Below are 72,089 nucleotides of genomic sequence, written 5' to 3' on the forward strand. Positions count from 1 at the left end.
GTTGGTATATGTAGAATCAAGAGTACTGATTGCGCTGTGACTTTACTTTAGGTAGTGACTTGGTCAATCTGCGACTTTTTGGAACATAATCTACTTGGATGTTGGAATCTAGAATACAAGATAATAAACTCATTACAATCTGGTGAGTGTTACTAGCGGTTCACTTACAATTATACTGCCTACATTGGACCTGGATTGGTTATTATTTGAGTAGTGTAGCATCGTGTATTTAGCACCTGACAGCAGTATTTGTTATTTTCACTTATAGATGGGGAGATATATTTTTTACGAATAGAACAATACCTGACAACTATCGAGTTCACTACATATGGTCAAATAAAGTGTGGATTCATTTTGGAAATAGGTGAGTTTTAGACAAGTGATTTTTTGTGAAATATTAGAGAACCTGTAAGCTAAGGGTGTTATCGGGGACCATAACCTTTTACCCCATATAATTTTTGCATACGACTCATATGTATTGCAGCTTGTGATGTTTTGTAATATGAATGATTTGCATTAGAACAATGTGGCTAACACGGTTTTGGTATATTTGGCACTTCTTTATATAACCAAATTGTTAATATTTGGAAAAACGTATTGGACCCAATTTGAGGTCGTAATAACTATTAAGCATGATTAATAGTTAGATCATATTGGAAAATGTATATACTAATTTCATGTTAATTTTAAAGAGTGTAATTCAAGACTGACTGTGTGTATTTGGGTTGCAGCCCTGAGGAAGTCACTAGTCCTGAACGGACTTGACGAAACGTGCGTTGGCTGCAAATAATCATTTGATGAAAATTGGATTGAATTGGAGGAACATTGGACATTAAAAGATATAGTGAAAACTATTTAAAGACTTTTTGATATGTGATTGAGTGCTCGGAAGATCACATTATTTGTTTGGACCATTGGTTTGTCTTGGAGACTGTGGTAACCAGTCCCCCACCTCTTCCTGAGCACCTATTTTACTTATCGCTTTACTACTGATACCTGGACTCTGTGCTGTGCGCTCTTTTAAACCGTTACCATCAATTGTATGGTTATATATATACATAAACTCTGCTCTGCTCCTCCAACAGACATACTTTTTCACGTGAACAAGGCGGAAGCCGAAACACATTGTTTCCTGCAATTAAATATTTCACAAGCATCGTGTTGTGTCCGAGTACGTCTGTTGGAGGAGCAGAGCGGAGTTAATATGTATCGGGCTTCCAGTAGCCCCAAATCGGACCGCCAGTGAGTTAGCGAGGCAGATCCTGTAACCGGAGTTGGTGCGAAGCATATATATATATATATATATATATACACACACACACACAAAGAAACTCTCCGTAAGCCACCTCCAATCCGACAGACCGGCGAAGCAAAAACAGGAGACGGACCACAGGATCTGGCCACAAGAAACTTTACTGGCACAGGTAAACAGCAATGACGCATTTCAGGCTTCGTGAGACCTTGATCACATGCCAAGCAGTTACATTTTTTTATCGTTTTCATGCAGTAAACACAAGTGCACGTCCCCCTGGCAAAAACTCCTTCCAGGTCACATGACCATAGACAGAGAAAATACTGATTTAGGTGGGTTTAAAAAGGTGAAAAATAGAGCTGATATTTCATTACAAAGTGCCACATTGCATTTATAAGAATACATAAATGTATAACATCTATTAACCGCTTGTTACCTAAAAACCCACTATTTATTCAGCCACTTCTCTGAAGAGTCACGCATATAACAACCATGTCTAGCAGCACAAATGCACATAGGTTGTATGCGATCTCAAAGATGTAAAAAAGTCTAAAATATCTGAATGAACGCAAAATAATTTGTGGCAGGATAAATCCTATCCCTTAATAAAAAAGCTATACACATAAGTATACAACATTGATGAATCCATTCTGAAGCAACGGCAGAATTGCAGGGAGGATCTTATAGAGATAAAGTGCATACATTTTTGTGTGTATATTTTTCAGTAACACCTCTGCCTAATGTGCAAAAAAGCTGTGCAAAATAAGTGCAAACAATATATTCAAAAAAGTGCAAAGTGTATGATAAATACATCTGTATAAATAAGATTAACAATACAAAATCGGTCATTGCCTAAATCCATTGATAAAAACACAAATTTCACATCTTTAAAAAACAGTAATTCATCATGTTTAAAAATGGTGTGCACCCCATATGTGAAAAAAGAGAAGACAAAAAAGCCATAATATTTACAGGAGACTGATATAAAACTAATGCCTATGGAAGGTAACAGGGAACCTGACTACCTGAAGAAATACTAATGATACTGAGTGAAGATGAAAGATCACTTCGAAAAACCCTTTGAGATATAGTATAATAGGTAACAGGGAACCTGACTACCTATAAGAGTAAGACACGACTAAGATTCATACCGGAAGCATTGAATCCAGACTCAAGAAGGTAGGCAACCAAAACCCATTACTGAGGCAACTACGGGGACTAAAAATACTCACGAAAATTCATTAAAAGGTCTTATAAAAAAGTGTACATGTCCTCCGTGTCATAGAGACCATTCGGCCATTAACTGTCAAATTCTAGAATCATGGTTGTCTCAAGTTGCCTTCATTTTTGCTCTCTATTACCACCTCTGCGTGGTTTAGAAATAGACCCCACCACAAAATAAGTTTGGCAGGCAACGTCATTATTATGTTTCTTTTTTAAATGGCGTGCTACCAGATATGCAGGGTCACTGTGCAGGATAGCTCTGAGATGCTGTAAAATCCTGACGTGAACCTGTAACTTTGTACTGCCGATGTAATTCAGGCCACAGGTACACGTCAGGACATACACAGCAAATTCAGTTTTGCAATTGTAGCTGCCTGCGATCGGGATATCAGTAGAACAAAAAGGAATTTGGTAATGGGTTTTGTTAATTCCAAATTTGCATGCCCTACAAGAAGAACATTTCCGAAACCCTGATGCTGGTTGCAGCCACATACTTTTCTGTCTTATCCCTGGGCTGCTTTTGTCTAAGACTGACCCCATATTTTTGGCCCTTCGAAAAGTGACCAACGGCATACTAGGTAATTGAGCACCTAATACCGTATCCGTTAACAATATCGGACAGTTCTTTTTAACAATGGTCCTGATTTTGTTTTCCTCATTGCTAAAGGCCGTAATCAATCTGGGGCAGTCATTCATCTCAGTGCCAGGCGCCACATTGATTTCTATACCCTTATTGCTGGAAGGGTTCAACGGGAAAAGACTTTCTCTAGGGCGTGTATTTGCTTTGACTAGCGTTTGATGTAACATAACGTCCGAATAGCCATGTGCCCTGAGTCTGGCATTCATCTCTTTTAAACATTTCTCAAACTCACTAGTAGAACTGCAAATTCGTTTGAGACGTAAAATCTCACTGTAGGGAATGCAAACTTGTGGCGTGCAATGTTGCATTTCCAGATGTGGGTTTTCTGAAAAGTGTTTGGTCTAATCTGGCATTCTTTACATACACTTTCACATCTAAAAACTCAATCTCATGTTTGCTTATATGTGAAGTGAGGTTGAGGGAATTGTTATTTATCTCTTAAGATTGTCTAAGCCTCTTCCTCATCCCCTTGCCAAAGAATAAAAACGTCATCAATGTAACGTAAGTATTTCACAACCTTTTCTTTGACACATGTTTGATGTTGAGGACCTGATCCTCCCACCAGCCTACGTGTAAACACGCATAGATGGGGGAAAAACAGGATCCCATCGCCACGCCTCTTAGTTGTCTCCACACATCTTTGCCAAAAAAAAAAAATTAAAAAATTTATTGTATAGACACCATTCAATCAGACTGGTGATCACTTTGTTGTGTTCATAGTATTCAACAACTCGTTTACCCAGGAAATAGTCAACCGCCTTCAAACCACATGTATGTGCTATGCTCGTGTAGAGGGACTCTACATCCAAAGTTATCAACAACATATCATTATTCCTTTCTAAATCCCCAATTGTTTGCAGGAAATCGCTCGTGTCCTTGACAAAGCTAGGCAAACTCTTTACCATATCCTGCAAGAAAAAGTCAACATATTGACCAACATGTTCACTTGCACTATTAATCGCCAAGAGGATCGGTCATCCTGGGGTTGGAATAATGCATTTATGGACCTTGGGGATTAGATAAAATACAGGGAGGACAGGGAATTCATTGTTCATAAACTTGAATTCTTCCATGGAAATCATGCCTTCTCTGCGCCTTTTGATGAAGGACACTAGCCACCCCTGCTAGAAGGGACAGGTTTTCAAGTTTCTGCAAACTCATCCGCGAACTTGCATCACCAGGCTGAGATGTTGTGCTTTCAGCATGAGCTTTGTTACCAACTCTTATATAATCCAGTCCACTCTGCTTGGCTTTTTTGTCCTTGCATCTTTTCTCTGCAATTTCTTCCTCTTGTAGTTCGCGTAACCCCCTCTTAAGTCTACCAGCACTTCCCAGATTGCCACAGTCCATTAACATCTGCTTTTCCTCCAGTGCCCTTTGAAGTAACACCTGTTTTAGACCCTCTGTTGTGCCAGAATAGCTTGCAATTATCTCTTGAAAAATATCCTGAATCATTAGACACTGTTTTTTCACAAAAAAAAGCAAGAGAAAAAACTATATATTTACATATAAACTTCAAAACAGATAACACATTGACCACTTGCAATATATCTTCACGCTCTAGCCATAATATATAAATCAAGAGGAATTGATAATAAAGGACAAATGTACAATCTATCCATAACCAAGTAAGTTTTCCTTAATAGACAGTACACATTGTAAGCCTGAACTTGAACCTCCTGAAAAAAGTTGCCTAAATAAAATAGTTTATCCAAAAATGGCTGCCTTATAGTAGTGCCACAAGCTAAACGTTTCAGTCCTTTTCATAAGTGTTACATTTGTCTCTGGAGAGCAATCCAAGGCGTATGTGGGGACATGCACGTTAATTTTTACTGTCCATTATTGGATTAATTAATCACAGATGTAGGTTTTTACTGAAACCGGTTGGTAATTTGTACCGTTATCCTGCAGTTGCAAACTTATTATAAAGGTTTACTTATTGTGCTTACCGGATGATTGGAACAGAATCATAGCTTTAAAATCTCGCTCTTCGGTTATTGGCCGACCAGCTTCATCTAGATTTTCAACCAGCCATTTACAAAGAACTTCCCCGGGATTGTCCAAAAGCAGGAAGTCACCATCTTTTCGAACACACAGAATGATCGCAAGTGAAACAAGCATTGGAAATGCAATAGGTCTCGCATTAGGAAAGTTTGAGGGATTGGTATTGTAAATGACACTTTTTTTTATTTATGTGTTGGTTTTGAAAATAGCAAATTTAATAGCTTTGTCAGTTACAATGTCAATAGTTTTAACTTTCGCAAATGTGACACCTATAGCATTTGTAATGCAATGTGTGTTGTATTTACGTGACTTACATGTATTGATATTACAAATAACAATGGCTTTTCATTTTGTAAATAATTAATACCTAAATAAAAAAATGTGTAATTTATAATGGCAATAGCTTAAACGTTTGTAAATAAATTTTGTGAAGATTATGTTCAGTGTATTTTATTGTGACGAAAATCCAAGAACATTGCATTTGCACCTACACACACACACAGAGCCACACACACACACATATAGATGTGGTGGTGGTGGTGGATATGGTGGTGGATGTGGGGGTAGATGTGGTGGTGGTGGATGTGGTGGTGGATGTGGTGAAAGTGGTGGTGGATGTGGTGGTGGTAGTGATGGGTGTGGTGGATGAGGTGGTGGATGTGGTGGTGGTGGATGTGGTGGTGGTGGATGTGTTGGATGTGGTGGTGGATGTGGTGGTAATGGGTGTGGTGGATGTGGTGGTGGTGGATGCGGTGGTGGTGGATGTGGTGGTGGATTTCTAATTTCTAATTTAAAACATTTGTAGAGCGCAGCGTATACCGTACGGTTTCTTGGCGCTAGTAGTTCGTTTGACACCTGAAGAAAATAAGACCAGTCTTGGGTAGGGAGGGGCATTATACAGGGAAGGCTTGTTTGAAGAGAAAGGTTTTTAAATCCTTGCGGAACGAAAGATAATGGGTAGAATAACGGAGGTGATCAGGGAGGGAATTCCAAAAAGTGGGGGCAAGAGTGGCAAAGTTGGTTCCGCCCCATTTTTTACGTTTAAAACGTGGGGTTAGGAGGAGGGATTTGGAGGAAGAACGAAGCTCTCTAGAGGGGACGTATTCCTTTAGTAATGAGGCAATAAAGGCAGGGGCAGTGCCTTGTCGGGCCTGAAAGACCATACACCCGGTCTTAAACAGGGAACGTTCTTTAACCGGGAGCCAGTGAAGCTCTTTGAGGAGGGGTGTGGAGTGGTGGTACCGTGGGAGACCATAGACCAGACGGGCCGCCTGGTTCTGAACCAACTGGAGTCTCCGCAGGCTATATAATGGGATGCCGTTGTAGATGGCATTAGCGTAATCTAGCCTCGAGATGACCAGTGCAGCCATGATCACCTTAAGTGCCTGTGGGGAAAAAAAACGGGAAACAGAGCGGATAGTGCGAAGGGTGAGAAAGCAGGAAGATACAACGGTGCTGATTTGTGAGTGGAGGGTGAGCTGGTTGTTGATTTTAACCCCCAATGTTTTAACTGTGGGTGACGGAGAGGGGGGGGGACCTAGAGAGAGTGGCCAGAAATGAGAATTCCACGGACTGGACGAACCACCGGTGAGAACCAGCTCGGTTTTGTCCGGGTTCAATTTCAGCTGGTTGTGGTTCATCCAGTCCCTGATGAAGGTCATAGTCGACTGAAAATTAGAGACAGAAGAAGGGGAAGTAGACAGATCGAAGATGAGCTGGAGGTCATCCGCGTAGTTGTACACGGTGACCTCCATCTGCTGAAGAGCAAAGATAAGAGGAGAAATGTAGAGGTTAAACAACAAGGGGGAAAGAGAAGATCCCTGGGGGACACCACAAGTGACAGGGATAGGAGTGGACGTGAAGTCACCCGACCGAACCGCCTGGGTGCGGTCCCTCAGGAATGAGGACAGCCAGAGCAGGGCTGAGCCCTCGATTCCCGCCGCCCTGACACGGGACAATAAGATGGTATGGTCAACCGTGTCAAAGGCGGCGGAGAGATCGAGAAGCACCAGCGCCTGGTGTTTATTGTTGTCCATGCCCGTCCTGAGGGTGTCCAGTACCGATACCACGACTGATTCGGTCGAGTGTCTGGGGCGGAAGCCGGCCTGGCGGGAAGCCAACCCACCGTTGGCCTCTACGTGGGCGCTGAGGACCGCGGTGGCATGGCGTTCCAGCACCTTGCCCAGGTAGGGCAGCAGGGAGATAGGGCGGTAGTTGGCTGAGATGGTAGGGTCAGTGCCGGGCTTTTTCAAAATGGGCACTATGAAGGCTGTTTTGAGTGCCGGGGTCACTACTCCCTGAGCGAGTGAATTGTTGAGAAAGATGATGGGGGCTTCAGGGCAAGAGGAGTAAATGTGTTGCAAGATACGAGCTGGACAAGTGTCTGCCGGAGAGCCCGACTTGACTTTGGGGAGTATCTCGCGGAATAAGGCCTCAGTGAGGGGAAGAATAGAGATGAGGCGATTGAGGACGGTGGGGGAAGAGGGGTCCACGAAAGTAGGTGAAGGGGGGGGATGTTAGCCTTGATGGTAATGATTTTGTCTGTAAAATAGGTATTGAGCTGATCGCAAAATGATTGAGATGGAAGGATTTGCGAAGAAGCTCTGTCAGAGTAAGCCAAGTTGTTAACTATGCTGAATATTTCTCTGGATTTATTTTCCGCTGCCTCTATTTTTAAGGAAAAATAGGTGGTTTTAGCAGAGAGAATAGCAATTTTGTAAGTAGCAAGTGATTTGAGATAGAGGATTTTTGCTGCGGAGGAATAGTTTCTTCTCCACTGTCTCTCCGCCTGTCGGGCCGATAGTTTTAACTCTTTTAGGTGGTCGTTAAACCATCTGTTGGAGTCCTTTTGTCGTCGGATGGAAATACGACGCAAGGGGGCCACAGTGTTACAGCCTGTAGTCAGCCAGGTGTTCATGGCAGTGGCTTGAGAATGGTAGGAGAGACCGGAGAGAGACGGGGTGGAATTAAGGAGCAGGGAGGACAAAGAGGAAAGGTCAACTCTGTTCCAGTTCCGCGCCCAGGTGTTTCTGGCATGTGGAACTTTAGGTACAGAGTGGTGAGAGATAGAAAAAGAAATAAGAGCGTGATCAGACCAACAGCAGGGGGATACCATCACCGGGGATAATTGAAGGTTGAGGGACCAAACCTGGTCCAACAAGTGGCCGTGGGAATGGGTGGGGACCGTTATGTGCGGGACAAAGTTCAAAGAGGAGAGAGATTCGGTGAACTCTTTGGAAGCGGTGCACTCAAAGGGGTCCGAAGGCCAATAATTGAAGTCGCCTAGCACCAAGACCGAGGCGTAGTTGACCACCAGATTGGCCAACAGGTCTTGAAATGCCGGCAGGAATAAAGGAGAAGACTGGGGGGGACGGTACATAAGGAGACAAGTGAAGGGGGGAGAGAAGGATAGGGAACGGGCCACAAGGAATTCAGTAGGAGCAATGGGAGAATAGGAGAGAAATTGAAACTGTAATTCTGAACGGGCGATAAGCGCCACGCCGCCGCCGGCCCTGCCCGCCGGACGATCGGCACGCAGGGCAACATAGGAAGGGGGGAGAGTAGCCAGGAGAACAGGAAGGGAGGAGTCACAGAACCAGGTTTCGGTTAATAGCAACAGATCCGGCTTCTCAGTGTCAAGCAGGGTAAACAACTCATGATGGTGCTTGACCGCTGACCTTGTATTAAGTAAAAGAAAAGATAGCGGAGGAGGCGAGGAGGGGGGGACAGGCAGGGGCGGGTTCCGCGGTGGAGGGATCGAGGGGACGGACAGTGGCCTAGAGGTGGGGGAATGGGCAAGACCTAAGGAAGCAATGTGCCTTAGTATAGTTTCTGGGAGAGGCCAGTCTCCTTGAAGGGTGGTAAGCTGCTTGGATGAATACAGGGTATGTTGGGCAAGGGGTCGTGCCCCAGGCCCCGTCCGGCCGCGGACGGGCGCAGACGGGCTTGCCTTAGGCGCGCCTTCGGCGCGCAAACGGCGCGCCCGCTGCGCACGTCCGCTGCGCTCCCTAGGATAGCACATTTGATAAAGGGGATTTGAGGGCGGGAAGGGGGCGTGGCCTCAAAGTGGGCGTGGCCGAGCGTGGAACAGGCCGAGGGGCGGGGGTCACGTGAGCGTTTGATCCGCTGCACGGCGCCCTCCAAAATGTGATTAGCAGTGGGAGTCCAGGTGAGTTAAAAGCACAAGTATTAGATCACAAATGACACCAAAATGATTAAAAACGAGCACTCCCGGCTATTTTGCCTCAGGAGACAACAAACACCCCAGCGCTAGCGTCTCAGCGCTTATAAAGGGCGGGAAGGGGGCGTGGCCGAGCGTGGAACAGGCCGAGGGGCGGGGGTCACGTGAGCGTTTGATCCGCTGCACGGCGCCCTCCAAAATGAGATTAGCAGTGGGAGTCCAGGTGAGTTAAAAGCACAAGTATTAGATCACAAATGACACCAAAATGATTAAAAACGAGCACTCCCGGCTATTTTGCCTCAGGAGACAACAAACACCCCAGCGCTAGCGTCTCAGCGCTTATAAAGGGCGGGAAGGGGGCGTGGCCTCAAAGTGGGCGTGGCAGAGCGTGGAACAGGCCGAGGGGCGGGGGTCACGTGAGCGTTTGATCCGCTGCACGGCGCCCTCCAAAATGAGATTAGCAGTGGGAGTCCAGGTGAGTTAAAAGCACAAGTATTAGATCACAAATGACACCAAAATGATTAAAAACGAGCACTCCCGGCTATTTTGCCTCAGGAGACAACAAACACCCCAGCGCTAGCGTCTCAGCGCTTATAAAGGGCGGGAAGGGGGCGTGGCCTCAAAGTGGGCGTGGCCGAGCGTAGAACAGGCCGAGGGGCGGGGGTCACGTGAGCGTTTGATCCGCTGCACGGCGCCCTCCAAAATGAGATTAGCAGTGGGAGTCCAGGTGAGTTAAAAGCACAAGTATTAGATCACAAATGACACCAAAATGATTAAAAACGAGCACTCCCGGCTATTTTGCCTCAGGAGACAACAAACACCCCAGCGCTAGCGTCTCAGCGCTTATAAAGGGCGGGAAGGGGGCGTGGCCTCAAAGTGGGCGTGGCCGAGCGTGGAACAGGCCGAGGGGCGGGGGTCACGTGAGCGTTTGATCCGCTGCACGGCGCCCTCCAAAATGAGATTAGCAGTGGGAGTCCAGGTGAGTTAAAAGCACAAGTATTAGATCACAAATGACACCAAAATGATTAAAAACGAGCACTCCCGGCTATTTTGCCTCAGGAGACAACAAACCGGTGCGGTGGATGTGGTGGTGGTGGTGGATGTTGCGGTGGATGTGGTGGTGGATGTGGCGGTGGATGTGGCGATGGATGTGGAGGTGATGGTGGATGTGGTGGTGGATGCGGTGGATGTGGTGGTGGATGTGGTGGAGCATGCGGTGGATGTGGTGGTGGTGGATGCGATGGATGTGGTGATGGTGGATGCGGTGGTGGTGGTGGATGGGGTGGTGGATGTAGTGGTGGTGGATGTGGTGGTGGTGGGTGTGGTGGTGGTGGTGGCGGTGGATGTGGCGGTGGTTGTGGCGGTGGTTGTGGCGGTGGATGTGATGGTGGATGTGGTGGTGGATGTGGCCGTGGATGTGGTGGTGGTGGATGTGGTGGTGATGGTGGTGATGGTGGATGTGGTGGTGAATGCGATGGATGTGTGTGGTGGATGTGGTGGTGGATGTGGTGGTGGATGTGGTGGTGGAGGTGGTGGTGGTGGATGTGGTGGTGATGGTGGATGTGGTGGTGATGGTGGATGTGGTGGTGATGGTGGATGTGGTGGTGGATGTGGTGGTGGATGATGTGGTGGTGGTGGATGTGGAGGTGGTGGATGTGGTGGATGTGGTGGATCATTGAGGTCTATTTGGCATCAATGTATAAAAGTTTCTAAATAACTACACAATAATGTGAAAAGGTGGCACATAATTTGTTTCATTCACAATGTACCATATAATTTGCTTTTCAAAGCCACATAATAGCGCTGTCGGATAATTCGGCCCGGAGTTGCAGCATTTTGTCAGTCTCCTCCCCACCCTGCGGGTCATCAATGACATCGTTCAGTACCGGGATCTGGACGAAAACAACTGACAGTGATTGAGGGGAGACAGGGGGCGGCATGTGGCCAATTTGTTCAAAAGAGAAGAAAGGGTAAGTTAGAGCAGTGCAGGGTGTGCAGAGTATACGTGCTGGAGGGAGACTCAGTGCTCACGGTGCTGGTCGGGTGGGGGGGGCTGGAGATGTGGTGACAGAGGGGAAAGGGTGGGTGAAGGAGCGCGAGCTAGTGCTGAAGAGAGTGGCAGGAGGGGGAATAGAGGTGTTGGAGATGTGGAAGAGAGAAAAAACAGCAAGCTACTCCTGGATGACGGGCGTGGGAGGGGGGCGGTGCTGGAGGATGGGGGAGGTAATCGAAGAACAGGGCGAGAGAAAAAAAATCAAAGTAAGTGCAAAAAAATTGAGAGGAGAAAATACCATTACAGGAGAAAGGAAAGGCTACAGTCTGAACCCGTGCTCAAGGGGGGTGGGGAGGGGGTCAGTGGTGAAGGGGAAAGGGAGATTGAAGTCGGTGCCGGGGAGGGTGAGAGATAGGCGGGAGCAAGATCGACGGCGGAGTCGGGTTCAACGTTACAGCTGGTTGTGGGCAGAGAATGGAGAGTGCGTTGCTGGAGAGAGTGGCAGGAGGGGGAATAGAGGTGTTGGAGATGTGGAAGAGAGAAAAAACAGCAAGCTACTCCTGGATGACGGGCGTGGGAGGGGGCGGTGCTGGAGGATGGGGGGAGGAAATCGAAGAACAGGGCGAGAGAAAAAAAATCAAAGTAAGTGAAAAAAAATTGAGAGGAGAAAATACCATTACCGGAGAAAGGAAAAGCTACAGTCTGAACCCGTGCTCAAGGGGGGTGGGGAGGGGGTCAGTGGTGAAGAGGAAAGGGAGATTGAAGTCGGTGCCGGGGAGGGTGAGAGATAGGCGGGAGCAAGATCGACGGCGGAGTCGGGTTCAACGTTACAGCTGGTTGTGGGCAGAGAATGGAGAGTGCGTCCGCGGAGGGGGATCGGTAGCGAGGGCTGAGGAGCAAGAGGGGTGAGAACCAGCGGTGAGGGGCAGAGTGATCCAGTGCTGGCAGATGAAACAAGACGGAGGGCATTGCTGTGGGGAGGGAGGGGGGGGAGTAGAAATGAGACACGGCGGGAGGGGGCGGAGCGGGGAGAGCGGCATGAGGGTGTGAAGCAGCAGGGTCCTTTGAAGTGAAGCTAAGCTTCACTTCAAAGGTGTGGGAGAGTGCTGCTGGTGATTTGATGATGTGCACGCGCATTTTAGGTCAATGCGCAACTAAAAGCGCACGGGCACAGCATCAAATCGCCTGTCAATCGCCAGTCTAGGTAATGCTTATTTAAGCCCCTATATATCTCGCTCCCGCTCAATGCGCATGCGCATTGAGATAGGTCGCTCGACCTAAACAGGACACTGAACGAAACCTTGATTATGTCCTGCTAGATATAAAAATCAGGAATTAGTTTGTGTGTGGTTTAAGTTTCAGAGGTAAAATACAAAGCATATCAAACTAATTAACAGATTTAATTGGAGAAAAGCACCCCAAAAAGTACACTGACCTGGTGCAATTTCTATCTAATATGCCTAGATTTTGGACTACAAAGAAGTGTTTGGGCATGAACTGAAGGCCATTGAGGAAATTACCTAATAATCAACTTTATTTTTGGAGAGCCAGAGTGTATGCTTAGGTCTCGCTGCTCAGGACAAATAGTAATAGCAAAGTAGAGGCATTATGAGAGAAATAGAAGAACTATCGATAAGTGAACTTTCACACTGGGGTTTGTGACGGCAAATCAAGTAACCTATCCCGACAGAGGCATAGAGAGAAGGAGAGAGAAGGAGAGAGAAGGAGAGAGAGAGAGAGAGAGAGAGAGAGAGAGAGAGAGAGAGAGAGAGAGAGAGAGAGAGAGAGAGAGAGAGAGAGAGAGAGAGAAAGAGAAAGAGAAAGAGAAAGAGAGAGAGAGAGAAAGAGAGAGAGAGAGAAAAGGAGAGAGCGAGAGAGAAGGCGAGAGAGAGAGAAGGCGAGAGGGAGCGAGAAGGCGAGAGGGAGCGAGAAGGCGAGAGAGAGAGAAGGAGAGAGAAGAGAGAAGGAGAGAGAAAGAGAAGGGGAGAGAGGAGGGGAGAGAAAGAGAGAGAGAGAGGAGAGAGAGAAGGAGAGGAGAGAGAGGAGAAGGAGAGAGAATGAGAGAGAAGCATTGGGCCAGGATGCTTGGTTGGAAATGCTGCCTGCGCAGCTCCTGTAGAGACCCCAGCTCGAGGTAATACATAATCCTCCATTAAGGCAGGTAGATGATTTACCGCGTCTCAGCCACTGTGTACACACCGCCACCAGGACACTCAGGCTCCTGGGGCCGAGAGCTGCATGGCCATGATTGAAACCTAATGGGCTTGAATTAATAGGAAATATTAATGTGATTTATCTCAGGGCTCGATCCCTCTGCCTCAATACTTTAGCAGTAGGTCAGATGGATAATATATGGCTGGGATCGATAGTGGCAGATGTAACAAGACCGGCTTCATTTTTACAGAGATCTTAGCGGTCAAGGTAAATTAGCGCAAACAGGGAATACGTAATTGGCCCCGTCTCAATAATATATACAAACGAGTTAGAAACATTGCATGCACATGGAACGAAACCAGAATGATAGCCAGTTTTGCGAAAGTAGATATTGCAAGATGTTGGAATGCGTCGGACTACGTTTCCTAATTAGGGCGTAAACCTCAATCGCCACAGGCAACCAGCCCTTTCAATTACACAAATAGCAAACAAAATAAGGAACCAGCATTACAACGGCTAAGTTATTTGAAGCATTTATCCTTATGCTTTGAAACGCATCCATGAAAACTGCCAGTGTTTTAGAAGATGTGCTGCTCTGCACACTACACAGCTTGGGGAACGTGACCAGGATTCAACAATAGAGCGCACATTCATTTAGTAATGAAAGCTCACTACAAGTTGCAAGGACACAAGTAATGCTCAACAATATACAGTATTCACATAAATAAATGTGTTTAGCCTTCTTTGATTGACAACTTTTCAGTAGATCGAAAACTGTTCCATTTGGTCGAGAATCTTGAATACACGCAGGTGCACTTGGAACCAACATGGGACCTACAATACACGGGCAGGTAAATTATTTTTCCTTACGGCGAAGAACTTGCTGTAAAACACATTTTTTAGGCTTTTTGCAATTCTCCACAACTTACACAGGCACGCACTACGTCACACTTACACAAAAAATACACATGCTCAAACACAAAAGGTGCATATTAAACAAGCAGGCAGGCTGATACAGACAAACATCAAACACACATTGCAATGCAGGCATTCATTATAACACGTACGAAGCACACGCATGCAGGGAGCTGCGTCTGAATTTGGCCCCTTAATGAAAACTCGTGCTTTCCGAAAAATGAGGAAGCTGGTCTGGGACGGAAATTGAGCAGCTGGGACCGAGAGCGGAGGATCGATGCTGCTCTCTTTTAAGAAAGGCAGCACTATGAATGGCCATTGCACTCACGGCGGTCTTCGTTCTTGCCGCGGAACAATGGCGTCACTTCCGGCGCTCCCGGATGTGCGTAGGCTTTTGCAAGAGGAATCCTCCGGCTTCAGGTATATGCAAAGGTGAGAGAGCTGCTCTCCATTGAGGACCTGTGGTTCGAGTCCCAGCCAGCCGGCAGCCTGATGGTTTACAGAAGGTGATTTTGGCATTGTTTTCGAGGCAGCTGTGCTTTTTAAAAATGTATTTTAGTATTGTGATGGAGTGAATTCGGCAGTCACCATGACGACAAAGCTTGTTTTCCTTTGCAAGAACTATTCCTCGGGCCATGAGCAGGTCTGTCCGCAGTTGTTTAATGAGTCTAACAATCAGATTCCACTAAACTATGTGTTTATGGAGATACTCTGAAGGAAGTGCAGCCTGGGGGTACAGAAAGTATCATTTGCAATCACAGCAGCGCCTCCCGGCATTCCGCCATCATAAACAGTTTGGGGGTTTGTAGGGCTTTTGGATTTTAGGGCGTACATGGTCATTTTAGGGTTGAGGGCGGGTTTGTGTTTTGGGGGCCAGGTATAATTTAAGGGTTTAGAGCATGTTTGGGTTTGGGGTGCGAGGGTTAATTTTAGGGGTTAGGGTGTGTTCGGGTTTCCATGTTGTTCGACCTTTCCTTCTCTGTGTTCTATAGCGCTCAGCACTCTAGTTTTGCGGTTTCCAAGTGCTGTAAATCATGGTTATTACCACCGTTTCAATAGCACTGAAATTATGAACCCTGGAAGGATAAAAAGGCAGAGGTTAAGCTTTCAGGATTTGAACTTGTGATCAACCGCTCCTACAGACATCCATCCGCATCTAGCACTTAACTCACTGAACCAACTAGCTGGCCTAAATGCATGAGGTGCGAAGAAAATGAAAGCAAGAGATGAAAGCAAAAGGAAGAGCTTGGGAGAAAGTGAAATAACCATGTGAAGTGATGCAGCCCCACAACAGCTGGTGCCCTGCTCTGGAAGCTTTGACACGGCCTACGCGGCTCCTCTCTGTTGACCCCCGGCCATCACAGTCCCTCCACGCTGCTGTGGCATGTCTTGCAATCTGCCCTGGGCCCATGCCCACCTCGCTTGCTCTCTCTGTGGTCGCGTCGCTCTGTGCTCTCCTCCCGCCCCCTCCCCCCCAAACCCTCTTCTCTCAGCACTCAACCTCATGTGAGCTTCAGGGCGTATTCACCTTTGCTCTCTCTACGGTCATAATGCCCCCTTAACATACCCTCTGGTCACAGCCGATCTGGAGTCATAGCGGGGACAATGTGGGCACGCGACAGACGTTGCATAACTGTATGATTTGATGATCTCTGCAGATCCCTTGTTTATTGTGACAGACGATTTAAGATCTTTTCGTAGTTTGACAGGGCTCTTCATGTGTTGATATATGACCTTGTATTTCGGTGCACTTCTGAGCCTGTAATTCTTCCAGGCTTATTTACAAGCCCCTGGCGCCGCCCTCTTGCGTCGCTTGGAAAAACCCACCACGGTGACTGTTATATATTCACAATTGCTCGTTTCTCTTGGTTCTCTCGTGCTTGCAAGCACGAGAGACCTTCAATGTCATTCTAGAATTTCATGTCCAGCCTTGAGGATTCCTTGAACGTCACTTTGGACGTTGGCTTCCTCAAGACTGGACGGCTCTGGTCGTGGGTGCTTACTGAATAACAATTTATGAAATAAACACTGAACAGAACCTATGCTAGTCTCAGCGACCTATTCTTAACATATTTGGCGACGATCGGGATTTCTCCGCACCCACCGCCAGTCAAAACTCACCAGGACGACTCGACCACTGCTCGTCTTTCACCTCTTCAGCCGAACCTGCCTCCAGTCCAACCCCACCACAGGTCGTATACTTCTTGGACATTATCTCCCGTCCATCTCCTGGCTCCCGACGTGAATTTCCTTCATTTTAACAATTTCAGCGTTAATTACTTCTGGCGGTTGCTGCCTCGCGCTCTGTCACGCGCGCAACATTCCAGCTGACTCACGCGCACTGCGCCTTCACAGCTAAACAAGCCCCACCGCCTCTAGAAATTCACGTTGTCACGTCACCTTGACAACGACGCCGGCGGCCATTTTCCGCGACCTTTTTACCAGCGTTCAGCTTTAAATACAGTTTACCACTGTCCATTTCAATTACATCCACAGCGATAGGCACGCTTCACAGCCTACCGTCCTCATTAACATTGAGTTTTACAAGTCTTCTAGTGCTTCAGCGATAGGCACGCTTCACAGCCTACCGTCCTCGTTAACATTTCAATTTATAAGTCTTCTTTTTCTGTTCAAGATCGTGTGAGTGCCAAACAATTGTCAATGAAATCACGTTTTGACGAAGGTAAACATTCTGTTGATCAACCTCTGCAAAAAGGTGATATTGTTCTTGTCAAAAATCCCAAAAAGGTTTCCAAAGGAAGGTCTAAATTTTCTTCCCCAAATTTGGTTACACAAGTTAGCAAAACCTCAGCCCTTCTTGATGACAGTGGGTGGTGGAACAAGCGAGCTCTTGTTAAAATTTCTCCATTCCAAGCCCATGTCATCAGGGAACATGCCACTTCAGATTCCGAACATTGTGATTGGTTTGATTATACACCCTCATCCAATCCAATTTCTGAATCTTCCTCCAATTCAGTTATTGAAATCTCAGATGCCCTACCTTCCACCTCTACCTTACCACCGTCCTCTATTTCTGCAGAGTTACCCGTGTCACATGATTCGACTTCACAGGGAACCTCTGAAGTGGCAACAAAAAGGGCTTTTCATTTAAAGCAGTTATCATGCAGATTGAGAGATTATGTTTTAGAATAACTCTGTTTTACTTTTCAATTATCCATATTTACCCTCATGTGTTTTCTTTGTTTTCCCTTTATAGTGGGGAAGATGTTATATATTCACAATTGCTCGTTTCTCTTGGTTCTCTCGTGCTTGCAAGCACGAGAGACCTTCAATGTCATTCTAGAATTTCATGTCCAGCCTTGAGGATTCCTTGAACGTCACTTTGGACGTTGGCTTCCTCAAGACTGGACGGCTCTGGTCGTGGGTGCTTACTGAATAACAATTTATGAAATAAACACTGAACAGAACCTATGCTAGTCTCAGCGACCTATTCTTAACAGTGACCTCCACTGAGGTATTCGTTTATAAAGTATAGAAGAGTGGTAGTGTTTCCTGGGGCACCCCAGAGAAAAACGCCCATGGCTACCTCTGTGAAGCAGCAGAGTTGAATGCAAAACACTTCACAAATCAAAGTCCTACAAAATTGTAAACTACTGACGGAAGGTGTGTTTACAAATTGCTGAAGTCGTGTTATTTTTTTGCAAATGGTGGTTTCTGCCAACCAGGAAGTAGTTCAGTGCTATCGATGTCTGGTTAGGACCAAAACTTGCGGGAACTTCTTCAGAAATGTCCTGTTCTCTACTTGGGCTCCGCTTTCTGGAAGATGACACTAGTGCTTTTAGGCACTTGCACTGAACACATTTTCCTTTTGACAACCAGAAGTTGTCTGGTTTAAACTTCATGTACCGAGGATTTGAGGTCTCCGTTCAGGGTGTGGTGGGTTGCACGGATTGTAGCACCTACAGGAGGTACAATAAAAGGATCGCTTAGGTACCACCGGCTTTTTGCTGCTGGTAAATTTTCTGAGTATTTCTGTGATTTACAAGTCAACCTTGTAATCCCACAAATAGCATCGCTCAAAATCTATTATTAAAATGTATGGCGCCACGGATTTGTACCATTACCGCACAACTGTAAAAGGTGTCGGAATGTAGCAAGTAAAGCACACTCTCCGGCCCTGTTGGAAACAGAAGCCACTATGGCAGTGGCCGCTATGTCCAGTGAGTATCAGTGCTTCAGTAGAGATCTGCCAAATCACCGACACTCTGCTCATTCAGCGCTTGGCCTCTTTGCTGAAACTGCCATCGGCAATGACGATTTTGGTGGAGGTTTTGTGAGAAGTGACGATTGGCCCAGTAATAGCAATGAGACCGCAGGCAGGCTTCAAAACAAAATCACCGGAGGAGGAGGGGGGTGGTTGATTATCCCTGCCCATTGGGGGTCAGTTAAACTTTTATTGTACCAGGTCGATGCAAAAATGCTAGAGACCTCCGTGAAGCAGCCTAAAGTGGATCCATCCATCTGTCTTGTCATCGACCTCTATCTATCTAGCTTGTACATCCTTTCTGTCTGTACTGTTAATCCATCCTTCCCTTTTCCGTGGAAACTTTCTACCGTGACTTTTATTATAGCGCCTGCGACACAGGTTTCATGGCGCTGGATGCTGATATGAAGTTGATTTAAGTGTGACATTGAAATCCCTCAGTGCAAGCGTTCATTTTCGTTAATGCCTGGGTCTCGTGGCTCATGTGCCCCTGTGTGCCGCACAAGTTAGGTTACCACCTGGTTGGGCTTCATCGCTCACTAGGATCGCTTGAAGGATGGCCCGGTATAAGGAGTGTTTACATGTGATATTATCCACTATACGAGGAAGGACGTAAATGTTCGACAATGTCTGGTATTTGTTGCTAATCTCCTTTAATAAAATACGTGTCTTCACTTTATTAGCAGCCACTCTGTAAAATAGATTACATTCTTGGTGAACTTTCATACCTCGTTAAATATTCATTTGCCATAAAAACGTTGCCCATCCTCCCTTCCAGAGCCGGTCTTTGCTAAGATAGCGCATTGGGCGTGGGCAGGGGGAAACTCCCTTGCTGATGGTAGTGAATGAAATGAGGCAGCAGGGGGTCCATTTTGTGTTCACTGGTCAGTTCCTGGAAGAGCAGGGACTGGCCTCGAACACCAACATCCCCAGACCACCCCCAGCTCATCTGAATTACAGATAGTTTAGATGCCTCCAGCAGATGATGGTTTTCTTGATGTGTGCCAGCAGGGGTCAGAGGGTGAAGGGTGGGGTGGGGGTGGGTCAAGGAAGGGGCTAGAGGGGTGTTAGAAACCTCGCCCACAGTATGATAATAAAGGACTTAACCCACTTTAAACTGGCAAATCAGACAGAAACGAACAGGCAGGGACATGGCTGGAGCAAGATGAGAAGGGCGCTGCTGTTGGTGTACCTTAATCCACACAGCTCCCTGCGCCCCTCAAAATATTTGTGCCCGGTCCAGGACCCAGCTCGCGCGTGCTGAAGGCCGGCCCTACCCCCCCTCCTCTATTTCCGAAGGATGTGTCTGCAGCTGGCACAGTGAACACAAGTCACCCCAAGCTCTGCTTGAGGATGAGGCTCACCAGTGGTCCTAACCGGTCTGCTGGAGAGGGCGGGCCTCAAGTCTCGAGCCGGTGGAGCAGTCTGTCTGACAGGGATGGAGATCAGCCACATTTCCTGGATGAGCGGTGCCTATACAAAGGAATCCCCTTGGCTGGTTTATTTATTCATTTGCACTGATTTACATGGCGCCCACATTCCATTCTACCTTACCGACACTTTGGGGCACCGCAAACGTAAAGAATACAAGGTGGCTGCGGCTATAGCTGGGTTACAGTGCTGCACATGTAGGTTTTCAATAACACTTAAAATAAACATTGACAACACTGCAGGAGAGAACACAGCGTTCTAAAAAAAAAAAAACCTTTACAGTTTTCTTTGTGGCAAGAGTTCATCAATGCTTCTCCCTCTAACAGGAGCACATTCCAAAGCAAGCATCACTACTGAAGTTGTAAAACAAGCATTGGCAAAGACAACAAATCTGTCTTTGGCCATGGGGTTTTTGTCTTAGTCAATCCTGTTTTAAGAAGCTATAATTTCGAGGATCCGCTGGTCCCTCGCCAATATAAACAAGCATTGGCATAGCCAATAGGTCTCGCCTTTGGAACGTTATAAGTGTTTAGCCATGCAACAGTTGATGTTGTTGCGCCAAGGATATTGTGCTGGATAACTAAACACTTATAAGATCCCGAAGGCGAGACCTATTGGCTATGCCAATGCTTGTTGTCTTGGCCCCCAGTTGATAAATTGGCTATCAAAAATTCCAGGAGAAGCTGAGGTGGATAAAACTATTTTGTTTTGGTTTTGTTTTGTATAGATTCATCCAACTGCACCAAAGTTAGTAACAAAACAAAAAAATGCTCTTTCTATGAAAATTCTAACCTACCTCACTAACTGAAGATTGCCGACCACTCCTCTTGATTTTGGATACACATACTGTAATATTTGTTCTTGCTGTCAAGGCAGATTATACCTTGTTTTGGCACCCCATACTGCCAGTTTTTGCCCTACCTCTAGGGCTGCTCTTCTACACTTGTACCACTGTTTCGGTAGCAGAACCAGCCTGTCTACCTCCAGCCGATGGGTAAGTAGATTTGATGTATTTTCAGAGTACATCAAGTTCACAAACCCACAATTCCAAATACCCTTATGTCACAATACTGTTTATGATTCGAGAGAACTGTAATTATGGCTACTTTTTGAAGATTTCTATTTTTAATGGGATTAATAAAACGTGTATTTGGCATTACTGATGCCTGCCTCATGCAGGGCTGATTCATGGTTTCTTACTTGCCGCAAATCTTGCCACTAGCTTCAGTAAAACTCTGCCCAGATTTGAGTCTTCTTTTGGCAATTTGAGCCCACCTTGCAGGTAATGTCCGGTGGCTAGCAATTATTGTCTTAATGGAGCTAGGATCCTGACCTTGTGTTGAAGACGATTGACATTTCTATTTATTTATTTTATTCGATTTATATAGCGCATTATAACCCTGGGGTCTCTAAGCGCTTTGTCAGGCAGCACAGACAGATTCCTAGATTAACACAACCAGACTTATAACCCCACCCAGGCCTTCTGACACAAGACAGTTTTCAACTTCTTCCGGAAGGACATCAGATTAGACTCCCTCTGCAGATCCATCGGCAGATTATTCCACGCTGCAGGGAGGGTATTTGAAATAGCACGACCACCCACTGTGGCTAGTCTGGCGCGTGGTTGGGTGAGAAGAGAGGCGTCGGCAGATCTTAATGCCCTGCCCGGTATATATGGAGTTAAGCGGGTCTTGATGTATCCTGGGGCCTTGCCATAGAGTGATTTATGTGCAATGCATAGCCCTTTAAAAAGCACCCTCTGCCTCACCAGCAACCAATGTAGCTCGCGCAGAAGTGGGGACACATGCGAATTCCTGGGTTTCTTAAAAATGAGCCTAGCGGCGTCATTCATCACCACTTGGAGCTTATCCAGAAGTTTTTGGGGCAATCCTATGTAAAGCGAGTTGCCATAGTCCAACCTTGATAATATCATTGCGGAGACCGCCTGTCTCAAGGTTGAAAATGACAGTAGTGGTGCGATTTTCCTGAGTTGTCGTAGAAGTCCGACACAGGTTCCTACCACCATGCTAACTTGCTTCCGCATGGATAATTTGTCATCCACATGGATGCCTAAACTTTTTACCGTCACTGCAGGTACTGGGGGTGGACCAAGTTCTATAGGCCAAAACCCATCATGCCAAGGACTGCCCGCTATAGTGATTGGTAAAACCTCTGTCTTGTCAGGGTTCATTTTTAAAGAGTTCAGCGACATCCAGTTAGTTGTATGCTTACGGATGTTTTGCAGCCTTGTTGGCACCCCAGAAACCTCGTCCATTTGGATGATGATTTGGGTGTCATCGGCGTAGTTGTATACCTGACAGTCCATTTGGTTGAGGAGTGCAATCAACGGTTGTAAATATATGTGGAATAACAGGGGCGACAGGGCAGACCCCTGCAGCACTCCACATGATGTTGACATTACAGTGGAGACCAATTCTCCCAGCTGTACTCTTTGCGTCCTTTCTGACAGGAAAGAGGCAAACCAGGTAAGAGCTGTGCCCTGGATGCCAAAGTCCCTCAACCGCGACAGTAGTTGTTTATGACATACGGTGTCAAACGCCGCGGAGAGGTCTAGCAACACCAGGGCACCAGGCATCTTCCTGTCCGCCCTACTCCTGAGCTCATCTAAAATAGATAACATGACTAATTCCGTGCTGTGATTCGCACGGAATCCCGATTGGTTCGGTTCCAACAGGCCATTCCTTTCATTACATTTTTGGGATGTTTCATTCAACGCATAGCTTATAAGAATTGCATGCAATATGTAGATATTAACTGTTAAGGCAGTCTCTACTATTGTGAGAAGGGTTCATGGCTGTTTCATTGTTTCTCATATCCAAAGTAGCCAGCCATTAAAAATTTCACCAATTACATTTGATTTAGTTTGCTGGTGTATGGTTGTTCTTCAGGTAACGTCGAAAAGCATGAAGTGCAGAGCATCCGTCCTCCTAAAATGGAGGAAGCGCACAGCACCGAAGTTGAACTCAAACGTTCCTTGCTGCTGTTGGTGGGTTTGAGTGTGGCACAGCTCAAGCATTGCTACCCTTCTGTAACAGCAGATGCTATACCATGTATAGATAATTCATTCTTTTTATGTTTATTTTTTTGTATGATTTCGAATTTCAACTGAATTGGTTTTTTTCGGTGCCTCTGGGTAACACCGGAACTGGCGGAGTACAGATTGGAGCTACTAGAAATCCTGAGACTCCCTGGCTCAGGAAAGTTGTCTTGGCTCCTATTTATTAGGGAAGGCCTTTATGCAATAGGGCTAAAAAGTCTATGGGACAACCCTAATATAGCATGCTTGAGAATATCACGTAAACTCTTAAGTTCTAGCAATTGGGGCGGAATAACCGCTAATCTTCGCGCAGGATCCACCCACGGTACCCTTACACTACACTTTTTGGATGTGAAAGACACATGCAAGTTGGAGGCATGCCTTGACGAAATCTGCCCGGTATTAGGCAGGAAACTTTATGTGCAGTTTCGTCACAGCTGTCTACCACTGCGCTCTCTGACGTGCAAATGGTTGGCTGGGAATCCAAGTGGGTGCCCAGCTGCAACATGTGCGTTGAGTCTGAACTCCATGTGTTCTTTTTCTACCCGGGTTATCGCACAATTAGAACAAGATGGTTGATACAGCTATGTAAAAACCTAGGCACAACCCACTGCAAGGAAGCATTCCGAATTTTAAAATATAATACTGATTCCCATATAGTTTATGCGGTCTCACGTTTCCATGTGGTGGGCCAGATGCAACTTCCTCAATATTCAAAACCAAGGACTGGATTCTGACTGATTCTCCTACCATCTTTTCATTCTAAATGCAATTTCCTAGATCAATTGTTTTATCTCTTTTTAACTTTTGTATCTGCTTTAACTTGTTTGTACATATATGTGATTGCTCTTTTATCGTGAAAAAACGAAATAAAGAAATCTTAGTATGGTATGGAATTGTTTAAAGACTTGATTGGGATAAATAGAACAGGTGTATTTTCTGAGGAAACTGAATTGTCAGGCAAACCAGGAGTTATTTAAATAGGTATACTTTAGTAGAAACGTCTTTTGCTGCTTTCTGAAGTGATGGTGTTCGTAAGGTTTAGTAGCTTGGTGGGGCTCTTGTGCAATAGGATGGGTGGCTTGACAGTGAAATTACAGCCCTCCTCCCTGCATCCCACTGCACTAGTGGTACTGGCCGTTTTCCTCAATGACAACCAGAGGATACGGACATGCACACAGGCTATTACGGAGTCATTAAACCGGATTAACCCCGCCCTTAACCTTAGACTGGTCAAATTCCTGTCCTATTCTGGGGTAAAAACTCGACCCCAGCAGGGTAAAATAAAAAAAGATGAACATGCACAGCACTAACACACATTATGTGGACAAAATGTTTTAGGTACTTTAACCACTGGTGCAATTCTCCCGCTGTGTGGGAGAATGAACGAGTGGGCGGGGTTCAGACGGACCCCGGCTGTCGCACACGGCCACCGTGACGGCCGGGGGCCACCGTGAGCACCGAAGGGATTAAAACTGTAATGTTTCTGATTAATTTTGATTAAATCTGACGCTATGGGTGCATACGTTTCTAGGTAATGTTTTAATTTCACCTTCGTTTTTAGGTTTTGCCTCGGCAATGCGTACGAAGTACGCATGCGCTAGCAAAATCTTATGTTTTGCTCTGTGGGGTCGGGTATCCGCCCCCTCCTCGCCCCCTCCTCCCATTGGCTAGCTCCATAAATGGAGGCTAGCCATTGGGAGCCGGATCTGTCCGTCAAGGCCGGACCAGATTCGGGGGCGTTCCCGAGAATTTTTCCCTTTTGGCCACGTCATGCAGCGGTGGGCGGGGCTTTTTTTTGGGCTCGTCGAGGTTTGTTTGGGCCATTTTGCGGCCGACCGCCGGCCGAGGAAGTCCAGGTGAGTGGTTCCTCTCCTTTCCTGTCCCTCCTCCCGTTGTCGGTTCGTTTCCGCCCCCCCCTCCCCCTGTCGGTTCTATTGCCCGGTTTGTCGTCGTCTTGCTTCCCTTTGCCTGGTTCTCGGTGGCCGGCTCCCGCCGTCTTTCTGGAGGAGGCGCAGTGCAGAGGACATTTTTATTTCAGAGAGTGTAGCTATCTCCCCCATCGGAGAGAACCACATATAATAAAACATCAACTTCCACCTGCGTTTCCTTCCCCGCTCCTACGACCTCCTGGTCGCCAATCGCGATATATGGCTTCGAACGAAAGGCGATAGATTACGAGCCTCTTCCTACTTTGCGGTAGAAAATTAACAAGCGAAATTCGGAAAGGCGGCTCAACAGAAATAAATATTTGTGGTTCCGCAGCTCAGCGGGTGAATGCGGCTGTAAACAAATCCGTGTCTGATGTGAAGGGCACGAGGACAGAATGCAAGGAGGGCGGCTCCGCATTTCACCGTTCTGTGGTTGATGAAAGGAGCGCCATGGGGGTCGGTGCTGTGTAAAATGAAGCGCCTGTTATTCGGAGCCGGTGTCTTGCTCCACGGGGGCCGAACCCTGGGTGTCTCTCTGGCTGGAAACAAGGGCAGATTCTGAGCCTGCCCGAGGTACTGTCCCATCCTCGGCGTCATTTGCACTGACATATATCCCCGTTGGCATTTTATTATCAGAGTACGGACTCGCACACACCCTTTTATTTTTATGTCGAACCATTTTGCAGGTCAACATCTTCATATTATGAAGCCAGCATCCGGGGGTAGACGTCTACTACTTATATAACACGCCATTATTACATATATATCCGTTCAGTACATAAAGAAAGGAGCCCGACTCCAAAGCGGCCGCCCGGGATCACACTTGCTGGCGCGGAGGAGCCGTGACTCGATGTCTGTCCGCCGCCTTTGCTGACACCAGACACCAGCTCCATCAATCGTCTACTGGCGACTTCCGCCCAAAATAGACAGACATGTTCAATGCCCCAGCGATGGAACCTCCCCCCCCCCCCCCTCCCAGCGGGGGCTCATTAATATGGAAAACATCATGCACCAGAGACAAGCACGAGGCGATGATGATAAAATCAGGAGCAATGGCCGGACGGATGCAAACATCACGAGGCAAGTGATGAAATGCGGAGGCGCGCGCCTGAGCGGGGGCAGATTGCGCCCCCACCCCTTCCTGCGCGTGGCAGCTGGGGCACACTGTTTGGGTACCCTGGGATGCAGGTCGCAAGCGCTTCAAACAACAAAGCGCATTTTTTGGAGACGCTGCAGCTATTTAGTTCTACGCACCCGCCTACAGTAAAGCACTACGTGATGTAAGTTTGATGTGAGGGTGGCGTATGAGACGGAGCGGCCAATACACTGCAGAGGACAAGAAAAGAGCATTTATGACCATTTCCCTGTTCAAGGAGAACATCTGGCTGCAAAGGGAACGAACAGCTGTGCAGCCTCGTGCAAAGCCCCGCACCCCCACCCCAGCCTGTCTCACTGTATCTCAATAACACTAGAGTAATAATACTTACCCCTATATTATTATTATTATTAATAATAATATATTCACTATATCTAGCCGTAGCGCCTTCGCTCATTCTAACGGCAGAACCATTTATTTTCTTGCAATTGATCCATTTCTCGCACGAGCGCTTGGGAATGATACATTACAACATTCAACACAAAATGTGCAAATTAAAAAAACAAACACAATCTCAAATTAAAGAAATCGCTATTTGAAAATTTTCTTCTGATCCGCAAATATATAGTGACAGAAACGCCATCTACCAGACTTTGCTGCGTAGCTTCTGATATCTGCTCTCGCCCATTAATGCCTGCTTGTGTCTCCGTTTTCGTGCCGTGACTCTGTTGCCTGCATGTGCCCCTGTTGCCTGCTTGTGCCTCCGTTTTCGTGCCTAGGCTGACTGTGAGTGCAGGCTGACTGTGAGTGCAGGCTGACTGTGAGTGCAGGCTGACTGTGAGTGCAGGCTGACTGTGCGTACCTGTGTATGTGTGCAGCTATGTGTACACGAGCTAAGTGATGCTGTGTATGTGTGTGTCTGTAGCTGTGTATGTGTACAGATATGTATCCAGGAGCTGAGTGATGCTATCTGTGTGTAATGCTATGTGTGTGTGATGCTATGTATGTATAATACTGTGTGTGTGTGTTTGTGTAACTGTGTCTGTCTGTATAACTGTGCATGTCTGTAGCTGTGTGTGTATGTAGCTGTGTATACAAAGCCTGTCAATGTGTGTAGAGGAGGAGCTCTGTGTGTGTGTTTAGCTCTGTGTACATATACCTATGTGTGTATAAGTGCAAATGCAATAGGTCTCACATTTCGTAACCATAAAGCTATTTACTAGTGAACGACAAAGCCATTTGTTTGTTTTACAAAAAAAAACATAGGTGAAAATTTTGACATTTACAATGCCAATAGCTCTAACTTTGTAAATGCTTGTTATTAACTCCTTCTGCAAAGATTTTAATTAACTATGCAAACAAAAATACATTTGAATTTGGTTTACCTCCATAAGATGACCATATGTCATGAAGGCTTGTGAGGTCTCAGACTGGCTTATTTATTTATTTATTTTTCTTTCAAGCAATTTCTGGTGTTCAGCAGCAGACGCTATAGTATTACTTGTGTTTTTAAGCAGACTCTATCAGTAAAACAGTAATTGGATGTGAAAAAGTGAACCAGGGTCTACTTTTCAGTGCCAACACCAACAAAATGTTTTTCTGTTTACTTTGGCCCAGATCAGATCTTTGATGCTGAACTCATATAAGGGAAAACTCTGTTCTCTCAATCCCTCGCTGCTCTGCCCTCCTCCCTTCCCCTAGCTCGCTGGTTCCCTTCATGTATAGCCCCATCGCTCTTACTTACTCAATCCCCCTCACGTGGCTTTCTCTCTACTACAGTGTTTCGTTTTCATTGATTTGACATCACTTTCCCATATTCTTTTTCCTCTTTATCATTCCTCCTTCCTCTTTTCTGCTCCTCACTCATTTTCACTTTCTTGCACGGCTGTTGTCTTATAGATTTCTCTCTGCACAAACATCACTGCGCCTTCTTATTTCCGTTCCCGGTATTCATTTATTTTATTTATTGGTTTGAACCTGACTCTTCTTTCCTGCCTAATTTTATTTTGTTCCATGCTCCTTATCTTTTTGTCATTCTGTTTTCCATACGGTAATTCCCCATTGTTAGTCATCTAAACAATGCTGCAGCTGCGTCCCTATTCATACATCCACTATACTCCAAACCAAAACACATAGGTAAAAACATTGTCGTTTACAATGCCAATAGCTTTAACTCTCACCATTGCGAGACCTATTGCATGCAAATGCTTGTTTGCTTATGGAACTGAAAGTAACGGTATCACAGTGCATGAAGATAACCAATGCATTCTATCTCCGTTCTTGAGATATAAGGCTCAGTAGTGAAGGCAGCATCCTGTAGGAGAGCATTCACCTCCATGGCAGGGATTACACCTTGCATGTTTATTTGTCTGACAACACGTTTGTCAAAAGCAAAGGCCAATTTAATGTTTTGAAATAAGACTACCTAAATACTGCGTTGTTAGGATTGTTCATGTAGCATAAACCTGAAGAATGTTAATGTGATACAGTTAACAAATAAAAGCAGCACGTAAGCCTTAAACCTATTTTTTTTCCTCTTTCAGACCACGAGAATATCTTCCTAATGAAAAGGATGGAGGTTTATCTGGGCATCTGCGATGAGTAGACTCTATTCTACTTCTACAGTTTATGTTGCAAGAGCCTAACACAAAGATGCATACATTGGAGCCCAATTAGAATGTTAGGAAACACCTGTATCGAGGGAAATTAAGGGGATCATATTGAGCATTTCTGTAGCCAAACACAAGTTATATTGATTATTCTAAAACCATTTAATTGAACGTACCATGACCGACTGTGTGCCTTGTAATGCCATTGGCAGTAGAATCACCTGTGATGGAGAATATGCCACTGTGCAGTATGTTGGAAATGTTCCCCCTACAGCTGGAGTCTGGCTTGGTGTGGAATGGGACAATCCTAACCGAGGAAAGCACGATGGCAGCCATGAAGGGGTGCAGTATTTTAAGTGTAGCCACCCTCAAGGGGCATCATTTATTCGCCCAAAAAAGGCCAACTTCGGAGTGGACTTCCTCACAGCTTTAAAGCGCCGTTATGTATTTCAAGGCAAATTAAGTGATGAGAATACTCAAGAAGAAGCACTAATAATTGGCAAGAAGAAGGTTGAACTTGTTGTTTTTGAGTCTGCAGAAGAGGAAAGTCAACTTTTCAAATTGGAGAACATCTCACTGAGAGACTGTGATGTCAGTCAGGCTGGCCGAGACGGGGATATTTTGAAAGTATGTCCCAACATTACAGCTCTAAATTTATCACAAAACCTCTTTTCGCATTGGGATAATGTATCTGATATTGCCCGTCAGCTGAGAAACTTGAAAATCCTTGATCTCAGTGGAAACAGATTAGGATTTCCTTCTGACCCAGCGTTGTTATCTGGTGCCTTTATACACCTAAAGGTGCTATCCCTCAGCCATGCAAAACTGACATGGACATGGGTGCTTCATTGCGCACCAATGTGGCCAGCACTAGAGGAGTTGCATCTCGTCTCTAATGATATTACTGTCCTAGAAAGACCCATTAGTGTGTTGCAATCTTTGAAACTATTGGACATTTCTAATAATAAATTAATAGATGGAAATCAGTTGTCTGAGCTCTCAAACCTTCCTGCACTCGAAAAGCTAATTCTAATCAACACAGGAGTTTCTTCTGTTTGCTTTTGCGATGTTGGGTTTGGAAGCAAAAGTGCAATGTTTTCTTCATTGAATCATCTTTCAGTTGACAACAATAACATTTCTCATTGGTCGTTCATCAATGAACTGGATAAACTAAAATCTTTACATTCTCTGAGCTGTCAGAATAACCCTTTGCTAGAAACCGAAACTAATTTAGAAACAGCAAGACAGTTCATCATTGCAAAGATAGGTGGCCTCAGGTTCCTAAACAAGACGGAGATTCTTCCAGAAGAGAGAAAGGGAGCTGAACTTGACTACCGCAAGACCTTTGGGACTGCATGGTTGAAGGCCGGGGGGAATAAGGATCCTAACCTTAATGCGCCAAGTCAAGCGTTTCTTGCTGAACATCCCAGATATCCATGTCTCATACAGAAATATGGTGCACCTGAAGAGGGGGAATTAAAGCAGCAGCAGCCATTTGCTCTAAAAAACCAGCTGTTAACTCTAAGCATCCAATGTCCAGATAAACCTGAGCAAAAACCACTTCTGAAGAAACTCCCAGATTCAATGACCGTTCAGAAGGTGAAGGGGCTCCTGTGCCGCTTACTGAAAGTCCCTGGGTCAGAACTGAGGCTGTCTTATGAAAGTATGAAAATGAAAGGTGTTGAGATTGAACTAGAGAATGACCTAAAACCCATACAGTTCTACTGCGTAGAGAGTGGGGACAGCATCCTGGTGCGATGGTAATGGCTACCTGGTACGGTGGGGTCTACTGCAAGACTCTGTATGGGTAATTCATGCTCTCCGGGAAGAAATAACTTCTGCCTTCAAACTGTGGCCAAATTAGCACTTTGAGTTTGACCTTAGCAAGCATATCCTTGTGACTGCCTTCCACAGGAAAATAATGTACTAATAGCTACAATGAAAGATGGTCAATGTGGGTGCGTTTAATATCCAATCATATTTTTGGTGTGTACAGTTTAGTGAATATTTAAAATTAAACAAATATTCTGAATTCGACACAGAAGAATACATTGGGGATGTGGAAATTTGGTATTCGGGGACATGCTTGTCTAGGAATGTTGCATAACAAATAGAAAATATATAATTGACATAGTTCTCTAGTTGATTAACACATCCTTGGCTAAAGAGCAGGTGCTGATGGGTGTCTTTGAGAGTGGCTAATTGGCGATATGTCGAAGCACTATAAGATGCAACAGTTTTAATTATAGTTTACATATAAAGGTTTCTAGGCAATGTTTTTTATTCATGTTAGTGACTGAGCCAATTCTTTTTAACACTTGTTTAAAAAGCAGTTCTTGGTGATGTCCTACAGAGCTAGAAAACCATTGCTAGCTCATGTTTGGGCTCTGCCTCGAAACCCAACTATTGACACTGTTGATCCTTTCTTCCAGCATGAATGATTTCTGGTCTGGGTCTAGCTTGTGTGGTACACATCTTCTTTTGTTGAACACCTTTAGAAAACTTGCTACAAGTGCAAGAAATGTAAGTATAAGGAGGTCGTGTAATGAGGAGGTTAGTATACAATACATGGGTGTTACTTTTGACTGCACATAACCACACTTACCTCGAAGTTCAACAAATAATCACTCCTGCTCCTTCTTTATCCAATTCTTATTTTATTGAACACATCATTGTGGAGACACGTGCGAGTCAAACCCACACCCTAGGCTCTCCTGACTTAATGATAATGAGTAAATGAGACATAATCAAACAATGACTACAAAATAGTGAAACTTTTTTTCTCCTCATTTCCGTTCGCGAGTTCATTTACACTTCATTTCCCCCTTATCGTCGAGTATGGAGAGCTACGGTTGTTAAATAGATAATGAACTTTCCATGCATCAGCTTATGTTTTTAAATCTTGTCAACCAGATCTGTTTATTGAAGACGCATGGTTAGTAGAAAACACTTTTAAGTTGCCTCTAAAGTACTAACTACTCAGTGCTCCCTTATTTGTTTGAACGTTTCCCATACTATATGAAATCTAGAGCTTCCCCAGAGAAGTTCAGCCTGTCGCAGGAGAACATTACTTGGGACGAGATATAAGCTCTACAATGAAGCATGCTACAAAATGTGGGTGAGGGTTTTTATATTTAAAGAGGATTCCTTGCAGAGGGACATTGCTCTCTCATTCTGTTACCTTTCATATCCGGGAGAAGGTATCTGTAAAGTAGTTATTTCTCATTTGTGATACAAACTTAGTTTGACCATGGAGGAGTGTTAATATAAGTAGCTAATACAAACTCATATTGTGATTATTAATATTTTTTTTTTGAGTTTTGAGGTCAATATATAGAGTAGTTGCAAGCTAGTAACATTACTTTAACACTTAAATTTCTTGTACATCCTTATTTTGTAAGCATGAGCATGATTACAAATGAACGGCATAAGTCACTTTATTTAAAGTCCACATATGCCCCCCTTTATGGTGCGCTCAAACTGTTTTACAATCCATCAGATTATAGGGCCCCTCTACCATATTCACTTTCTAGGTTGGCTTTCTGCACAATGTCTGGGAAAGACATGGCTTGGTAGTTCGGACTGGACTGTTCCCATGAGGCACAGGGTCAGAGCTGATTTGCATATAGCCAGTGTCTAACCCAGGGTGGTTTGGAGTGCAAAAAACGATGGATTTAGGCCCAGGTCCTTGTACTGGGGTGAATGTATGACATTGTTCTACATTCTGTCCATCAACTGTGTGTTTTTTGCAATTTTCACCCCGAGTGGGCTGGGTAGGCTCAGACGTGAGTCCCAGGCTCTCCACACCACTGGAGTCAAGCTATCCAGGCTGAATGAAGGCTGATAGCCAGAAACCGGTCCTTGGATGCTTGATTCCGGTCTGGGAAAGACATGGCTTGGTAGTTCGGACTGGACTGTTCCCATGAGGCACAGGGTCAGAGCTGATTTGCATATAGCCAGTGTCTAACCCAGGGTGGTGTGGAGTGCAAAAAAACGATGGATTTAGGCCCAGATCTTTGTACTGGGGTGAATGTATGACATTGTTCTACATTCTGTCCATCAACTGTGTTTTTTGCAATTTTCTACACAATGTCTACAGCAACTTGATGACTTTTAGCTGTGATAAATGCAATATCGAGGAAATGGGTGGTTTATCTGACGAGGGTTTCCACACCAAATCCCACATTGAGAGAACTGTGACTGTACTGTCTACGTGTAGCCATATTTCTTCAGATTCTCACAAGGCCCAGTGTGCTAGGACCGTCAATAGTGATGATCTTTAGTAGGGCAAAGCAAGACCTCCGGTCGGCATACATTTTTATATACAACTCTTGCTCTCTTCCTTCCCAAATACGTTTTATTATCATACTCCTAAGATTGGTGAATAATATTAGTTTTATAAGTACCGGAAGGGGTTGGAACAGGTAGATCAGATGGGGTAAAATACATTTAATAGTATTGATTCTTCCTAACCAAGACCGGTAATAGATGGATATTAAAGAGCATAACTGGGTATTCACGATAGTATAGACCATTCTTGAGTATGTCCGAAGGACATGTGAGAAAGAAGTGAGATCTCACTCGGTGTCATGTTGTTCCCTCCAGACATCAGACTTCCAGTTCTCTTAACTTATTTATAAGTGTTTTGGAGAATTCCCCTGCATTTTTATTTGCCCCTGTTCAATCCCTGTTAAAGCCCCATACCATGTCAAAATCCTCCCGCTCCAAATTCTGCCAGGCTTTCTTATACATAAAGGTATTCTTTCTGGTGTTTGGGGCATATGTTGATGGTTTAGTAAGTTTCCTCCCAGCACACATTGCCGTTACTATTAGATATCTGCCCTCTTTGTCTCTCTTGATATCTGCTGCAATAAATGGAAGGTATCTACATAAGAGGATAGTTGCCCCATTGTGTTTCAAGGAGTCCGGTGCATAGAATATCTGTGTTCTTGTTTGTTCAAATTTGGCCTCCAGTATCTTCATGCGAGTTTCTTGTAGGGTCGCTATTTTATATTTCCCTTCTAAACTGATGAGTATATGTGTGTTTACTTGAGGAGATCAGCTCCTTGATGTTCAATGTTAGTACCTTAAGCATTTATTGTTATGCAGCCAGGGTGTGTACCCTGTGGTCATGTGAGGGTCTCTATTTGTGTGACTATGTTGTGGACGCTCCAGTTTTTCTGTAGATCCCCTCCGGTGTCTTGCTCTTTTTCCTCCGCTAACAACTCCCCAAACAACCAACCCAACTTGAAAACAAAACCAAAAGGATATTGTAGAAAGAATGTCAGACAATGCTGTGGAGGCCTCTCCAAAGAGGTGGGTGGGGATCCCCTCATTCATGTTGAGTGGACATTGTGCACATTGTGGTTGTAGGGCAGTCCGTGGAATTCACTGATCTCCGAAGTCCCTTGCGGGCTATCTCAATCTTACGTGTTCAGTCATACAGATAGACGGATCTTCCTTTAGTTTTCTTTGTTATGGCTTCTGTGCGAGAACGTGGACTCCAGAGTTGATCTCTTGGTCAGAGTTTAATCTACTTTGAGATTTCTGACGGCTTTTGTTCCTCTCTGTCGTTGTGTATGTGGCATATGTGCCATTCTCAGCCCAAGGAGCAAGGGCGTAACACAGGCCCCTGCAGCCCCCGTGGTGCGGGGGGGGGGCCCTCACCCTCTAGGGGGCCCCGTCAGCACCGCACTTCTGCTGGGGAGCTCTAGCTTGAGTCCGGAGGGGGCCCCATCACTTACCCTGCAGGGGGGCCCCCTCAAGGTTCGTTACGCCACTGCCAAGGAGGCCTCTCTCCTTGGTCTCATTGTCGATAGTCCCGTTGTGGCCTGTTCTTCTTTTATTAACTGCAGGCTAAAACCTGTTTATTTGATGTTTGATGAAACTTGTTATCGTATTCAAAGGCTATTCCAAAGGCAAAGAGCTATTTGTAACGTATTTGGTTGTCTTTAAGATGGATGGTGATTGGGCAAAATTGCTGTCATCTAGCTAGTGTGGAGATGCAATGTCTAGGAGCAGAGTGCAGTCCTAGTCCTCAATGATTTTATCTTTCTCTTGCTGACATTTGGAAGTTCTCTTTGATTTGGAAGCTGTAGAATTTCAATATTATGTCTCTGGGTCTATTTGCTTTGGTGAAGGGCCTTGGCCCTACCCTGTGTGTTCACTCCAGCATGATGTGTTCTGCCTCTACCCCTAACAGCATTGCAAAGAGTCCCTTCACAAAAGCCTCCATATTTGCCCCTTGTGCAAGGCCTCGCATACAGCTGTTATCTCTTCTAGCTTGATTTTCAGGTTCTCCATATTCCAGGCAGCCTCTTCCTTTTGGGTAGTCAAGGTGGTGCGCCTATCCTCCAGAGTTGCACTTCTCTCCTTCAGTGAGTCACTTTGCCCCTCCGCTTCTACCCCTCTAGACCCAGCCACATCAATGTTGACAATTTTCCCTCCCATAGAATTCTGCAGTAATATACTTCTGGAGTTCAGTTTTGCAAGATTGGAGTCTGGTTAATGAGTCTCTTTGTTTGGACCATGTGCCTATCATCCTATGTATGTCACACTTGTGGGCTTGGTAAGTGTGTCTCATTGAGGACTTGAGGCCTCAAAGAATCCCGTTACTTTACCTTGTGTGCCTCTTGAGGGGGGTCTGGGCCCGCTTGGTGATCTCATGTAAAGCTGAGGTCTGTCTTTCTCTCCCTTTTAATATTTTTCTGTGTGGTTAATTCGGCTCTAGAGGATCATGCATGCCTCTCGGGGGTATGTATGAATTTTCCTTCTGAGTAGGTAGCTTATTTTATCATTAGCCACACTGCTCCAGCAGTATGGGGTATCACCCCCTCTTGAAGATTTATTCTTCACCCACTAGCAATCTTTCTAGAGGGCTTGAGTGTGAAATATTGGGATCCTATAGGGGCTATCAAGCCACATAGTTTTTTGTAAGCATAACGTCCATTGCACTGTGCTATGTTGATCAGTCTCTCTCCCAGTGGTCACTGGAGTGTGGCGGGTTCTTCTCTTCCTTTTGGAGAGGCACTTAAGCAGTGTTGCCTGAAGTTTTTCCCTCCATTCAAACCCCAAGGGAAGCTCTCCCTTCAGAAGTGTCTTACTGAACTGGGCTTTATTGGTAGGGCACTTCCTTACCGCGGCAGTACAGTAGCACACCTGTTCTTCTCTCTGCGGCTGTAGCTGCTGTTTTTCAATCTTCCCTTGCGCCCGCGGGGAGTGTCCAGGAGTCTCACTGTTGCCAATATTTCTTTCCCCGAGGGTGTCACTCAGAGCCATTCCTCTCTGATTCTGCTCTGCTGGTTTTGGGCCAGGTTTCATGGAGAGCTTAAGTTGTAGGAGCCCGGCGGCCCCCTCTTCAAGTGCTGGGGTGCAGTGTAGATCTTCACTCCCCCCCCCCCCCCCGATATAAACTGAAACCGGATCACCCATTGGAGACCGCCTCAGAGCGTCATTAAAAAGCCACCATCTTGCTCTGTGGCGAGACTGCCCCCTCATCTTCTCCAGTGATTAATTTATTTTTTAAATGTGCATTCTGTTTCAACATTAACCAATCAAGATACAACACAAACATTTTTGTTCACCTGCATTTTGTTCTGCAAAAACTTAAAATGAGGCAAAGACATTTGTCAAACTATTCATGAGGTTACAGCGCAGGCAAGGACACTGTGCCACAGCCATAGGTCTTGGGTCATTTTCCTCTACTGACCCAGGGACTGTCTTACTATGGCTTGGAAAAACTATGTTTAGTTCAACACTTTCAGAACTTGCCTCTCAGTAGGAGTGATGGCAAGCAGTCACAGGCTTCTTAGGGGGATTCCTGTGGGGTTACTGTGGCTTCTCTCTAGACACCATCTCCAGCACTTCAATAAGTTAAATGACCAGCCCATTGCTTCTCTTTATAGAAGACAAGTACTTCATTATACAGAAAACAAAATACTACTCCAGTCACATTGGAATACTGATTTGTAGGTGCAAATGTTTTGCTTTTCAAATTGGGCACGCCCCCTCTATTCACTCCGCCCACCCCTTTCTCCCTTACTCACTCTCAGGGTCCTGGGGTTTCTGAGGTATAGTCTCTAGTTTGTGGTTTTAGTGCAGTACTCTCCTCCCACTACTCTTAGCACACTGTCACTAAGTGCAATTAGCTCTTTTAGTCTCTCACCCGTTCCTGCTGGTGTGGCTCGGGGGGGGGGGGCATGTTGAAACTTACCCAGGTGGCAGGTTTACTGGCAGTGGGTAAGAACTAAATGCATGGTATCTGTCAGTCCTGGTCTCATCATTCAGGCGAGTCTTCGTTAGTCGCAGTGGGACCTTTCCGGATGGAGCCCGTTGACAGTACTCTTGTTCAAGTGTGGGACTACAGTGTTGACAACACACTTCCAGGCGCTGTCCTGGGACATGGTGTCAGTCGCCCAATTGAGCACATAGATCATTGGCTGCCAGGCACCATCTTTGTCACAAACTACCACGAGGGTATGGGTTCTATGCTTAAGAGTAGAGTTTCCTATTGGGTACCTCTTGGGAGATGCTGGCTTCACCAGTCACGGAGTCCTCTGTAGGTGGGCACGTCTTGGTTACTGTATTTAAATCTTCAGGGAGGTCAGTAGTAATGCGGCGTACTGTTCAAGGGTCACAGGCACACAGCAGGTGCCAAACATAAGCGTTATTTTATTTTTATTAAAGTCCTCATTTGCCTTGGTAGAATAACAAAAGATAAGAAGTCATGCTCCAGGGTCACCCTTGACCTAGCACCCGCCACAGATCTTTGTTTAGAACCAAGGATTGATCACTTTACACCCTGCTTCAACTTCTCCAGCCTTAAATAGCTCAGCCTGACACAGCCGCCTGTGGAGCTACCGCCGGAATAATAAAGCAATACACTGTCAAGGCCTAATCATCGGACTATATACGAGCAAAGGAGTTCACCCAATTTTCATAAAGAAGCCAAAACTCATTCCCCTTAGTTTCTGATGCCCTATCCAACAGCATGGTGTATTTTACAGAAAATCTGCTTTCTTTTAATGACTGGCAAATATTCATAATATTCCAGGACCCCAAAAAAGACCAGAGTTTTGCTTACCTGGAGCATCTCCCCGATTATTTCAGACATAGAATTACTCCCGTCTAACCAGAACCCTTGGACTTCGGCACACTCTAGAAACATGTGAATGTCATCCCCCTTTTCCTTGCCACATTTTGGACATCTCTACGTGGGGCCTTCCCCAGTTTGGATAATCTAATCGGAGTCCACTACACCCTGTGAAGACAGAAAAGGTGGTTCCTCCTAAAATTTGCAGCATGCACCTGGGAATATAGAATATTGCAAGATACTTGCCATAAGTCTTCTGGCTGCATCCCGGGCAAGCTCTCCTCCCACAGTTCCATTGGTAAATTGAACTTTCCATCCGATAGGTCCACCAGAAGCCAGTCCCAGTTCAGCACTTTTTTCGAATAACGCTGCTTATCATCCGGTACTCAGGTTCGTTTGAGGAACCCATGCGTGTTCCAACCGAAAGACTCCCAACGTTTAATTTAAAGATATTTAAATCTTGACAGCCTGTTGTTGGTAATCTCTTGCCCCCTATACCAAGGAATGAGATTTCCACGCTCTGTCAGTTGACCCCAGGCTAACATCCCTGCTTCCCTTAATGGAAGGACCAGGCTGTCTTTAGACCATTCCGGAGACGCAGGGTAGTCCCAAATTCGTGCAAGTCCACTGTAGTAGCTGAGTTTTAATTCTTTCCTAATTTTATACCACGTGACTGCCTGCAAAGCACTGTAGATTCTTAAGACGCACTTTTTTAAAGAATCTGTCCCCAAATTCATGTATAGAACCTAGTTCACCCCCTTTCACATCAGCTAGCATTGCTCTAAACATCTTCCCAATATCGGATTTATCTGGTGTATTAAATAACATCTTCCCTCCTTTTAACAGAAAGACCCAAGCATAGAAGGATAGATCAGGCCCCCCATGTCATACTTTCGTCTAAGCTTCTACCATGTGATTCAAAGCCCATTCGAGGCCCAAATAAAACTACTAATTTTTGACATTTCCCTTTTAAGCCACTCTTCCTTAATGCTTTGATATAAGAAAGTAAGCTTAGGAAGATTTGCCATCTTCATGAGGTTTATCCTACCATAAATTGACATGGGGAGGTGAGACCAACTTTCCCATTTCCTTACTAATCTTCTGACATTTTTTTCTACTTTCTGAATGATTTTAATACCCAAGTAGCTCATTTCCTTTTTAATGCATTCCTGCTGTGAGTTTATGTTCCAGGTCATTACAACAATGTTGTTCTCATTTACCTCATAGCCTGAGATGCGCCCAAACTGTGATGACAATTCATATACGAGAGCCAAATGAAGTACTTCGATCAGAAGTGTTTACCACAAAGTCATCCGCATACAGTCCCACCATTTTCTCCCAACCTGGAACTTGAAAGGGAGTATTCCATCATGATTTCTAATCTTCATCGCTAAGGGTACAATATAAAGATTAAATAGGGGGGGGGGGGGGGGGAGATAATGGGCACCCCTGCCTGGTTCCCGTAGAGATATTGAAGGACCTTGAGAGATTCCCATTTCCCAAAACTTAGGCTGTAGGATTTCTATAAATCAGCTGTATGGACCTACAGAAATTTTAACCGAGATTAGATAGCCTTAACATTTTTTGCAGATAGGCCCAGTTAACCCTGTCAAAGGGTTTAGTCGCATCCAAGGTGATAACTGGTAGGGGCAGTTTGTAAACGGATGCTATGTCTATACCTCCAATTAGGTTGTATGTAATCCCCCTTCCCTGCACAAAACCCTTCTGGTCTTCATGTAAAGGATCCCCCACAACCCCTTTCTGCAAGTATCTTTGTGAAGGTTTTATAATCGCAGTTCAGTAGCGAAATGGGCCTGTAGGATTTGCAGACACTGGGTTGTTTATCTGGTTTTGGGATCAGGGTTTACTGTGGCCTCATTCCAAGAGGTGGGAATCTCCATTCCATTCTCAAATATAACTGAGAACAGCCTCACCATTACCGGAATAAGATATTCCCCTAGTTTTTTGTATATCTCTACTGGGAGGCCATCCAGACCTGCAGCTTTACCTGATTTCCCTGTCAGGATTGTGTTCCTGATCTCACCTGATAAAGTGCTGTTGATTACATCCTTATGAGCTACGCTAACTAAGCGGGGAACATCCTGGCACAACCATTCTTTCACCTCTTCCCCCGTTGTTACTAAGTCCTCCAGATATACCTTCTTAAAATGTATTAAAAAGGCTTTGTCTGTGCCCTCGCTTTTTGCAATAGGGTTTCCAGAAACCTCGCATTGAACCTCCTTTATAAAGCATTCTGCCTGCTCGTTTCTCACTTTCCAAGCAAGCAGCTGGCCACACCCTTCTGCATAGTTAAAGTGGGCAAGTTTACTTGCTCAATAATAACAAACGGAGGGAGTTTTAGGGAATTTAAAGACCTGCCACTGGTTTAGTCCCTAATCTCAACATAAAAACCACCAGAAGAACCCGGGGGTCTACTCACTAACTACCGGTCTATACTGAGTTTGCATGCAATGATCATGAACCAATATCTACTCCAAAATAAATGTAGTGTAGAAACAGAACCCTTATGAGTAGTTGGATAACCATCTAAATCGCAACCTTGATCAATCTTATCTGGGTATCCAGCTTTCCATCCACTTCCCCTCTTGATCAATGAGGGTTCAGCTGTGGATTATATCATAAAGGGGGCCTTAAAAAGAGACCGCAACGAAAGGGATAGATCAGGTGCAGACAGACCCTATCAAAGTGGTCCTACAGAAAGATGTTGTGGTGGGAATGTTATGTGCAGTGCAAAACTGTAAGTGCAAATTAAAAAAGGATTTATAGCAGAGATTTTTATTTTATTGAAGTATCGGATTGTAATCCTCATTAAAAACAGTGCATCCAGGCAGTTTCATACATCACCGCCAGACAATCCCTACTGAGTCCCACACTGTGTCGGTATATTGGCTCAAGAGCCATGCGCTGTTCACAGACTGCAGTGCAAGTCTGGTGTAAGAGAACACCCTCTTGCCAGAGGTATCCAGTCTCTTGGATTCCCTATCATGTGGTCTGGTAGGGAACGCCCCAGGGTTGACTTTGGACTTGGAGACCTTGATGATCGGTGTTAGAACTGGGGGTCTCTAGTTGGCTGAGGTAGGTACCTTAGTCCAAATAGTGACCCTTGCTTCTAGTAAGGGAAAGGAAAAACACACTCTTAGATGACCCCTGCTCGCCCCCAGTAGCTTGGCTGAGCAGCCAAGCTTATCTCCAAGGCAATGTGTAAAGTATTTGCAACCACACTCCTAGTAACACAGTGATAACACCACAAATGGACACCACACTGATTTAGGAAAATAGCGGTATCTTTATCAGTAAGAAATACGATGAGACCAGACGATAAAAAATATCCAGCATATGCGTATTCGTAATATTTCACTGGACCGGTTATTAGGCCAACAATCACTTGTAGGTTCTTGTGGTACTAATGAGCAGTTCGCGATGATCTAATGCAGTCCTAATGCAATGTTATGTAATTTGTAATGCAGTTTGTAATGTAGAAATAAGACAGTCCTTAATGCAAGTACTAATGTGGATCGTAAAAGCAAGTAATGCAGTTCGTAATGCAAGTACTAATTTGGATCGTAAAAGCAAGTAATAATGCAGTTCATAAAGCAAGTACTAATGCGGATCGTAAAAGCAAGTAATAATGCAGTTTGTAATGCAAGTACTAATGCGGATCGTAAAAGCAAGTAATAATGCAGTTTGGCACCGATCGCGGTGCTAGTGAAGGTCTCTATGCCATTCTTGACTGACCCGCTGTCAGCGACTGCCAAAATATGCCCCCAATACTGTTACGAAGGAAACAAAGCACAGCTTCACAATCCGATCCCGGGAAGGCCACTCCTCGGCGAGTACGGGCCACGATACTAACTTGAGCGGAGGCTTGCGCTGTAAAGATGGGAAAGGCAGAGAGCGGTGTCTCGTAGCACGCACTCCGGCCCAGACGGCAAAACACGCATGCTTACTGAGCGTTACCTGGGCGGGGTGCAGTCTCTCTCTCCTCTCCTTGCGGCTTGGGTGTCACGCTGTGCAGCTTCGGGTTGGCGAAGGCTGCTCCTCGCAGTGAGGGTCGGTCTTCCAGGCAACGGCCTGGCAGCTGATCGCCTCTCGGCGCAGCTCCGTTGATCTTGGGCAAAGGGCCTCGGACCTACGATGGTGAAGGTTCACAGGTCTCTCCTTGGCAAAGGCAGGCTTGGGAAGGAGGCTGTGATTTCTCACGGCTCCCCCTTGGGACGACGGTCCGGGCCGATGGCGATAACGATGCTTCATCAGGTCACGCTGTCGATCGAAGTAGAGGGCAAGACTGCTCCGGGCCATAAGGTCACGGGGCAATTCTCACGAAGGTCTCAGGCAGCAAAACGCTCACTTACACAGCGCAGCTGAGACACACTTGGAAACTTTTATGTTCCTGAGTTTCCACAACAGGGAGCCAGCTCCTCTAGGGCCCTTGGAGACAAGTTACTTCAGGACACAGCAAAGTCCTTTCAAGACGGGGACACCGCACACAGCAAAGTCCCTTGTCCTCTTCTGAGTCGAATCAGGACCTACAGGCCAGCCCAAGAACACAGAGCAAGGGCAGTTCTTCTCTTCAGTCTCTTAAGCTGTTCTTCTTTGGCAGAGGTTCCTCTTGATCACGAAGTAGTTTCAATCCCTTTTCAGGCTAGAGTTCAGTCTTGAATTCAGGGGTTTCAGCCCTCACATTTATACCCCTAAATTCGTTTGAAGTCTTTGTGTTCAGGGGCTCTGAGCCCGGTCCAAATCAGTCCTGGGTGAATACCTGTCAGTCTCGGAGGTGTGGTGCTATGATGGAATCTGCTTTGTTGAAGATGTGGTGAGGGCATGGGTCTGTGGGGGATCCTGAGTGGATGGAGTTCATCAGGCGGATGGTGTCCTCAGTGGAGATTGGGTTCCATTCATTAAGGATGTTCAAGGGGGGGTGAAGGTACGGCAGAAGGTTGGGTGGGTTGGTCTCCGGGTTGGTTGTCGAAGCTGTTGTGGATGTCTGCGATTTTGTCGTGGAAGAACCAAGCTAGGGAGTCGCAAAGGGTTTGAGAGGGAGTGATGTCGTTGGAGTTGGCAGTGGGGATGGTAAACTCTTTGACGATGTTGAATAATTCCTTGCTGTTGAGGGCGTTGTTGTCTAGTCGGTCTTTGAATGCGGCTTTCTTGGCAGTCCGGATCAGTTAGTGGTGTATGCGGGTGGCGTTTTTGAAGGCGTCCCTGGTGCTGGTGTTTGGGTCTTTTTTCCAGGCCTTCTCAAGGGAGCGACAGAGTTTCTTGGATTTCTTAAGATCATCGTTGAACCAGGGGGCGTTTTTGTTGCCTAGTTTGATTTGATGTTTTTTCAGGGGTGCTAGGTTGTCGGCGCTGTTGGTTAGCCATTGAGTGAGGTGAATGGCTGCTTGGTTGGGGTTCGAAGAGTGGGCAGGGGGTTTTTGAAGAAGCGATGCGGAGATCTGGTCGATGGTGATTTTGTTCCAGTTTCTTCGCAGAGTAGGTTGAGGATGGTTGTGGGTTGTGGTCTTATTGTAGATAAAGTGAACGCAGCTGTGGTCCGTCCAATGGAGAGCTGTGGTGTGACTGAAGGAGATATGTTTGCTGGAGGTGAAGATAGGGTCGAGTGTGTGACCTGCGTGGTGAGTGGGGGTATTAACAAGTTGTTTGAGTCCGAGGTTGGCGAGATTGTCCAGAAGGGCGGTGGTGTTGCAGTCGTTGCTTTTTTCCAGGTGAAAATTGAGGTCTCCCAATAGAATGTAGTCCTCGGAGGGAAGGGCGTGTGGGGTGATAAAGTCAGTGATGTCTTCACTGAATTGTGCACGGGGACCTGGTGGCCTGTAGAGGAGGGTGCCTCTGAGTGTGGTCTTGGGGTCGGTGTGGATCTGGAAGTGAAGGTGTTCAGTGCTAGCGAGGTTGACGTCTGAGCTGGTTGAGATGCGGATGGAATTCTTGTGGACGATAGCGATGCCTCCTCCTGTTTGCTTGTAGCGGTCTTTTCGGATGATCTTATAGCCTTTCGGGATGGCAATGGTGATGTCTGGGGCTGAGGAGGCGTTCATCCATGTTTCGGTTAGGAAGGCGACATCCGGAGAGATGGTGTCTAGTAGATTCCAGAGGTCGATGGCGTGTCTGTGGACTGAGCGGGTGTTGAGCAGGATGCATTTTAGGTGGTTGGTGTCAGGTCTCAGTTTGGTGTTAGTGGATGAGGAGTTGGTCTTGGTGCCGTCAAACTTGCAGGAGTTGCATGTGAAGGGTCCATGGGTGTGTCCAGGGGCGGCCTGGGCGCAGTTGGGGAGTCGGCCGGGGTTAAGGGCTAGGAGGGTGGGGGCGGCGTAAGTGATGCGGATGGGGTGGGTGGGACGGGGGCCAGGGGGTTTGGCGCTGGGCACGGTCCAGGCGCGGACGGGCGTAGACGGGCTTACCTTTGGTGCACCTTCGGCGCAACTGGGGCGCGACCGCTGCGCGAGAATGCTTCTGTCATATATGGATGGAGGAGGGGGAGGGGCGAGGGAGGGTCAGCAGGGAGGCGGGGCGGGCTGTGGGGGCCGGGCTCTGAGGCACCAACAACAACAAGCGTAAGATGGCGGCAGCGTAGGGAAAAACGCAACTGGAGGTAGGCTGGGGCTCAGGTGACTGACTTCGCTTGCAGTAGGATCGCCCTATTTAAATTTGCGTTAAAATATCAAGCGCCGTAAATACAATGCCCCCAAAGCTTTCCTATGTGTGCAACTATGAGCGCTGTGTCAGCAGTCCCCCAGAGGCTTTTAAAATGTCCCAATAAGGTGTAGTACCCCTCGCGCTGCAGCGTTATTCAGAGTAGTAGGCAAAACAGACAACAATGGCAAATCAGACAACAAAGCAGCTCAATGCAACGATACCGAACAGGAGCAAGGCAGCCGGGCAGAGGGACCGACCGCTTCTGAACTCGTCAGGGCGGTCCATGCAGCCTTGAAGACGTTTATCTATTCCCAACTCTTGGCCCAGTAACAAAAGACACCACAATTTGTGTGTCATCAGCATAGAACGTGATCCCAAATCCAAATGCACTAATAACGGGAGCCAATGATGAGACATGCACATTAAAGATTGTGGGGCTCAAATGAGGACCCCTGCGGTACACCACATGGTAGTGCAAATGGGTTTGGACCGAAATTTACATAGGGATACAATCTGTTCTCTGTCTGATAGAAAAGATTTAACAAGATCCCAAGCTTTACCCTGGACCCCACAATCCTTGAGACGGTCCATCAGAATATCATGATGGACCGTATCAAATGCAGTGGACAGATCCAATAAGATCAGAACTTCCCTGCCTCCTCTATCCACTGCTTCCCTGAGCTTCTCTGTGGCCTTAATGAGTCCCGACTTAGTGCTGTGTCCCTCTCTAAAGCCATATTGGGAGGGATCAAGTGCTTGTACTTCCCTCAAAAAGATACTGAGTTGACGATTCGTAATTTTTTCAACCATTTTTGCAGGGAGAGGAAGACGAGAGATCGGGTGGAAGTTGTTGGGACTGACTAGACTGAACTCTAACTGGGCTCGGGGAAGCCAGACTGGAGACCGTTCTAAACAACTCTTTGGCTGAGTTCTTCACCAAATCAATTTGGGTTCAATAGAATTTTTGTTTTACAGAGAAAATAGCTTGTTTATAAATCTGAAGGCTAGATGTATACAAGTTCTTCTCTGCTTCCTTGTAGTCTTTCCTCCAATTACGTTCAAAGCGTTTACAGAGGTGTTTTAGATTTCTCACCTCCTCTGTAAACCATGGAGTGGAGGGATGTGTTCTTTTGGGGAAAACAGTTTTGAGTGGAGCTATTTTATCACACGCTTGAGCAAGCCAATTGGTGTAGATGGAGGTCGCTTCCTCTACACTCTGTGATAAATGACCTGCCGTGGTGGTAAGAAGCTCCTGTAATACAGTCCCCTCAATTCTATTCCAGGCTCTACTCTCGCTCTGTCCTTTGGGATAAGTACTCCTCGCATGCTGAGCTGCAAACATTAGTTCAAATTGAACAGCAGCATGGTCCGACCCCACGAGTGGTAATATGCCTTTAAACGACAGACCTGGATGCTTAGAAAAAATACCAACCAGGGTATGTCCTGCTACATGAGTTTGTCCCCTAACATGTTGCTGAAGATCGGCACTATCCATCATGTCCATCAGACTTGCTGTGTCAGTGTCCGTAGAGAGCTCTAAATAAAAGGTAAACTCTCCCAAAATAGTATAGGTGTTACAACAAAGACCCTCTTCCAACAGAATACCAAGAGGAACAGCAAACGAGTTTCTAGCTCCTGGTGGCCTGTACAAAAAAATTCCTTTAAAGGTATGATGGTCAGATAGGCTAAAATTAAAAGGCAAAGCCTCTCAGGCTGTGGTTGAAACGGGCAGGAATATAGCTTTAATACAGCTATGGTAAATTACTGCCAATCCACCCCCTTTCCTAACTGGCCTGTTTAATGCATGGCTGAGAAACCCAGATGGGGTAGCTTTCATTAAATCTGGGCCGGAAGCCTCATCTGTCCATGCTTCTGTAATGAAAGGCATCTGTATTTTGTTTTCCTGTATGAGCCTTGCACACTCCATACTATGTTTAACGAAGGACCTGGCATTCCCCATTCTGTCCTATGGGCAAGATGGCCTTGCAACAGTGAACAACGAATTTGGCAGTATTTCACTGTCAGGACATGGTACACACCTCAGTACATGTCCTACCTTTCACATAAACTGCACCCTGCCCAGGGGGGTACCTTGGGCCTACAATAGGGGTGTCTGTGTATAAAAAGGGAAGGGTAAGGCCTGGCAAGGCGGTTTACTTGTCTAGAAAACAAGGCAGTTAACAAACTGCTCGCATGCACTGCAGTGGCAGGCCTGAGATCTCTTTTTAGGGCTACTTGTGTGGGTGGCACAATTAGTGCTGCAGGCCCACTAGTAGCATCTGCATTACCAGCCCCAGCACACATACTGCACTCTACTAGTGACTTTACTAGTAAGACCAACATACCAATTATGGACATCCAATTACCATAACACTTTACACAGAGAGCATATGCACTTTAGCACTGATCGGCAGTAGTAAAGTGCCCAGAGTCCTAAAACCAACCAACACAGGTCAGAACCACACAGGAGGAAGGCAAAGAGGTTCAAGGATGACCCTGCAAAAAGGGTCAAGTCCAATAATCGGGCTTTCTGGTGTTGGGTACTGGGTAAAAAAAGCTGGGTGATCACTGCGGGTGATCGTCCAGTACAGAGCTTGGCGCAGCCTCCAAGCAGGACATCAGTGAGGGCTTCATCAAAAAGAAATAAATGTTTCATGGAGGCTACCCAGATCGCTCCACCATAGCGAACGAAACCTCTTCCTCCGTAGCCACACTAGGAGGACCGACTAGGCCATAGTCTGGCATGGTATCCAGACCACTGGCATTAGCCAGTTCCTCATACTTTCAGGGTAATTGTATGCATCTTAAGATATGCCCCAGTTGTATTGTCCACAAGGCCTGTCAAAAAAGGTGGGCATTCTCTGACCGGGAATGTCTTGTTCTCTTCAGCGCTGGAGTCGTTATCGGGCAACATCAGTCCAGCTACATATATGATTGGGGAATGACAATGGGGCTGGGAATGGCATCTCTTGAGCGGACTCAGTGAAAAGTGTTAGATCCGCAACCAATGTTGTTCCAGATCCAGGAGCGAATCTAAAGGGCCCAACCAACCAGATGGGGCAGCTTCCAAACCCACAAGGCCCAAAGGCGCTCCAGCGGAAATGGCTTGCCCAAATATAAGATGCAGGGCCTCAAAAAAATTCCTTTTAGTTGGGTGGGGGTTCACTCTGAGAAATTCTGGGAGGTGCTAAGTGGAGCCAGACTCTGCCTTTGCAGGTGAAGTGTGGGAGTTGTGCCTGAACTTGTGACATCGTTCTTGCGCCTTGTCTGATGACTTCTTGGCCTTCTTCTTATGGGACTTACTCAACTAAGATTTCCATATGGACGATGGCCGACGGATGCAACGCCAAGAGCAAGACGAGGTTGCATCCAGGTCCTGGAGCTGTGCAAAGTCATCTGGTGTCGAGCGACCAGGAGCTTCAAGGGAGTCCTCTGGGCTGTCTTGAGATTTATCGCTTGGCAATCTTGGCAGGCCATGGATTCGTTGCCTGGCTGTAGGCACTTTACGCAAACCAGGTTGGAATCTGTCACAGACATCTGCCTGTGACAGGTTCCACAGGGTTTAAAACCCAAGTTTTTCAGGGGACATCCCTATAGCACACTGTTAGAAATGGGATTTCTGGTTGGCCAAGGCTTGCGCCAAGGCCAGGCAGAAACCACCATTCCTAAGTCAGGGCAAGGAAGTTACCCGCCAAGATAACCCCTGCTTACCCTCTTGGTAGCTTGGCACGAGCAGTCAGGCTTATCCCAGAGGCGATGTGTAAAGCATTTGCGCACGCACCCCCAGCAACAACATCCCAGGCCCCCCACAAAAGACAAAAGGAACTCCACACAAGGTTATATAAAAATAGCCTTTGTATTAAAAACACATCAGAATCACAGGATGTACAGTGTGCCAACGGGCACGGGCAAGATTTACAAGGGATTATATGCACACAGGACAGGGCCACATGGACCACTGTCAGGAATAAGCACTTGGTAAAGAAATATCACTTTTAGAACATAGAACTTAGAAGTTTCACACATGATGCATAGAACATTCAGCGGTGTAAGGAACAAGGCACATGATGCATCAACAACACATTCAGAGGGAGGAGCTTGGCGGGCATCCGAGATGGCCGCGTGAGCACAGCGCTCCCCGGACCCCCGCCACTCCCGGCATAATATCCTGAACAAATCCTGATTTCTCACGAGGATTTGTATAGAGGACGTTGGGCTGATCTACCTGGACCTTTCAGAAATTTGTTTCGACGCCGGGTGCCGGAGTTACGGTGATTCGAACTTTTGGGCTCCGCCCGTGAGGTGCGCCCGGGATTGGGTGAGGTTCAGTGGCCGTCTTGGAGTTGAACAACAACGGCAGGGGGATTGGACTTGTGGGTCCCCCTCTTAAGTTTCGGTTTCGATTCTGCCTCGGACTGAGACATCGGCGAGAGAGTCGGGCCAGAGCTGGGTCCAGGGCACGAGTCGGCTGTCGGGCCTTTGGCTGGACTATTCTCCTATTTGGCTGTCCCTATCCTAGTGGTACCCTTGTTGCGGTCCTTTGGTCCCGAGGCCTCCCTTTCTGATGCCCGGTCCGTTGACCCTGGTGAATCTCCTTGTGACGCATCTCCAAAATGGCGGGCAGAGGGGACCGGGAGACACGGAAGACGAAGACACCTCTGCGCGGGGGTCCGGTCCAATCTAACTTCATGGACCGTTATACCCACTCTAAGGGGTCCCCCGGAGCTGCCCTGCCCGGTCCCAGCGCGTCTGACCACGTCGTGGATGCGTCGACGGAGCCTTCCTTGCAGGACATCATGGGCACCATTTCTGGCATGAGGGTGTCGATAGGCCAACAATATGAAACCTTGGCCCACAAAATTGACACCGTGGCCATTGATGTGCACTTAATTCGAGCCGATCTATCAAAAACCAATGAAAAGGTGAAATCATTGGACATCAAATCATCCAGCCTCACGGCAGACGTCTCTGAGATACAGACGGAGATTGGCAATCTCCGTAGGGTGAACGATTTCATGACCCGGCGCTTGGAAGATTTTGAGAACAGGGCACGTCGCTGTAATGTTCGCGTGGTTGGTGTGCCGGAGAATCCAGAACCCCACTCGGTTGATCTCCTGGTTGAAGACCTGATCCAAAACCACCTCTCTCCATCTGGACTGAGTACATTTTTCACAGTGGAGCGTGCACATCGTGTTCCGGGGGGCCAGGGTAAGCCAGGTGCCCCGCCGAGACCTATTGTCGCAAAACTTTTCCACTATAGGGATCGGGACGCTATCCTGCAAGCATCACGTGTGAAGGGCCCGGTGGCCTTTGAGAATGCCACGGTGAACTTTTATCCGGACTTTTCCCAACAGGTCCAGAAGCAGCGAATGGGATTTCGTGGTGCCAAGAAGCGTCTTAGGGACATGGGGATGCGCTACGCTATGCTTTTTCCGACCAGGCTGCGGGTTGAGTACAATGACCGAACTTTTTTCTTTGATCGGCCGGATGCTGTGAATGACTGGCTGGACTCCTTGCCTGACCGACCTCCTGAGACTGAGTCAGATGCCCACCCGGGCGGTGCTGAAGGTGGTGTAGAGAGCTGAACATTTCGTCTTCGCCTGGTGCCTTGTTTTGAATAACTCTTTCCAGGAGTGTATGCCTACGTTCCTCTACTGCTTATGTGATTTGATGTATTTTTTTCTCGTTATTGGTCATGATCGGGGTGGCGGGTGGGACGGAGCCTTTCCTCCTCCGGGATCTCTGTGTAGAATGGGGGTTTTTGGGCGACAGGCACACTGCAGGTTGGGGTGGCTGTTTAGCTTTTTGCAGGGGTGCAGGGTGGGGGGTGTTCTCTTGTTTGTTGGGGGGTGGGCGGTTGGGAAGTTCGTTGTTTGTGTGTTCTGTTCTCAAGGCGACTCTATCCTGTATTTGATGATGTTTCTTGTGTCATGCTCATTGGTGGGGGGGTTTTGGTGTTGCTGGGTGGGATGGGGGGTAGCGGGTTGAGATTTGTTTCGTGGAACGTTAACGGTCTGGGGGATCGTATCAAACGGAGTGTGGTGTTGAAATGTATACGACGTTTATCTCCAGATATTGTTTTCCTGCAGGAGACTCATTTGGTGGGCAATATTTGTCATGCGATGAATAGGTGGGGCTATCGTCTTGTGGCACATTCGGGGTTTACCTCGGGTTCTAGGGGTGTGGGTATCCTTGTTCGGGCTTCCCTCCCCTAGCTATTGATGATGTGATTCTGGATGATCGGGGGCGATATGCTGTCCTTGTGGGTCGCTATGAGGGTCGTGCCCTCTCCTTATTTACGGTTTACGTGCCCCCCGGCCTGCAGACTTCTACCTTTTCCGATTTGGGCCGTGTGTTGTTGGACCTCCCTGATAGTACTCTATTTATGGCTGGTGATTTTAATTCGGTGTTCTCCGGTCTACACGACCGCCACCCCCCTAGAGATACTCCTGCGGCCCAACAGTGGTTGGGTGGGTTTTTGGATACATTTGGCTTGGTGGATTGCTGGAGGCTTTTGCATCCTACTCAGCTTCAATACACCTTTCACTCTGGGGCCCATGGGAGTCTGTCTAGACTGGATTATTTCCTGATGCCTGCGGCTCAGTCGCCAGCGGTGCGTGAGATTGTACACCGACCCAGGGGCATTTCTGACCACTCTCCGCTCTGGCTCCGTTTTGAGGTCGGAGTGGAGGCGGTGGGCCGGGTGGCTCCTATCAACCCGTGGTACCTTACCTCCCCCGAGACCCGCAGCCTTTTGCTTAAGTCTTTGGACGCATACTTTCTGGATAACGAGGGGTCGGTTTCCTCTGCGGTGTCCCTGTGGGAGGCCTTTAAGACGGTGATTCGTGGGCAGGCCCTCTCCCTTATTGTTGAAGCTAAGAAGGCGAGGAATCGGGAGGTGGTGGACCTTGAGGGAGAGATTTCTGCATTGGAGGCTGCTTTGGACTCGGGTGTCACGTCTGCAAAACTCCACGCCCTGGGTCTGAAACAATTTGCCTATAAATCTATGGTCACGGATGCTGCTAAATTGATGTTTCGGGAGCAACAGGGTCGGGTGTATGATGTGGGGGACAAAGCGGGTAAATTGCTGGCATGGTTGGATAAGAAGGAGAGAGCTAATCGTGTGGTGCCCGTGATTCAGTCATCGAGTGGTGCGAGTGTGACGGACCCGATTGGAATAGTTGACTGTTTTGCTGAGTACTTTCGTGTGGTTTATACCCCTGTGTCTGTGAGGGATGTGGCTGACTCTCGCCTTCTGTTGCGTGATATAGCTCTGCCCAGTGTTTCCGATTTGGATCGTGTAGCATTGGATTCCCCCTTTACTGTTGATGAGATAGCTACTGCCATCCGTTCACTCCGTTCGGGCAAAGCGTTGGGCCCGAACGGGTTGCCAATTGAACTGTACAAGCTACGTCCCGACAGAGTGGCGCCATATCTTCGCGCCATGTTTCTGGAGTCCCGGGAACGGGGTATTCTCCCATATGATCAGCGTCTGGCCACGATAGTTGTCATCCCCAAGGATGGTAAACCGCGGGACCTTTGTTCATCCTATAGACCCGTATCCCTGCTGAATGTTGAGCCCAAGGTATTGGCGAAACTCCTGGCGACCCGCCTCCTGACGGTCATTAGTGACTTGGTCCATCCAGATCAATCCGGATTTATCCCGCATCGCAACACGGCTCTTAACGTACGTCGTCTCCACGGTGCGATTGCGAGGGCGGGGCTTCTGACGGAGCCGGCCATTTTGGCATCGTTGGATGCCTCGATGGCTTTTGACACTGTGGAATGGCCTTATCTTTGGGCGGCTCTTGAGAAATTTGGTTTCGGGCCTGAGTTTATTGGTTGGGTCAAGTTATTATATGCTGAACCCCTAGCACAAGTAGTGGTAAACGGTAGAGTGTCGACCCCTTTCAACCTTGGCAGGGGAACCCGTCAGGGTTGCCCCTTGTCTCCGTTGCTTTTTGCACTTGCCTTGGAACCGTTAGCTGCATGGCTTCGGTGGGAGCCTTCGCTTAAAGGGATTCGCTGGTCACCGGACTTTGAGGACCGCGTCTCACTTTACGCGGATGACATTCTTTTATATCTCACCTCCCCGCGTAAATCTCTGACTGTTTTATTTGATGTTCTTACTTCATTTGGTGCCAACTCAGGCCTCGTTATTAACTGGGCCAAGTCCTGCGTGTATGTTCTTTCGGGTGTTTTACCCCCATTGCCGAGCAGACTTCCTATCCAGGTGGTCCAATCTGGCTTCAAATATTTAGGGATCTTCATTACGTTGGACTCCTCGCTCCGATTTGAGCGTAATCTCCTCCCCCCGTTGCTTCGATTGCGACTGGACGTGGCCCGTTGGCGTAAGCTCCCTTTGTCTCCTCTGGGCAGGGCGGCTTTGTTTAAAATGATGTCCTTGCCGCGGTTCCTTTATGCGCTCCAGAATTCCTATGACGACATCCCCAAGACCTATTTCCGAGAGATCGAGAGTCTTCAAAGGCAATTGATTTGGGACGGGCGTCCACGTATTGCCCTCGCGAAACTCACCATCCCTTGGTACGACGGGGGCATGGCGCTCCCCGACATCAAGAGATATTATTGGGCTTCCCAGTTGTCTGCTATTAATCACGTGATGTTTTCACCGGGTCGAAATCCTGCATTTGAGATGGATAGACTCCAGCTGCCGGGTGGGGACTTTAATAGAGCGCTTTATTCTCGAACAGCCGGGCGCCATCTTGTGGGTCCGTCCAGGATTGCAGTCACTGTGTGACGAGCCGCGAATGTGAGTTTGGGATGGGAGGATCGAATGACACTGACGACGCCGCTTTATGCCTCTGAACGTTTGGGGTGCCTCTGGTCTACTAAGGGCTTCGACCGCTGGGATATGATTGGGATATGTAAGGTGGGTGATGTCTGTTCGAAAGGTAGTGTGAAGTCGTTCCAGGCCCTCCAGGCGGAATACGGTTTGAATGGTAGAGAATTTTTTCGTTATCTGCAGGTCCGACACGCCCTCGCCTCAGTCCTGACTCCTGATGAGACCCTGCCCGAGTCTTCCCCCCCTCGAGGATCGTGTCCTTGATGGCCACCTGCCTGATAGTACTATTTCCCTGATCTATAAGAAGCTGATCAATAATCGGCAAACTTATTGGTCCGACTTCGGGAGGTTTGGGTTGGCGATGGGTTGGAACTGGACGACGAGGATTGGCAATCGGCACTCTCTTCTCCGAAAGAGGTAGCCATCCCTGCCCGTCTCCGTTTGGTTCAACTTAAAATCCTTCATCGAGTGTATGTCACTGGTCCGCGTCTGGTGACAATGGGCTTTTCCCCGGATGGGTTATGTAAGCGTGGTTGTGGGTCGAGTGCTACTTTTTTACATATTCTTTGGGAGTGCCCAGTGGTGGCGGCCTACTGGACTGCTGTGCTTGAGGTGATGACTGCAGTGACTGGTGTTGCCCTGCGGCCGGAGACACGACGGTGTCTGTTGAATGTGTGGGAACCCACTGACTACTCTGTAGCCCAGACCAGATGGGCTACCTTGGGTTACATGATTGCAAAACGGGATATTGCGCAACTCTGGGGCGCATCCAGACCCCCTGAGGTCTCGAAATGGGAGGACAACATGGACTGGTCCATGTTTCGTGAGAAGACTGTATATGTGGCCAGGGGCAGACCCAGGGCGTGGACGAAGATTTGGGGCCAGTGGAATAAATATCGTGGGGATATCTGTACCCCTCCCCTTGTTGGCACTACTGATGTTCTCCTATCTCCCTAGGCGAGCGTTCCCGGAACCTTTTCATACTGTTTTGTGCATTTCCGGTTCTTCCCGCTGCTCCCCCCCCCCCCCCCCCCCCCCCACGACCTTATTAGAGTCTCAGGGCTCTTGCTATGTTCTCCTGATTGTTGACCATCCCCTCCGTTCTTTGGGCTGACCTTGATTACTATGCATTCGCCTTTTTTAGTGTTTGTTGTTTTTATGTATAAAACAGAAAATCAATATGCTCTGTGATATGTTTGGAGTAATGCTTGGTACTTGATTTGTGCCTGACCACGGGAGTACATTTCTACTTCTTTCCTTGTGCCTTATTATTAGCGGCCAGCCCGTGAGGTTGTAGGCCCATTCTTGTATTTTTCTATGCTTGCTCAAATAAAGGTTTTTGAACAAAAAAAAAAAAAAAAACAAAAAAAAACAAAACAACACATTCAGAGGTGCAGGAGAAACACATGATGCATAAACCTACATTCAGCGGTGTAAGGAACAAGGCACATGATGCATCAACAACACATTCAGAGGTGCAGGAGAAACACATGATGCATAAACATACATTCAGTGGTGTAAGGAACAAGGCACATGATGCATCAACAACACATTCAGAGGTGCAGAACACGGTGCGCAAAACATAGAACACGCAGTGCATTTCCTAACACCCAAAAGCAATAGGACATAGATCATAACCGCATCTAAACCACAGTTAGCGCAGGAATCATAATAGCACATGAATCACTTTAAAGTCCAGGTTGCGCCAGTGCGCCAATACCTAAACGCAGCAGCTGCCCACTACTTGCTGGGCAGCTGAGGACAGGGACAGAACAGGGCCTAAACGCTGCAAAGGTTGAAGGAGTGCGCCTCACTCCTAAGTCCAGGAAATGTCCCTAGAAAAGCAAAGCCTAAACGGTGCAGCTGCCCACTACTTGCTGGGCAGCTGGAAATCCAGAACTGCGACAGGGCTCTCACTAGCCCTTAGAACCAAAGACTGCGCCAAATGGGGAGCCCTCTAAGCTCTGAACAAACCAGGGGCATTTTGGGGGAGCCCACTGGCTCTGCACGCACCTGTGAATTTTTGGGAGCCCTCTGAAATAAAAACTGCGTATTTTAGAGCCCTCTAGGCTCTGAAACAATAAGGGGGCTTGGGAGCCTCGTGGGCTCTGGCCAGGAATGCTGCCAACACTGTGGGAGCGGCCCGCTGCCAGCTGGGGCCGCTCTATCAATAAAAATGCCCCTGGAATCGTTGGAGCCTTCTAGGCTCTAGGAGCAATGAGGGGGGGGGGCAACAGCAGCCGACATCACCCCCTTGCACAACAAAGCCTGGGCCCGAGTAACTATGGCGGCCGCGTCAGAGCAGCCCCCTACTATGCGGGGCTGCTTGAGAGCGGGGCACCGGCAGGGTGCCTCGCTCAACTTCCCCCCCCAAACCCCCCCCCCCCCCCCCCCCCAGCCGGCCTTTACTCACCGGCCCTGGGGCGGTCTGAGGCTCTCTTCCTTCGGCGGCGGTAGCGCATGGCGGGGCTCTCCCTCCTCATGGGAGCCCCGCCTTCACAAAGTGCCCGCTTCGCTGTTTACCCGGTCCCCCATCTCGGGACCGGGAATCGATGTGGAGCCTTCGTGGCTCCAAGGCAGCCCGTCTCCTCTCTCGGCCGGGCAGCCAATCGTAGCGCGGCAGCAGGCGGGACTTCCAGGAAGCAAGCAAAAGTCCCGCCACGCTCCAGGCGCCTGGCCGCCTGACTTCCGGTTTTGCGGCCATTTTCCTTCCCGGTGCCGCGGCGGTGAAACGAAGGGCAGAAAGGAGGTGTGGGCACCCTCGGTATTAAAATAAAACATACCAGCGAGGTGGACACTCGCAAAGGGGCCTATAAACGGGAGAATACCCGTAAATTTAAAAATAAAGTGCATACGAAGCACTCGGGGCACACAAAGGGAAAACGACAGCGCTCTGTCCAGCAATGGAAAATAAAGCGCTAACAGGGGGCTAGGGGCACAGAAAGCACCAAAGGCCCCAGGAAATGACCCCCACAGCCAGGAGGGTCCCAGCAACAAGCAGGACATCACAGGACCCAGGTGCAGCCCCTCCCTCACATCAGTATGCTAATCTCTCCATTCACCACAGGGGCAGACCCACACAGAGTCCTGGAGCCAGGCTCCCCAGCCAGCTTCAGCCAATCACGCGCGAGCATACTTACTGCACACGCACACCATTGTCTAGAAGTGGCACTTCCACACTAGACACATACACGCCGCATACATCATCTCGCAGCATTCAATCACACAAGTCCGCACATACCAGACTCTAGCCTGCACACCCCACGCATCAGGAACTACCAGGGACACATACATTCCCCAAGCATTCCTATGGGAGGGCAGGCCAATCTCACACACGAACTCAGGGAGCGCACGCACTTTACACTGCGCCACAGTGTCAAAGTGCGCAAAGACCAGCAATCACCATCACCAGGTCACCAATAAAAGCAAAAAGTTCAGGGGTGAACCTGCCAGAAGGGCCAAGTCCAAAACACACTATGAGCAAAGCTAACAAAAAAGGGTCCACAAAATGTCGAAAGAAGGCCCTTAAAAAATGACTGAGGTAGCTCTTCTGGATTTGCGCTGATTGCCTGGGTAATAAAAGAAACTGGTGTAGAGCCAATCAGGCCACCTGAAGCAGGTCCTTCATGATAGCTCCCCGCTTGCTGCTTCACTGCCTCTCTGATTGCGGAGTTGTTTGCCTGGGCTTCTCTTTTTTTCACTCATCCTTTTTTATTTTGCCCAGCTTGTTTAGTTTGTGCTGTCTTTCTTTCTCGTGTTGTAATTTCTGTTGTTGTTTCCGCATGCTCGCCTTCCTGCTTTTTCTCTTCTCAGATTCTCCCTCCAGCAATAAACTGCCCCACCCACAGCCTCCGGGTACTCCTTCATCCTCCCAGGACCTAATTAATAGAGACTATTATGCGGCCACGCCAAAGGCAAGCCCGTCCAGACCCAGCAGCAGGAACCCTGGCTCTCCTGCTACTTTCAGGTATACCGCCTTCAATACCCCATACTCAACAACAACTGCTGCTTCACTTCTCCACATTCAATGGTAGGACTTTTTTTCTGCTGGCACTGCGTCTTCTCCTGCAATACCATAGCACACGCACGCACGACAACCAACACCATGCCAACAATGACTGCTTCAGCTCTCCACTGCCTCCTACTCGATGTACGATCAGTCCGCAAGCTCACAATCGAGATCTGGGACACCATCTCCTCCCTCATGCCAGACGTCATCTTCCTCACTGAAACCTGGCTCGACACTGCATCTGCACCCGACATCGCCTCAGCAACGCTCGCTGGCTACAAAATGGTCACAGAGACCATATCGATAAACACGAAGGTGGAATCGCCATTATCCATAGAGAAACCATCGCCTGCACCACCACCTCCACAGATTATTCCACCCGATCATGGAACACCTCAACTTCCAACTCAAAATGATGGTAAACAACTGTCAAAGGCCCCCTCGCCTACAGAACTCCAGGACGTTGCCCGAGCTTCTACAACGCCATCCCCAAATTCATTGCCCCACTCGCTATTGACATCAAACATTACATCTTCCTCGGAGACAACAACTTTCACCTTAACAACACCGCCATCGCCGACCTCCTTGAAAGCATGAACAACATTGGCCTCACCCAAGTAGTCACTGACCCCACACACATCGCACAACACACACTTGACCCATCTTCTTGGCATGCGACAGAGTCAAGTACAGCCATGTCACAGAGCTCACCTGGACAGACTGCCACTACGCCACCCAATAGCGCAGTTGGGACAATGCATTAGAAGACAAGTGGACCAACGCCCTCAGCACCTTCAGCACCGACACCACAGCTAACCCAGCTCAAGCGGTCAGTAACTTCTCCACCTGGATCACCTATTATGCTGACAGGCGCTCCCGTCAAGCCCAACAAACTCAAGGGATCCTCCAAAAAGGCCAGTTGGTATACCATGGAACTGAGAACCAATACAGGCAGGTGCAAGTGACTATAAAGGAAATGGCGCACCAGCAAAGAACCCATAGATCGAGCCACATTCAAGACATTCCATCAATCAATACCACCAACTTCTGAAAGACAGGGGCTCCCTTACTGACCTCATTGAAGCAAATTTCAAACACAGGAAAGAACTCCTCAACATCATCAGAATGTTCTCCAACATCTCAACCATTGAAAACAGCATCAGCCCTTTCCAGGAACTCTGCAAAACCCTGGCGGACTTCTAGCACAACAAGATCTCCACCATCTACCAAAAGTTTTAACCTCATCCTACCGCTGCCGACACCCTCAGCCCCCTCGCTCCCACAGATGCACACCCAGACCACCTGCTCACCACATGGGACCAGCTTACCACTCAAAACACCACCGCCATTATGAACTCTGTCCATTCAGGAGCACCATGGACCCCTGTACCCACCAAATGCTCAACTTCGGGATCAAGATAATGAGCATCAAGTTCACCTCCAACTTTAATACGTCCATCACCAGGGCCACCTGGTCGGCGGCCTTTGACACCGTTCCCCATGGCGGTCTCCTTGTAAGACTCAGAGAGATCGGGCTAAGGAAGCGGTGTTCAGATGGTTTGAGTCCTTCCTGTCAGGCCGTCGTCAAATTATCTGGGCCCCTCCGTTCTCTGCCGAAGTGCCGCCTTTGGGGGTAGGGGTGCCTCAGGGCTCTATTTTGAGCCCTACTCCTTTTAACATCTATATGGCACCTCTGGCGGCACTGGCGGAGTCTTTTGGCGCCCAGATAGTTTCTTACGCTGGTGACACCCAGCTCCTCTTCACCTGCAAGAAGGGCTCTGACTTCGATGGAGTGCAGATCAGAGGCTGTTTGGGGGCGGTGTTCGAGTGGTTTGAACTTAACAGCCTCAAATGCAACTCCGACAAATCGTAGCTGCAGTTTTTCGGCTGTCCACCCGATCCTAGGTGGCGGTCGTGGTGGCCCCCAGCCATGTTTCCTCCTGCGGCAGCGTCCTTCAAGGCCAAGAATCTGGGAGTGCAGATCGACGATGGTCTCACCTTGAAGCCACAGATTCTTGGCCTTGTTGGGAAGTGTTTTGGCATCCTGAAAATGCTTAGAAAATTCCTTCCGTTGCTATCTCATGACCACAGGAAAGTTACTGTACAGGCCATGATAGGCTCCCGTTTGGATTACGCAAATGTGCTCTACCTGGGCCTGCCGGAATATCTCCTATCTCGCCTGCAGGTAGTGCAGAATTCTGCTGCCAGAGCCATTTACGGCCTCCACCGTAGATCCAGTGCCATGGATCTATTAAAAAAATTGCATCGGCTCCCTATTAAAAAATGGCTTGCTTTTAAGGCGCTTACGCTTGCTTTTAAAGCACTCCATTACTCAGGTGCGAAATATATCAAGAAACGACTGACTTTCTACTTGCCATCAAGGGCGCTGAGGTCTGCCTCCCTGGCCTTGGCATCTGTTCCGCCATTCAGACGAGCCCAGATTGGAGGTCGCTCCTTTCGTCACCTGGCACCTCAACTTTGGAACTCCTTGCCAGTCCCTCTGAGGAAAGCTAGCTTTCAGGAAGGAGCTGAAGTCCTGGCTGTTTGTTCAATAGTTGTTCTGCTCTGTTTCATTTGCTCCTGACTCCTGCATTGGTGTTTCTTGATGCGCCGGGACACTCCTCGGAATAGCTGAGCGCTATATAAAACCGATTTTAACATAACATAACCTTCCCCGAAGAATGGTTACATGCAGAGGTCAAACCCCTTCTCAAGAAATCGTCCACCAACCCCAGCAAACTCAAAAGCAAGGGCTCCAACTCTCTGCTCCCTTTTCCTGCCTAAGTCCTCAAATAAACCATCAACTGCCAATTCACGGAACACTTGGAAAACAGCAATCTTCTGGCCACCTCCCAATTCGGATTCTGCACCAACCACAGCACCGAGACTGCCATGATCGCTGCCACCGATGACATAGGCACAATTACTTGACTGGAGAGAAACTGTGGGCCTGATCCTCCTCAACCTCTCAGCAGCATATAACACCATATCCCACCACACCCTCGTTGGTATGCAAGGAAACACCCTCCAACGGATCTGTTCCTTCTTCACCAGAAGAACCTATAGAACCCGTCCATCCTCTTTTACCTTGGAATCTAAGATCATCATCTGTGGCTTTCCTCAAGGCTCATCCCTCTGCCCTACACTGTTGAATGCCTACATGACCCCCTTGGCCAACATTGTCAGAACCAATGGACTAAGCATCTTATCCTACATCAATGACACCCAGCTCATCCTCTTGCTATCAGACGACCCCTCCACCATGATAACCAACTTCTGCAGATGAATGACAAGCGTCGCCGACTGAATGAAAGACAACCGCCTAAAATCCAGCACAGACAAAAAGGAAGAGCTGGGGAGAGGATGTAGCCTTGCGGCTACAGCTGCCGTCCTCTGACCTGGGGAACCTTGTTCAAGTTTCCGCAACCATGCTGAACATCCTGTGATTCTGAGCAAATCACTTAATCTCCACGTGCCTAACAAAAATGAATGTGTTCATCTGTAACGAAACTTGTGCTCATGTAAAGAGCTCTGGTACCCAAAGTCTTGGGTCTAGTTTGTGATCTATAAAACCAAAAAAAAAAAAAGAGATGTTCTTTGGGAACAACGCCTCCCCGTGGAATGGCGTTGTTACATTCTTTATTTATTTAGTTTATGTTGTCTATGTCTATTCATGTTCTCTGGTTGCTGGAGCCTGGAATGTATGATGCGTGCCTGCATTTTACGTCTTGGGTTCCAGATTCCATGAGAAACTGTTTTGATATTGAAGATCTACATTGTAACAGACGTGCTGTGCTTCCTCTGCTTAACTTGGAATAAACATTTGGATTTATATTATATTTGGATCTTTCATCATTTTAATATTGGCGACGAAGGACTTCTATCGTATTTATGCCACGTATTTGGAAGCACAGAAGCAGGAATTCAAAGAGAAGCAGAAATTTAAAGAATGCACAGAAGATTTCCTTTTATTTACCTGTGAGGAGAAGCGGATTGATCTACATTCCTCCTACGTTTTTATCCGGCGGTATTTTTCGGCATTTTCCACAATTAATGCATTTTTGGCGTTTGTTGGGTGAAAAGCTCGAGACATTGTGCACACGTCATTCTGTTGGCTCTGCGTGATACATCATATGGTGTCACTGCTTCATCACGCACGACGTGATTAGCGCAACAGCGTCATAACGCACAACGTCTGGCCGCCGTTTTGTTCCCATAGTAACTTGTAAAGTGAAGTTACCGGAGAAGGAAACATGAAGGACATTTGCTTTTGCGCTGAACAAAAAGTACAATTTTACACGCTTGTATATCTTCTGCGTGTTTTATTGAATAAGCATTTTTCGCTGGCAGATAACTTTATCCATACAACAAATATTTATAAATTTGTCGTTTTCATCGAAGATCGTTTTTTTTTTTATATGGTTTTTTTCAAAACGAACTCTTTCAGTTCTATTTTATGATTATCTTGGAACTATACACAAGATTCATTCAACATCCTTGACTGAAAGAAAGATATTCTGCGACTTCATTACATTACTGCCATCTAGAGGATATAGGAGAATATTACTTTGGAACATATACCTGATATCTACATTGAATATTTATTTATTTGGATTCAGCTTTATTTTGAAACAACATTTTGTACTATTTGTGGATTGTATTTTTAATTTTTTTATATAGTTTTTATTCTATTTTATTCTGGTGAACTGTATATATGCAGTTTACAATTTTATTTATTTAGTTTACGTATATTTGTTATATTTAAGTTTTTTCTATCACTTAAATATGCAATTTGATCCTCCATCAAAATTTTTACAGTCCAAAGGCGATCCACCAATTCCATGGACAAGATGGAAAGAGGAATTTGTTACTTATCTCAAGGCAATGGATGGAGAACGGATGTCTGCAGAGAGGAAAAATAATCTTTTTTTGCATTGCCTTGGTTCAGAAGGGCAGTTAGTTTTTAGAACTTTACCGCCTGTTAGGTCAGGTGCTGATACTAATGTATACGATGAAGCTGTTTCAAGAATTGAAGGTAGATTTAAACCCATTACTAGTGTGGCTCTCAACAGCTTCAAATTTTATACAAGAGTTCAGGATGATAATGAGTGTTTTGATGATTTTCTTACTGCTCTACGTGCACTATCATTACATTGTAACTTTGGTCTTATGATGGATGAAATGATCAAATTATTGTGCACGTAAAGAGTAAGAAAGTTCAAGAACAGTTGTGGATTTTGGGTGACCCAAGCTTAGAAACGACTTATCAGTACTGCAAAAGCTCTTGAGCAATCTGATAAGTGGATTAAGTCACTAGATAAGGTATCCACTACTAGTCCTTCTACCACTAGCAGTGAAGTTAGTACTGTAAATTCACAAGAAACAAAAAATCATTATTCCAATAAAAATGATAGTAAGAATAAGCAATTTTTTTGTTTCAGATGTGGCAACCCTGACCATATTGCTTCTTTTCCGCAATGTCCAGCTATTAACAAACAATGCAACAAATGTGGTCACACAGGGCATTTTTCTAAAATGTGCAAGACTCCTGCCAAACCTTTTCATGATAATAAGAAATCCTCATTTTCTAGTTCTAAACGTTTTAGTGGTAATGTATCATTTGTTGCTGATGAAGGGGGGAATGACCCAGACATTAGAGAATCTGGTATTGTTGTATCTGTACAAGATTCATTTGATATTGCACAAGCTGATAGCTTATGGTCTCCGAAATGTTTTGTAAATATTTTAGGGAAGGTTTTAGAACTTATGGTGGACTCTTGTTCTCCTTGGACTATCATTACTCATGAATATTGTATAGAATCATTTGGAGACCTAGTGGATATCGATACTTTATGTAAACCAGATATTATTGCTTATAACTTTGATGGTTCTAAAATCAATTTTATTGGTTTTAAGGAAGTTCTCATTACCATCAAAAGCAATTCTGTGGTTATAAAACTATATGTTGCATGGAAAGGTGTGCACGTTTTGGGATGGAGAGATCAAGCAAAGTTAGGAGTTACGTTAAATCCTAGGTTAAAGGATCCTGTGTCAGTTCTTGCTGTATCTGAAGGGGAGTCTAGAGTATTACCTATGTCAAATGAAATTTCCCAATCTTTTCCAAAAGTTTTTTTTGACAAGTTGGGAAAATTGAATGGTTTCAGTCACAGAATTAAGGTTAAACCTAATACTGTTCCAGTTAAACAAAAGCTTAGAGGGGTTCCTATTAGTATTAGGAATGAGCTTAGAGATATGTTGGATACTGTGGTGAAGGAAAACATAATTGAGGAGGTGGAGTCTTCAGAGTGGGTTTCGTCCATTGTTTTAGCAATTAAACCTGATAAAAGTATTAGGTTATGTGTGGACTTAAGAGCACTTAATAAGAATTTGGTTACCGATTGTCACCCACTTCCTAATATTAATGAAATGCTGTGTATGTTGGATGGTGCGTGTGTGTTTTCAACATTGGATCTAAGGTCTGCGTATTACCAGATCGAGCTTACGGAAGACTCAAAACAGTTTACAGCCTACATCACCCCACATGGTTTATTTCAGGACAGGAGAATGCCATTTGGTTTGGCTTCGGCCGCTTCGGTCTTTCAAAGAGCTATGTATAATATATTTAAAGATCTAGGTTTATTTGTCAAGTGTTTCCAAGACGACATACTTATTTTTTCTAAGAATGATTCTGAATATCACACTCACCTTAAGGAGGTGTGTTCCAGGTTAGAACAATATGGACTAACGATTAAGGCTAGCAAATGTAATTTGTTTTGTAAATCGGTTGAGTATTTGGGGCATAATCTTTCTGGAGAAGGGGTTGTTCCAAAGAAAAACCTTGTGGATGCTATTGTGAAAGCGCCAGCTCCTGACAATAAGGAAAAGTTACTCTCTTTTGCAGGTTTATGCGAGTATTACAGCAAATGTATTCAAAATGTTGCTAACAAAATGGAACCGCTTAGAGAGTTGACAAGAAATTCTGCCAAATTTATTTGGACAGACAAACAAGATCTTGCTTTTAAGCAGATTAAGGATGAGATTATTAATGCTCCCACTTTAAAATCGTTTTGCATTAATAAAAAATGCATTATTACTGTGGATGCAAGTCTGTATGGGATTGGAGGTGTTTTGAGTCAGTGTTCAGGTAAAGATGAGTGGTGTGTTGCGTTTGCATCCAGGACCTTATCCTCCACAGAAAGAAGGTATTCAGCTATTGAAAAAGAGCTGCTAGCTTGTATTTAGGCAGTGGAACATTTTAGAAACTATGTGTGGGGAAATAGGTTCATTTTGAGGACGGATCACAAACCGCTGGTGGGTATTTTATATCCTGGAGGTGGATGGAACTCCACAGCGCGGATAGCTCGGTTATCTTCACGTCTTCAGGAATATGATTTCGAAATTGTTTATGTACCTGGGAAAATTAAAGTCACGGCTGATTTTCTCTCAAGATTACCCTGTAATGATGATAGTGTATCTAGTATTGAACAAGATGTTGATGTTGCTGCTTCTATTGGTGATTGTGTTTCTCAAGAGTTTTTAACTTTAAGTGAAGAAGAGTGGTTTGAAGAATTGAATAAGGATGTTGTGTGCCAGCAGATTATTGTCTATGTAAGGGAAGGATGGCCGAATAATAAATGTATTTCGGCAGATTTGGCTCCTTTTTGTCAAGTTTCTTCTGAGATTGAAGAGTTCGGTGGTCTTTTGTTTAAAGCTGGTAAAATAATTCCTCCTAGTTCATTACAGAAGAGAATTTTGTTACTGTCTCACCAAGGTCACATAGGCATGTCTTCTATGAAACGGCTAGTTAGGGAGAACTTTTGGTGGCCTGGCATTGATAAAATGGTGGATAGAATGGTGAGAGACTGTTCACACTGTATCAGTAGTGATAAGATGCTTCATCTGTCCTCTGCTCCTCTTAAACCTGTGAGGTGGAATAAGTTTCCTTGGCAGAAGGTAGCATTTGATATCTCAGGCCCTTTCAAACATTTGCCCTTGAATGCTTTAGTCATGGTGGATTATCACTCGAAATGGCCCGAGGTGAAATTTGTTGGAAATGCATCATCACAGGTAATTATTGTATTCTTGAAGGAGATTTTTGCTAGGGAAGGTTTCCCGGAAACATTTGTCACGGACAACGGTACACAACTGGTTTCTTCTGAGATTGAAGAATTCCTTAAATGTTGTAATTTTAAACATCATACTACGTCCTTCTATGAGCCGAGGGAAAACGGTCAGGTGGAATGCTTCAACCGAGTTCTTAAGGATTGTATTAACAGTGTGAATTCTTCTGGTGGTGATTGGTTGGAAGTCGTGAGGAAAAGGTTGTGGACATATTGCATCACACCTCACTCTGTCACTGGTGTGAGTCCTTTCAAGCTCCTTAAGGGAAGAGAACCACCCTCTGATATTTGTCCCTGGTGGATTAAAAAGTTAAACAAAAACAGTTCTGTTGTTGATCTTGAATGTATTGCCAAACGTGTTGAAGATAAACAACAGAAAATGAAGATCTCGTTTGTTTCAAAGGTGAATGTCGAGAGTTCCTTGTTTTGTGGTGGGAGAATGGGTGAGAATTAGAAAACCTGGTTTTCTTGTCAAAGGGTTTTATAGTTTTTTTCCTCCCATCAAAGTGGTTAAGGTTTTTAAAAATAGTGTGGTCACTCAAGATGGAAGAGTTTGGAATGTTCGTAGAGTTGCTAAGTGTAATGATATTTACAATCTGCATAATTCTCAAATGTCCTGTTCTAATGATAATCAGGAAAGATCGGTTTACAATTCCCAAAAATGTCCTCAAAGTTTGGTACAAACTGATCTCTCTATTGCCTCTAGAGTTAAAGATAGTTTTAGACCAAAAAGAATACCCAGTAGGTATTTAAATTAATATCTTATTTGTTTAGGGATAAGATGTGTTACATTCTTTATTTATTTAGTTTATGTTGTCTATGTCTATTCATGTTCTCTGGTTGCTGGAGCCTGGAATGTATGATGCGTGCCTGCATTTTACATCTTGGGTTCCAGATTCCATGAGAAACTGTTTTGATATTGAAGATCTACATTGTAACAGACGTGCTGTGCTTCCTCTGCTTAACTTGGAATAAACATTTGGTTTTATATTTGGATCTTTCATCATTTTAATAGACGTCTGACGGCCCTCTGAACTTGGACCCATACCTACTCCAACAGACCGTGGCTGCAAACTTGGCGTCATCCTAGACAGCAAGATCCCCATGAAAGCCCAATCAACTCCTCCACCTGCTTCCTCATTCTTCACATGCTCTGTAAGATCTTCAAGTGACTTCCCGCCAACACCAGACAAACTTTCAGTCAAGCCCTAGTCACCAACGGGTTGGGCAGAGCAATACACTCTACTGTATTCACATTTTTATTTGAGGTATTGCTGTGCATATATGTACCTCCTGAGGCTTAATAATGCATTATGACGTAATGTATTCTGATGTAATAATGCTGTTCTGATCAGCCTTGAGAAAGCCATTGGCGGGATAGCTAGATGTGGGAAACACGTTTCGGCTTTTAAATTCTTGTGCTACCTTGATTACCTGTTCCCACTAACACAATGGTGAACTTTTACAGGTGGACTTTGGAATTTGGAGATTTTATTCCAAAAACCTGTGTATAATCAGCAGGAGCTGTCCCCTCATTGACATAAATTAACATCAGCCTTCTATGTTATTGTGTTTTGATGCTGGAAAACTCATTTTGATGCTGGGAAGCTGCAGGGTCAGAAAAAGAAAATGAAACATTAGAAGAAAAGAAATGCAGTGAGGCGAAAGACTGAGAATGGCAAAATATGAATGAATGATAACATATTTGAATAAGCAAAAATCAGCATATGAGTCGGGGAATAAAATAAGTCTATAAAGGCCAGGAGAAGGATAGAAAGTTTTATTGACCTTCATTAAGAGACACCTATAGCTGTGGCTACTGTAATTAAGCGGAATGGGATTACCAAATTATGCGGCAGGTTGACAAAAATTTGCGGCAAGAAAAGCCAAATCATGCAACATAGTTTAGCACATGTTTTGATAATATTACGTCATTATGTTTGTAATTTCTTGTTAAATTTTAAGCAGACTTATAAAGTGCATCCTGGCGCTGATGTACACTGACTCAGACTACGCCCATATATTGCAGTGAAAATCGCACCTACTAAAAAAGAGGGCCTAAACAGCACCGTTAGGATGGAGCCAGGTCTTCAATTTCTTTCTAAACTGCAGAAGCTCTTCCATCTGTCTGAGGTTGTTCGGCAATTCATTCCACAACCAAGCGGCTGCAGAACTGAAAGCTATTCCTCCCAGTTTTATTGTTTTAAACGTAGGTGCTTTTACTAGTTTAGCTGAGGATGATCTTGATCCAGCGCTCCTAGTGAAAAACTGTCCGTGCCTTTTAGCTTCCTCGAAAATGAAACATTTCACTTGAGTTACAGTTCGTGACTTCCTTAGCTTGGCAATCTTGCCGCTTCCTGTCCTTGAATCTGTCTCTCCAAGAGCACGTTTTAGCACAGTTTATTTAACTGTATTTTTCTGACAAATGTGGTCAAAGTTTCTGTGCACGGCTCTTCTCTGGACATGATTCTGAACGCCAACTATTTACAGGCCTTAGGCCTAACTATTATTCAAACAAACACAAAACATTAATTAATTAGAGAATTGAGACCCATTCTGTTACCCACCCCCTTTGCTAAATATTAACCCATTAATTTATGTTACCTAGCTGTGCACACAAAGCTGCATTTTATATCTACCTTCTTCTTTTAGGCCGCAGGATCCTCCACAATCTTTTGCCACAGAAAAGACATAACATAAGCACACAAATAAGCACATACTATTAGTTAAACATCCGCATTTAATACTGACAAAGACAATAGACAAAGTTAGTTTATTATTTTCCACGTAGTTGCAACATAGAGCACATAAGTTAGTCCCTCGTGTTTCTGTATGTAAATGCATTTTAAAAACTAGGTTGATTAGTACTTTTCATCTCATGCTTGTTAATAAGGTTACAATTTTATGGGAGTTTAACTTTGCGAGTTTGAACGAAATTTCATTCTGTATCTCGCGCCATCAACTCCCTCATCTGGTGATTTCAAAATCACCAAACTACACCCCAAAATTTTTTAGCAAAAATTTTACCCTTTGAACATGTTGTGGACATTCACAGTATTAGTGTTTCTAAACTTTTGATTCTGCTGTTTGCTTGTAACTCTCATATTGGGATCTACGAAACTCTTCTAATTCTATTTCTTTTTCCTGTTCTTTTCTAAGTTTATAAATTCTTTTCTTTTCCCTTAGGTATTTCTTTCTCTTATGTAACATGCAACTAATTTTTAACAAAAGTATCACAAAGACTATAACCAATAAAGGACACAGTATTTTGCCTAAAACTGAACTACCAATCTCTTAAAACCAGTTTTTGATTGCTGCAAATCTTTTGCTTAAACGTTCTGAAAAATCTTCATCTTCCATAGGTTCTATCTCAGCATGTAATTCCGTAATATTCTTGATATACAACTCAATGTTCTTGCTCTTGTCTGGGATATATATGCAGCAATGCTGAACATGCAAAATTCCACAGACTCCTCCCTCTTTAGCTAGCAGAATGTCTAGAGCAAGACGGTTCTGCATTACCTTTGTTCTCATGGCAATAAGTTCTGTATTTACTAATTGAAATCCACTAGCAGTATCAGTAGACAATCTATCAACAATTGTAGACATTTTTCTGATTTTGACTGCATTCAGGGTTATACCCACCATAGGTATTACTGCACCAAATGTGTCACCCAAAATTTCTGAAAAGCTTTCCCTTCTGAATCTGCTCAGATGATTGCTAATTTCAAATGAACCCTTTGCATTTCTATCTACATGAAACATTTTTGGAAAAACTAAACCAACGTAGCAAGTCCCATACCAGTGGTCTGGGAGATTGTAATAAGCTTTGTCCCCACACACAAAATAAATTCCAGGAAAAATTGGATCTTTGCCACCTTTGAATCCCCATCCGCCTAAGATTTGATAAGTATCTTCACATTGACTAGCACCTACAAAGTAATTGTCAAAAAGTGTGTTGTCTCTTCTAATACAAAGCTTTCCACTTACAGGTTTATCTATGTGAATAGCAACATTCTCAGTTCTACCATTGAGCTTTTCATCCTCAATCTGCCAAAACTTAGATTTGGCTTGTTTCAGCATCTCGTTTCGTTTATAAATTGCCTTCTCTCTTCAACCATATTTAAGAAAGATTTCTCTTCCGACCTCAACTTGCATGTTAGATTGTTTCTAAAAGCATACTCATAAGTAAGTTCATTAGTTACTATGAAAAATTCCCTCATCTGTTTATCATGTTTCAGTTTATTCAGGCTGTTGTCAACTTTTAGATTAGCAAAAAGTTCGTCATAGTTAGAGTAGTAATACTCTAAACGACCTGTCCGATAAAAAAAACTAGTTATTACACTACATGTGATGCCATAAGTAAGAGGAAGCATGTTATATGTGACGCCTTCAGAGACAGAAGCAGGTAATTTCACACAAATGTAACAATCTTTCACATCCATCACCTTAACATATTCAGATAAAAGTCTTGAGAAGGTACTAGAAAAATCACCAACAGATCTATATTGGTGGATTTCTGGCTTGTGCTCAATAACTCTGTTAGTTTTGCCTACTGCACCATGGTTATCTTGTTTAGCCACAATTTTACTTGTCAAATTAGCTTTGTACAATTCTTTGTCAATTCCAAAAGGAAAAATGACAGCTAATATTAACCAAACCAAAATTATTAAAATCACACAAATAGAAGACATTTTGCAACATCTTCTTAAGATAGAGCATCTTGAATTGTTATTAGTAGAAGGCATCTTTACTCTTGAAACAAAAGCCTTACAAAAAAATTAAAAATCAATTTTTTTTAAATATACACCCCTCCCCCCGTTTTAATTTTTTTTTTATAAAGAAAACCCTACTTTCTAACAGCTTTTCTTCGACCTTACGTCTTACATCAATGTGTTTTTCCCACTAACACAATTTCTTCGACCTTGTGTCACCTAACTCAGTTTCTTCGGCCTTGTGCCAAATACAAATTTCAACTTTGTGTGGAAACAAAATCAATCATTGTCACTTGTGTCATCTATATCTTCCTGACTACTGCTATTTACTTCCACTACTGGTGGTATTATGATATAGGTCCATTCAGGTGACATATTTTTGATTGGGCTTTATCACTCTCTTTGCTCTACTACTAATTACTTCTATTTTCTTTCCTGCTTGATTTTTCTTATCTGAGTCTCCTTTCTGACTTGAGACCTCATTAACCTGCTCCTTTGATCTGTTCACTAATTTGAATGTTAGGCACTCATTTTCATTTGGCCAATTATCTCCTTTTCTTGATAATTTCTTCTTTGGTTCAGTTAAATTACACTCCACTCTCCAAGCTCTTATTCTTGATCTTTTCACTCTGGATTCATCATCACATTCATCAGTTTCACTTTCTGTGATATCAGCTTTAGATTCAGGTACTTCTTTACTCGGCAGCTTCACTCTGTTAGGAACATCATCCTTATAGCTGGTACTTGGTAATTCGCCTTCTTCTAATTTATTTATGCAGAAACACATGAGTCGGTTGGTACAGAAACACAAATAGAAAAACAGCAAAAAGGAAGACAATTTTGTCGAACAAGTACATCTCCGACTCTTGACATTTTGAAGCATACAATACAAAAATGTGAATGAACAAAATTGTATAGGAGAACAGAAATAGGAAAAAAAACTGTTGCTAAGTATACTTTTCATGGAGGCAATCTTAATTAAATCCAACAAGAAATTATAAATAATCTAGATAAATCCCCCTAGTTACATCTCCAGATAATTTGTAATTAAAACCCAAATCTGTTCCCCGATCTTCTTTCTGCTGGAGCTCTTTAAGGCATAGAGACTATGCTCCATGTTGTGTATCGAAAAAAAACGAGACCGCCAAGCTTCAAAAGCGGGTGGTTCTTGTTGCAACCATGCAGATGCAATACATAACCTGTACACTGCAGTTACTAAGAAGATAAGTTTAACATGTTTCTTCGGGATGCTAGTACTCACTGTGCCCATTTCAACACCGAATAATATCTGCGTTGCTGATAATTGTATCTGACTACCCACAATTGCCGGGACACATTTTTCTATCTGAGACAACAAGGGAGCTAACACAGTGCATGTACAGAAGATGTGAACATCATCCGCTGAGGTGAACCCACACCGAAAGCATTTACCTATTACATCTCCCGACCATTTGGACACCTTATCTGGGGTATAATATAGATTATAGATTGATTTGAAATGTTGAGCCACCAACTTTGCCGACAAGAATAAATCTTTGGCCATATCTAATGAAGTTTCTATTTGAATGTCCTGTCTGCCTAGTTTAGCACACCATTTACTGTTCTGTTGCTCTAGATCATTTTCTTTAGTGTCTAACAAATGTTTTTATAAAGCTCCAATCCTTACCCCTTTCATAATGTCTTCAATCAGAGAATTCGGTTTAAAGTTACCTCCCATACCCATTAAATAGTTACAAATCTGTAGATATTTTGCGAAATGGTCTCTAGGGAGAGAATATTGTTCTCGTAATTGTTCAAAAGATTTACAATAACTAGCATCGTACAAATCCCCCACCACTCTGCCTTTCTCCTTCCAATTGAGTACAATTCTATCCCACACGTCTAAAGGTAGAAAAAACGACGATGAGAATGGAGTGTACCAAGTTATTTTCCCAAGGCCCAATAGCCTACTAACTATATGCCAGACCTTATATGCAGCTGTC

General features: G+C 45.6%; 1 protein-coding gene across 1 annotated transcript; it reads left to right on the forward strand.

Annotated features, from left to right (window-relative positions):
• The first annotated feature begins 14,763 nt into the window (after nucleotides 1–14,763).
• Nucleotides 14,764–30,930, forward strand: LOC144753951 (tubulin-specific chaperone E-like). Its single transcript, XM_078641475.1, has 2 exons — nucleotides 14,764–14,868; nucleotides 28,647–30,930. The coding sequence occupies exon 2, from the start codon at nucleotides 28,890–28,892 to the stop codon at nucleotides 30,474–30,476; it is 1,587 nt and encodes a 528-aa protein (XP_078497601.1). The 5' UTR covers nucleotides 14,764–14,868; nucleotides 28,647–28,889; the 3' UTR covers nucleotides 30,477–30,930.
• Nucleotides 30,931–72,089: the final 41,159 nt, after the last annotated feature.

This window comes from Lissotriton helveticus, chromosome 5_1 (genome assembly GCF_964261635.1).
Source record: "Lissotriton helveticus chromosome 5_1, aLisHel1.1, whole genome shotgun sequence".
Taxonomy (NCBI): domain Eukaryota; kingdom Metazoa; phylum Chordata; class Amphibia; order Caudata; family Salamandridae; genus Lissotriton; species Lissotriton helveticus.

What these genes read in the sequence shown, in the direction of transcription:
- LOC144753951 (XM_078641475.1), top strand. Translation starts at nt 28,890, where the DNA reads ATGACCGACTGTGTGCCTTGTAATGCCATTGGCAGTAGAATCACCTGT.